General features: G+C 38.6%; 2 protein-coding genes across 7 annotated transcripts in view; one reads left to right on the top strand and one right to left on the bottom strand.

Annotated features, from left to right (window-relative positions):
• FBXO25 (F-box protein 25) overlaps nucleotides 1–22142 on the top strand; it is a 28893-nt gene extending 6751 nt beyond the window's left edge. The window contains exons 3-11 of one of the 6 annotated variants that reach the window (XM_030448499.1): nucleotides 1224–1333; nucleotides 2623–2672; nucleotides 5707–5799; nucleotides 9391–9484; nucleotides 10196–10380; nucleotides 12205–12387; nucleotides 14459–14602; nucleotides 18250–18276; nucleotides 20893–22089. In XM_030448499.1, coding sequence (XP_030304359.1) covers nucleotides 1224–1333; nucleotides 2623–2672; nucleotides 5707–5799; nucleotides 9391–9484; nucleotides 10196–10380; nucleotides 12205–12387; nucleotides 14459–14602; nucleotides 18250–18276; nucleotides 20893–20982 — 976 coding nt within the window. In that variant the 3' untranslated portion in view covers nucleotides 20983–22089. Of the gene's footprint in view, nucleotides 1–1223; nucleotides 1334–2622; nucleotides 2673–5706; nucleotides 5800–9390; nucleotides 9485–10195; nucleotides 10381–12204; nucleotides 12388–14458; nucleotides 14603–18249; nucleotides 18277–20892 lie in introns of those variants that run through there. The other 5 variants (XM_030448498.1, XM_030448501.1, XM_030448500.1 and 2 more) reach the window with 5 other exon arrangements.
• A 6986-nt stretch (nucleotides 22143–29128) lies between these two features.
• Nucleotides 29129–53760, bottom strand: TDRP (testis development related protein). The gene is made up of 3 exons (XM_030447814.1): nucleotides 53493–53760; nucleotides 30803–30906; nucleotides 29129–29764 (listed from the first exon to the last, which is right to left on the bottom strand). The coding sequence occupies exons 1-3, from the start codon at nucleotides 53613–53615 to the stop codon at nucleotides 29419–29421; spliced, it is 573 nt and encodes a 190-aa protein (XP_030303674.1). The 5' UTR covers nucleotides 53616–53760; the 3' UTR covers nucleotides 29129–29418.
• Between the last annotated feature and the right edge of the window lie 18329 nt (nucleotides 53761–72089).

The raw sequence follows: 72089 nt of genomic DNA, 5'->3' as shown, positions 1-72089 counted from the left end.
TTCCTTAAGACACTGTTCAAGCCTCAAAACTTTAATTGCCTAAACTAGTAGCAATAAACTTATAGAATCTGATTTTTACAACTTAATGCCCCTTTATTTTTGAATAAACTGGTGCCTTTCAGTTTTACAATGTTCAGCTGTTGCAAGTACAATTTGAAGTTAAAACTAATACTGATAGATTCATCTGGCAAGTTTATATTAAAAAGTAGTGATGAATGGGAAGGGTTTTGCATATAACTTTCTTGTCAGAGAATAATAATGTGGAAATAAAATAGCCCTACAGTTAAGCTTCAGTGCCACGTATCCTTAGTTATTTTGCTTATCTGTGCAAGTCTGTGGCCTTCATACAAAGTATCTTCCTTCTCTGTACTTGAAAAATGAACACTCTTTATCTGCACTGCTGTTCTTTTCCATTATCTGCAAAAATGGAAAGTGAAACTTTATGAAACTGCACGGGCTTTATGTAGCACAGGCAGTTTTTTAATTTCTGTATGAATTACAGAAAGGTTTGTTTATCCAAGAAAGCTTTTAAAATAATTTCTTTGTAATTTATATATATGTTCACACAATCTATATTATACAATATAGTTGAATTTATTCAGTATATTCCTCAGGGTTAGGTTACATAATTAGACGTCAAAAGTGACATAGGTATAGTTGATTCTCTCTGGATAGAGGAGTGTAGACCACATGGTTCTTGATGCCCTACAAATCATTGGTAAAACAGTACTGTGATGTGAATTATGTAAAAGGTTCTGATTCAGGTATTTGTTAAAATACTGTATTTGCCCCAAAGTCAACAGTAGTAATAGAGGTGTCTTTCTTTGTTGGCTTTCTGCCAACAGTAATTGTGTAGTAATTCTGTGCTGGCTTTTGTGTGCAGTTTTTCAAGGCTTGGACCATTTCAAGTAATGATGTTTTGTACAGTAGAGCTCTGCAGACAATCAGTTGTCCAGCTAATACTGGCTCCTCCGTAGTCCTTGTGTCAGTAATGATTTACAAGGTAGCTACTAGGAAGATAATTCTTTGTATTCCACTGGGAGGAAAAGAGCAAGACAGCTTCTCTCAGGATTGCTGTAAGCCATCAAAAGTCTTTAGAAGAGGAGCATTGTCAAAAATGTTTTATTTTTTCCCAGATGCCAGACCATAATGCAGAGTGTGATAATCTACAAGCATTTTAAATATTTAATCACTGCTGTTCTAATAAGGTGTATTTGTTTCAGCATCTTAACTGGTGATGATGAAGATGAAGAAATATACAGTACTGAAGATTGTGAGTTTGCAGCCAAGAAAAGAAAAAAGGATCATTTTAGGAATAACACAGATTCACAATGTAAGGCTGTTTTGTTTTGTTTTTTAATTGATTTTAGAACCCTCTCATAGGTTAAATTTTAAAATAGCCATTCGTTTATATTAATCTGCAGAGTAGCCTTCTGAGTTATGTTTACTTTTGTACTGGCAACAAATTTTGATGTCAGAAGTGATACATCTTAATTGAACTGTGGCATTGATCATTTGTTATACAATTTTCCAAATATAATTAATTTGACCAGTAATTCCTGAATAATAAATGTCTTCTGAAAATAACCAGGGTTTTGTTTCACAGACTAGTTTTAGATTAAATTCATCTGGGTGTCTAATGGAAGATTCTGCTTACCAAAGCAACTGTTTTGGTTTTGCTTAATTCAAATTCCAACTAGTCTTACATCTCAAGAATCAGTTCATGAATATATTTTGTCATTATACCTATAGCTCTTGGCAAAGACTTCACAGTTATTGAATTTCTTCAAAATAGTATCTTTTTGAAAAAGCTAAAGTATCAAAGCCATTTTTGTCAGTTCTCACTTTTTTAAAAGATCACCTGTACTTTACACTGCAAATATGTGTATGACAGCAAGTAGAGAATTTGGAAAAGGTAAGTTCATAAGCAACTTTTTGGCATTTCTAAGGCCTTGATCTTGAAATTATCTCCATTATTTGTATGTTCCCAAAATTGTAATGGAGATAATCTTGCAGAAAGCTATGATCTTCCCCAGCCTTGTCTGAGCATGAAGTGATTCAGAGTATTCAAATGTAAGAGTGTGGTTTTGTTTGACAGCATACCAGACTTCTGAAAGCTGAAGTCTATTTGCCTTTATTAGTTTTGCAGAGTTGACTTCCCTGCAGCATTCTGCAGCGAGTGGATGCAAATCAGGCACCTTTACAGAAGAAAATTAGAGGGGTGGAGATTTCAGGAACAGAAAGGTTGCTTACTTTTGTACTTTTGTTAAGTGGCTAAGGAGCCAGTTGGATTTAAAAATTGCAGGAGTTTTGTAGGAGAAATTGACTGGTTCTTGGTACCCCGTTAACAAAAGCTGTGCTATGTCTGCCATTTGTGTGCCAACTCCTGTGTTTGGTTTTATAAAATTATTTAATCTTCCTTTTTTTTAAGTACATTGCCTGAAAATTTGTAGTCATCCTTTTCAGCTTTTGTAAACTTATTTTGTAAAAACTGTTCTACCATCTGGCCTGTCCTATGAAGCATTTTATTGAGTTTCAGTTTCTGTCATTTTTCAGTTTCTTTCTAGAAGGCATTACCTAAAGCCTAAGCCTAAAAATGCTTGTATTTTCATTTTATTTTAGGTTTTTATCGTGAGAAGTGGATTTATGTTCATAAAGAAAGCACGAGGGAAGTAAGTTCTGCATGCGATGAGTCGGTTCCTATAATTCTTGTGCTTCTTAATTGACAAATGGTATATTAAAAACAAATGTTTGTGCTCTGTTGTCTTAGGGGTTATATTAAAATCTCTCTTCATTGGCAGCATAGTAGATCTGCATATGGTGAGGTAAAGGCAGCTAGCAGAGTGACTTTTACTGGGTCATTATGGCAGAGATGTGGGAACTGGCAAACATGGACATAATAGTTAGATGCTACTTCTCCCAAGTCTGTCTCTGTATTGTGTGTCTTTGAACTCAAACTGAAAGAACAGTTGGAAAACCAGTGTAATGTCTGCAAAGAAGGTGTCTGCAGGCAGCTACCTGATTTTTGGAATCCTGATGTAAATTTGAATATCAATAAGTATTTTCAAGTTTTCAAAGATGACCTTTGTATTCCACAAAGCCCAGATGTTTTCAGTTTGGGATACAAACTGTATCATACAACTGTGAGAGGAACGTCAAAGATCTTGAAATAACCTCCTGGAGAGCCAAGAGTTAAAATACAACTGGTGTGTAGAGGTAAACAGTCCTGATAGAGTTTCATTCCTGTGTTGTTTCCCATTGTTATCTGGGATGAGTGGTACTTGGACATCCCTAAGGATGTCTTCCATCCACAGTAATGCCAGCCAGAAGAGAGGGGGGGGGGGAAGTGAGTGTGATGACCTGTAGCCATGCAGGCAGAAGTTGGCTTTGTAGTTTGGTGCTGAGAGAGACCACAGAGAGCACTGTACTCAGGAAGTGCATAGTGGTGTGGAGTGAGCTTAGAGGAGACACTGGAAAACTTCAGCTTGCACACCAGTCACCCAGAGGCTGCCTCTCTACATCTGAAGGGTGCTGCAAAGCCTTTCACCAGATTCAGGGCCCTTTTTTCCAGTTTTATCTTCATCTGTGATACACGTAGTTACTTACATGAGTCTGCAAAAGCCTCAATAATTGTCTTTCCCTTTGTGCCATCTCAAGTGTAGGGCAAGAAGAAAGAGAGGATAACACACTGTGAGCAGTCATAATGCTTTGTGTGATGAGGTTGTTAACCTGATTTTTCAAACTACATTCAGGCCAAAACCACAAATTGCCTGAAATAATTCACTAGTGGTTTTCATAACCTTTATGTTAGGATATTTCTTTTCCCTCTCTGCTTGTGCAGAATTTCCTGTACTGATGTGATGTGTGATGATTTGCTTGGGATTCTTATCCTTTCAGAGAGTGGACAACATATTTTGGTGTACCAGATAGCTGATTCTTGTCTTCTAATAATAGACCATTTACTTTTCCTTCTTTTTAAATTTTTTTTGAAACATAAAAAAGGATGGTTAGAATTCATTGCTAATATTTTTCAAGTAATTCCTTGTTTAAATTCAAAAGAGTAAAGTAAAAAGTTATGTTAAGTAGTAATATGAACGAGTAGCAAGGAATAAGCATACTTGAACCAAAAAGTTCAGAGCAACAGTTTAAGTTAATCTAAATACCATTTTCAGAGGCTCTACTTTTCCTTACAGGCTGTAATGTTACTTGACTTCAAATGGTGAAGTCACAACTAGGGAATTTTTTTCCAAACTTGGTACTGAAGTTTAGGGGAAAATTACAAGAGCAGGAAAGTTTTGATAAGAAGCATGTGAAATATGCTATGGGAGAGCACTGAAAATTAATAAAACTAGAGCAGGTGCAGGTACATTGCTGAAACAAGGTAGGAGGTGCTCTTTGAATAATTTTGTCATGGTAATGTATTGGGGAATGTAGAGCTGAAGCTTCACAGAAATGTGCTCCCAGCTGTTCAAGGGAGTGCTTACATTACTGTATTTAAATGTGGCCTTTTGGATAACTGGCCAGAAAGCAGCCACAAATATTTAAGTTTCAACAGAAGTTTTGTTTTCTGCAAGTGTTAATTCACTGCTATTAGCCAGCCAAGTTGTGCATTTTGTGAAGTGTGCAGCATGCTTAGATCTCAGGTATGTCAAGTGGGTGAAAAAGCAGTGTGATCCTGAATTTGGTCATTAACTGAGAGACAGTAATTAACAGAGCTAGTTAATTAGTGAAAGCTAGTTATTAGTGAAAGCTAACTGCCTCCTGTCCTACCATGGTACATCCAAACTAAGTTTTCTTTTGGTTACAAAAAGGATTATGAAGTTGTACTGTTATCTTTCCACCATCACATAATTCACTGAGGAAGTCTGTGTAGGAATGAACTTCAAACAGTTATTTATCCCCCACTTCCCTGGGCTGAAAAGCACACTAGCACACTGCTCTGAAAGTATCCTACTGGATGTGGGTTTTTTCTAGCCTCATTATGTTTGCTTCAAGGGTTCTGTGTGGCTTTCTGGCTATAAATTTACTCAGCTTATGTGATCCCATGTCATTTCAGGCTGCCACTACCACCTTCAGTAGTTCCACAACAGATCTGAAACTTCCATTTTCACCTTACGACACCTGTGCAGAAGCACCAAAAGAAATGCAATTTCTGTTGCTATTGGCACCTAAGAAAAATGATGCCTAAAGTTCTAGCACCCAGAAAATGTTGCTCTAGATGTTGAGACCATTTGTAATTCCAGTCCCAGGAGCAAGTAGTTTATGTTCTGACCCTCCAATGTGAACATAAATTCAGTCAGTTAATGATTATGGTTGTAAGCTCAGGCTGTTGTACAAACAAGCTCTACCTTGTTCTGAGGCAAATGGGAAGCATAATGTCCACAAGACAGTACCAGCACTGTGGCCATGCAGCAGTGGAGCAGGTTCCCAGGACACTCAGATACCAGTGATTACAGATTGCATGATTAGTGTGAATTTAAAGGCCTTGCTGATGAGTAGTACTGCATCATACCTCTTGGTTCCAAACTGCTTATCTGGTTTCATGTGTTCTACAAGAAAGTAAACATTTTCAGTCCACATACATGGTACTTCCAGGGATCACAGTATATGTAAGCATAAGGTACATGGCAGAGTGCTTTGCTGAATATTTCCCTCAATTTTATCTTTGTTTCTTTCCATTTAAAGTGTGTTTATTCTTCTTCTCAGAGACATGGCTATTGCACATTGGGAGAAGCATTTAACCGCTTAGACTTTTCAAGTGCAATTCAGGACATCAGAAGGTTCAATTATGTGGTCAAAGTAAGATCTTTATTTTACATGCTTAATTTAAAAATGCATTTGCAGATATGCCTGTGTGTACAAAAGAAATCATTTTGCACTGAGCAGCTGATGATTTGTAACTGTGTAAATATCCTATGTAATTTATACTGCGTGAAAATACTTTAAGGTTTTTTGTTTGTTTGTTTGTTTGTTTTTGAAAAGTTGTTATATTGTTCTATGAAAGCCTATAGCTGTAGGAGGATTTTGATTGCCAGCATGCTGTATATTTACAGGGAGACACTGATGGTAATTTCAGCTGTTGTTCATCAGCCTGGATAGTCACCTCTCTTCTCATAGTTGTTCTTCTCATAGTTGTTCTTCTCATAGTTGTTCTTCTCATAGTTGTTCTTCTCATAGTCACCTCTCTTCTCATCATTCCTGTACAAACAAAATCAGCAAAGTGTAGTACATCTTAAAGTTACTTTACTATGTCTTAAATAGGCTTAAAATAGCAATTTCCAGAAGAGTATTTGATGTGTAAATATTCTGCAATATCTCTTTTTTCTGCAGTTTTATAACAGTCCTGTGATTCAGTGAACTCTTTTTAATTAATTTTTATTTTTACCTATAGATACATATGCATTTACCTTTGTTAACATCCCTTAAAACTTAAGACTCCAGCTTTTTCAGTCTTCTTTTTTTGTTTTTTTCTGGAAATCATTTTCATTGCCAGTTGTCTGTTACAAATAACGTAATGACATGAAGTTTATAGGAACAGTTATGATATACAAATCTCATGATCCATTGGAAAGTTCCTTTCTTACTATGTTAGCTTCTCTGGGTCAGGTGTAGTCTTAGGTTGAGAGTTAAGTGCATGGAACCTCTTAAGTTCTGGACTGCAGTGCTATCTACTTGTTTTCCAAAACCATGTAACTTGGGCTTCAGGGAGCCACATGATGTCATGCCCTAATTTCCTAACCAGCTGCCTATGTGGAAATACCTACTAACTTGAGGTAGTAAAGTATTTCTCCCAAATCCTAGGAAAGCTCAAACATGAGATGTATCAGGACTAGCATTCGGTTCAGTGGTGTGGCTGCTCACAAATAACACAGAGGTTGGAATGGATCCAGAGCTTGAAAAGATACAAATCAAAATTGAATAAACATATGAGAACACCCTTACCACTAGGCTGTGGAGTATTTGGAGAGAAAACGCATTCTACCCATCCTCAGGAAGCTGAGACAGTAGATTTTACATCCAGATAAACAAGAGATGTGGGACCAAAGGAAACGAGGAAGAAAGGATCTGCTTCCAGGCTATTCATTAGGTTACTTCCCTGTTTTGTCTACCTTGCAGATTTCTTGGTATATGTATACTTTGTGGTTTAGAACATTGCTTTGTAATGCTGTTTTAGAAGCAAGAACCTTTTAAAAAATTTAGATGTTTTAGAATTACAAAAAACTTGAGCTGTGCATCAGTACCTCTGAAGTGATGGAGGCAAACTGCCTTTCATCTACAGGTACAGGAATTGTACCTCTAAGATGTTAAAAGTTACAGAGCTGCTAATAAGCAGGATCAATATGAATGACAGCTGCTGTTCATTCCGTAGCTGTAGAAGTTGTTGACTTGAGGAACACTTGTGGTATTGTATCTAATAAGTTAGAGCATCTGAGTGCATCAGTAATACGAGAATTTGCAAAAGAGACTTTAAAAGGATGTTTAATCTGTTCCGTGAGGTTTTAAGCCAGTCTGCAGCTCAGACTGAATATAAGAAGCAGGTCATCCCATGCCCATCTGCTTTGTACAAGTTTTATTTACATCCCTGAAGTTCCTGATGGTGGAGAGGTTTTGTGCAGATCTCATCATATGCAGTCAAGCAATTCTTATTTCTTCTCCTCTAAGGATTATTCCTAGTTATGCCTGAACACAATGAGGATTACTTTTATGTGTACTGTTCTGCTTGTTGCATTTAAGAAAGCAAGATATAAATCAAGGCTTTTTCTAAATACCAAGTCCTACTGCATAGCTCTTCTTTGATCTCAGACTACAAAGATAATCAATTTTGATTCTCCAACTAAAACCTCCCATTTATTATTAAAAGTTAATATGGATGTCTGCCTGAGACCCTTTTATGGTAGGCAGTGGGGGAAGGAGGTAGGATCAGCTGTTTTCCCATTCTTGTTTGTGCTGTAGTTTGTTTGTTAGCTGTTAAAGATTTGATACTTTGAGTTTTATATAGATGGACTTTTTTCCAAATGTTTCAGTTTGAATAAAAATTTGTTCCATTCAGCATTATAATCTCTAGTAGATAACATAAACCATGGCTGTGTGTATATCAGTGAGGATGAACTTGTATGTCAGGTCCCTGTACTTATGCACCTGCTAAAAGGCCTCAAAAACCTGTTTAAATCGATTGTTTGTACATCAGGAGAATTATTTCCTCCTTTCATAGCACATAATGTCTTCTCAGGGATCATGCAGAGAAGCCAGAAGGAGCATTATTAAATCAGGGAGAGAACAGGTGTGTTTATTCTCTCTTCCTCCAAAGGAAAATTAATGCTGAGAGTAGTGTCAAATCAGTGTTTTAGAAATGAAGATACAAAATCATTTTTGGCAGGCTTAGTCTCTCTTCAGCCTCAGTGCCAACAGTTGTTGCTGCCCTACAAAGCTGTCCTGTTGCTCTGCAAGTTGGTGTTTAGGGCATTTAGTAGGGGATATTGGATTCTGCTCCCTGCTTTCCCTTTCTGACCTGTAGAGAACACTTCTGAACTCAGCATTATGAATCACAATTGTAAAGCATGGTGCCATGCTTCCCATCACTGCAATATAGTCATAACATCAAAGTCTCTCTTGTTTCATACTGAGGCCATTTTTTGTTGAAGAGGAAATAGTCCTTACCAGCTACAAAACAATCTAAAATGTAAAAGCAAAGGTCTCAGAATGGAGCAAGGGCTGCCTCTCGTAGTTCATGTTTAGCATTCACATGCAGGCAGAGATTAAACTATTCTGGTTACTCCATCCTAGACAGTTTCCACTGTTCTTATCACCCTCCTGTGCACAATGGTCTCAGAGAGAAATGTTACAGTTAGGAGATCCTTACTGTATAGTTTAGGGAAAGTTACTTATGCAATATATATACTGATTTTTATTAAATTACTGTAATTTTTTGTACCAGGGACTTGAATGTGGGAGAAACACCATTTCCTCCCTGTCCATCACACCAGAGTTTGACCAGTACGATACTCAAAAATCAGAAGTCTGGTAGTTAATATCAGTTCAGTGTGATGTTCTTGACCACCAAATCTGTCAGGGTGTTCAGGACTCAGCCACATTTCTATTTGCAAGCTTTCAAAAGAGACTCCTTCCATTGTTTCATTAAGCTTATAAAAAGTGTGTTCTGTGTGCTCTGGCACAGAGACAAACACCAGTATTTGTATAGAAATGTGTATCTCTGTGAGTTGTTCATGGGATGCATGGGGTTTGTCTTGCTTCATTTTCTCAACTCTGTACTTAAGTTTTCACATCACACAAGTTACAGTGCTCAAAGCTGCTGTAGGTGGACTTATGTACTGAAAGTGTGTATTTGACTTCACTTCTATCATTCTTCTGAGTTATAATTTCTTGTCCTAGCTTTTGCAGTTAATTGCAAAATCCCAGTTAACCTCACTGAGTGGTGCTGCACAGAAGAACTACTTTAACATTTTGGACAAAATTGTGCGGAAGGGTAAGACCTAAGGTTTTGTAATCTGCTTGTTCAAGTTTAATTGCTGTGACTAAGATATAAGCTGATTTATTTTTTTTTTAACTTTAACTTTTTTTTCATTGTAGGAAAAATCAATAGCATATTTAATTAGTGCAAAGTTTTGTACTTCCCATCTTACAGTTTCAATAAGTTGTTTTCTCTTGATTGTTGAATCATGTCTGTTGAAACATGTGAAGTTAAATGACAGATTCTGTTCAGAAACTATCGAGTACTGCTAAACTGTACTCTTTGAAATGTGATAGCTTTTAGATTAGTAACAGGTTTGTTTTTCAATTTGCATGCCATACTGAGATTTAAACTGCATGACTGCTTTTCTTTATTACATAATTTAGAAAAGCTATTTTGTATTATTGAAAGAAAAAAATTCTGGTAAACACTCTAAATGGAGATGTAATGCTATCAGCTTCGAACTGAAGAAATTTTATTTATTACTAGATGTTCAGTATTAAGTTGCTTAAATCAGTAGCATGAAATGTTACATCAAATTCACCTGTGAAATTGTTAATTATTGATCTTGTGCTTATGGAACAGCATTACTGAATGTTGTGAGAATTAGGGCAGATAACAGTTGGCTTGTAATTAGTTCATCTAAAAAAGTGTTGATTAACTCAATCTCGCTGTATTAGCATGGTTAACTGAGTTAACCAAAATTGTGTTTTGTTTGCTTTCCAGTCATGGAAGACCAGTATAACCCACGATTAATCAAAGATCTTCTGCAGGATCTGAGTTCTACTCTCTGTATACTTATTAGGGGAGTTGGAAAATCAGTGTTGGTAGGGAACATTAATATTTGGATATGCCGATTAGAAACCATCCTTCTGTGGCAACAACAACTAAAAAACCTCCAGATGAACAAGGTACACATGCTTGTAATTGGGGGAGGGGAAGTATATTGAACATCCATTTATGATCTTTATGTGAACAAAGTTTAAAATGTATCTTAAAGTATTTTAGTTGTTTTATTTTTAGAGAATACAAAATTAAACTCAGTGGAGTCAACTTAATTTTCTAATGTTTTGATAGCTCTTTTCTAATTAGGGCTCTTACAGTGCCTGTACCCCTGTTTTCTGGTAGAGGTGTATAGATGCAATTTTTTTCTCACACAAATACATTTCAAAATGTTTGTCTCTAGATTGTGAAAGATAGAAAAATTACCAATTTTTAGTTCCAAAGTAAATACAAGAAATACAAATACAAAAGGAATGTTAGATGTGGATCAAGAAAACAAATAAAATACTTAAATAGCAGTTTTACAGCTTTGTTCATTAGCATAGTTGGTTTTTGTAAAAAATGGATAATGACTTCAGCATCTGGACTCTAATCATGCAGATTTGTTAAAAGCATGGGGTAGGCACTGCTCCAAGTTTTTATAGTGGAAACTTCTGGTGATAGGCAGGTTTTTTTAAGCTGTCTGGGTTACTTCTGGAGGAAGACAAACTGCAATAAAATTGCTAACAGTAAAGTCATGCAACTGTTTCATCCCTTTGCTTTCAGCTGTGCAAGTTTGAAATTGTCCTTGCAGTGTGTGCCAGGTATAACAGCTAATTTTGGAATAGAAAGGAGAAGTGAGGAACCCAACCTCAGCAGTTTTGATATGCCAGGCAACCACAGCATAGACAATTTTGGGACACTGCAGTCACTGCATTTGTTTCTTTCCATTGTGCCACTTCAACCAGTGTAGGACAGCTCAGATGGAAATAACTGATGAGAAATGTAGCCTCTGTAATGCTCACACATTCCTGAACAGAATGAGAGTCCCAAAGGTGTTTATAACAGATTACACTGTGGAAAGTCTTGTCTGTAAGTGAGATGAGTGGTTGTGAAATCAGTTGAGGTGAGAGCCTGCTGGAGTAGAGCTGCTGCACTGCCAGTGCCTTGCAGCAGGGCAGCTCTGAGGGGTGGGGTCCCTCACCAGCTGGGACACTGCCCCAGCCCTGCCAGGCTCTGTGCCACGAGGCAGCACAGGCTTCAGATTCAGTAAGATAGGAGCTGTCCTGTGGGTTACCCTCTTGAACAAAACCTTGAGCAGAGGCTTATGCTCTGAAGGAAAACTTTCTCAGTGCTCTGATCTGTCACCCCGTGCAGAATTCGTTATTTACATGCAAGAGGAGCTGTCTCCAGACTTCAGAAATGAACCTGTGTTCTTCTGACTTAGTATAATGTCATTCTGTATTTCTGCTCATCAGTTCTGTATTCTATACTGTATTCTCTACTCTGGTTGCTTAAGACACGTTGACATGTGCTCTGTTTATTGACAAAAATCGAGAAACTGTAGTTATCCTACAAATTATAAATAATTGGCTCATAACTTTATTAAAGTTAAGGTTTTAGGACACTTCTCAAAAAAGGAATAGAAGACTGTATGATCTTAAATTATTTTATGAGAAGTGTTTTTAAATTACTTGAAATGTAAATAAAGATTTTAAGATGTGTTTATTTAACAGTAGGAAAGCTGTAAACAGTCTGTAGCTCCTCCTTTACCTGTAGTCATTTTAAGTTTTCAACAACAGCAGTTAAGGAGTAATAGTTGCCAAGTAATCAAATAATCACAGAAATAACCATAGATATTAATCAGTGGTTTTGTACAAACTAAACTAAGATATATAAGATACCTCTAAAGTAAGAATCTCATCATGCTGTCATGATTTTTTTAGTTAAAAATCTTCAACTCTTATTTCCAGGAAGTCAACAATGGTCTCACTCTTAGTGATCTTCCTCTGCACATGCTGAATAACATCTTATACAGGTTCTCAGATGGCTGGGACATTATTACTCTGGGTCAAGTGACCCCAACTTTGTACATGCTCAGTGAAGACAGGCAATTGTGGAAAAAACTCTGCCAGTACCATTTTGCAGAAAAACAGGTAAAATACTCTGCCACTTGCAGAAATGTGGCACTCATCTTTGCAATATGTTATACTGATAATGAAGTGTGAACTCACCCTAATGGAGATAAAAATGTGGCAATATGAAGTAATAGTGAAAGTTCTCTTTCAGGGAGGGGGCTTGGTTCATACTTAAAACTGTGTTCAGCATGTCTGTGAGCTTAGGATAACTAACAGGCTGTTTCCTTGCATTACTTCAAACAAAGTGTACCATAAGATGTTATTTTTTTACTACACAATCCACAACAAGTGTGGTAGAGGATAGCTTTAAGGTATTGCTTATTCTAGTACCTAAAGCAGAATATTTTACTAATCAAGGTAAGCAGGCAGATTGCTCCAACTTTTAGGCTATGTGAATAGTCTAGTGGAGCCAGAATTGAATTTTTTCAAAAAAGAATAAAGCTAATGCTTAAGATTTTGAAATTAAGACTAAGAAGATAAATGGTACTGTTTAGTTACTTCCTCAGAAAGCATTTAAGTAGCCTAGGAATGCCTCCAGAACTGTCTTTGCTTTCTGAAAGAAATACATGCTGGGAGAAAATCAGACTACTTGAAAATAAAGGTATGAAAATAGAAGTTAGCACATCAGAAGCAGAGAAAGAACTTTCTGGACTGGAGGGCGTGAAAATGGTCACTCTTAAATCTTATGGGATGAAGTGGTACCATTTGGTTGGTTTCTACAGATTAATTATTACTATAAGAGGAAAGGTAGAAGTGAAGCTAATTAACTCGCATGGAGTTGACCCAAATAATTCTGGTGAGATGAAAGGCTTTAGAATGAACTTCATGGAGAATATAGACAAAGGCAAACTAAAAAGCCCTGCTTCAGGGGCAGCTCAGAAGAATGCAAGGTGAAGTTGTGGGGATAAGAAGTTTAAGCTGACTGTAGCAATTGAATGGATTTCAAGGGTAGATGAGGTAAACTGTACTGAACTGTACTGAAACTGTCTGGATTGGAAGTCTTTACACCAAGGTAAAGATGGGGAAATCCTTGACCATTTCAGTAGCATTAGCTAGCCTTGTGAAGGACACTTCCACACATTATTTCCAATACGTTCCTAAATGTTCACATTAAATTTCTTATCAAGTTATTAATTATACAATTCTAATGACTTTATTTTCCAATGTCAAACTCTGCTTTTTTTTGTTTAAAAGTGTACTACCTCTGCAAGCTACAGAATTGTGTTAGGTTGTTTTTCCTGTTGTTTGCAGTATATTTGAACTATTGAAACAGCCACAAAAACACACTTGATATCTGTAGAGCACTTCACTTTTGGAAGAAATTGAGAACTCTGCACAAGGAAGCTATTATCAAACAAAGCAAAGTGTAGCTGAAATCACAAAGGCATTACTATTTTCTCCATCCAGGAGTCATCTTCTGAGTGAAGAAAGCCCTTAATGTGTTAGCATTAATCCACACTGAGTGGAACAAGAAGCCTTTTACAAATACTGCATACTTCATAAACCTTGGCTGTGTATTATGATGGGGAGAAATAGACATTGTGCCTCCAATCCTTACATGCTGATTATGTCCTCAAGACATACATCCATCATTGATTATTGCTATCCATCTAGAAAGAAATGTGAAAAAACAATCATGTCTGTAGTTTTTAAATTTTAAAATGGCATGATAAAACCCCCCACAGCTACTGTCTTAACAAAAAAACACTATTGGTAATGCACAAAAAAAATTAAATCTCATTCCTGATTTTTTTTAAGTATAAAATTAATTATTTCTGGCTCTCAATTGCTTTTGTTACATCGTTATTGACTAATTAGAGTAATTTCAAGACAGTGGAGTTAGATCAGTTGCTTATTGTCCACTTTTTCTTGGCAAATCTGTTTTTCTCCTGGTTTTAGTGTTTTACCTTCCATTTTTTGTGGCTTGATCTCTTTCATTGTTTTTCAGAGATGTATGATGTTAGATTAATGACTTCAAAGAATTCCAGTTATAAGACTTCATTTTAACCTTTTTTTTTTCTCTGAGTCCTCTACCTGATTTGACTACCTCTTTAACAATTTTAAAGGAAGATATGAATTTTATGTCCAGTTTTGTAGGCATTTGATTCTATCCGAGAAAGGTCACATTGACTGGAAGCTGATGTACTTTGCACTTCAGAAATATTACCCAATAAAGGAACAGTATGGGGACACCTTGCATTTCTGTCGACACTGTAGTATTCTGTTTTGGAAGGTAAGAGCTTGGAAGTAATCAGAAATAAGTTGAAATAGCTACTGGTGATCAGCTGAAAGGAAAAATAAGATCATCTTGTCAACTTTATCACACATAATGGGATTGAACAACTGATACCAAATTTTTAAATCCTATGTAGAAATCCCACATAACATCAATATTAAATTCCAAAGTTGTTCTTTACCTAAGTTTCTTACCTCTTGATATACAAATAACCTCAGTACTTAGAATTGCAAAGAAAAGTGCTACATGGGAAGAGTTGCACTCTGTCATCTTATCTCTTTTGTATTAGGGAAAGTTGTTATGAAATTGTATTAAGTTAGCCATTTTATGATATCCCTTTTCTAATGATGGATCCACAATCAATGTGTCTCTAATGAGAGCTTATTACTAAGGTATTCCTACCACATTGGTGTAAAACTTTTTTTTAAAGTCTTTCTTCTGTCTCATGTGAGCCTTGGAGAAGAGTATTTGAAACTTCATTCAAAATGCATTTTGTGTTGGTTATGAAATTTACAATTAAGTATATTGTCTCTTACAAGATTATTTTAATTTCTGTAAGGCATTTTCATGTGTAATTGTCCTTCTTTTGCTTTGTATTGCACTATAATCTAGTCTTATACTTACTGAGACTTCTTTATTTTTGCATCTCAAAGACCAGATATGCGTAGTGCCAAGTAGACAGCAAAGAGCAGAAAATGTTTGAGAAATCTTGGAAAATATTAATATTTAATTCACAGAAATGAATTGCTTGTTTCATCTTTCTGTAATTTTAGAAGGAGCTGCATGTCACTGGGGCTTTTTTTATTTTCCACAGAAAACACTAGGCTGTCTAACAGAATAAGCTAGCTTTTATAAACTAGCATGTTACTGAACAATGTTATCTTTGAAGCTGAGTACCCTTGATACCACAGGAGCCCTTCCAGGAACTAACATGTTTTGCTAAATTAATAGTAGAAAAGCAGGTAGTCAGAACTGCCTTCTGCTGTGAAAAGCCTAGGCATTTACTGAGGAGCCTGTTTCAAGAATGATACTATAGTGCAATCAGTCTTCATCATGTTGCTCAGTGTGTAGATAGTTTCCTTTTTCAAAGTGGAAATTTTAAAGGTAAGCACAGAGAATGCATGCAGTTTGGCATTTTTGGTATCAAATTTGTTTGAATTGTCTGGCTCTGAGTAAAGGATTAATGCTGTTTACAGTATGACACTTTAATATTAGGAATGACTAAAATGTGTTTGGAATTAAATGTTTCTTTTTGGAGATGTGTGTGACAGTACGAGGCAGTAGACCTGTGCAGGCAGGTAGATGTCTTGCTATCCTGGCCAATCTATTCTGCTGCTGGAATAATAGCACTAATTTTGTGGTTTTACATTTGTAGTGAAAACAGCAAGTTGTAAAGGTACTTTGCTTGGATTGGTGAGCAGATCATCATGAATGGAATGACCAGGTCACCATTCCAGTGCTTACTGCCCAAATCTCCAGGATGAATCAGGTCCTAAGATGGTGGTGTGGTTATGGATGAATTGCATGCTTCTGCACTAAAATTCTGTAGCAGGCTTTGGTCTTGGCTGTTTCAACAAGAGCACAGTCAGCAGATTGAGGAAAGTGATTATGCCTTTTTATTTGGCACTCCTCTGGGATTCTGCATCCAGCTGAGGATCCTCAATAAAAAAAAAATAATTAAAAAACAAAATAAAAAAAATAAAAAAAAAAAGAGAGAACTGGATTGACTTCAGGTGAGGCCCAAATAATCAGGAAGGCTTGAGGACCTTGTGGGCTTGTAGACTTGCCTTGTGAGGAAAGGCAGGAGAATACTGGTTCAGAGGAAAGTAAGAGTCTGCTGTGAGGACAGGCAAGCAAGGGAACAGCTTGACCATAAGGATTGTGCAGTTTCCATCCTTTGTTTTCAAAACCTGGCTGGATAAGCATCCTGGTCTCATAGGTTAGTGTGTGCTGAGCAGAAGGATGGACTTGGAGGACTCCTGAGGTGCCTCCCACTCTTACTGTTCCTGCAAGCCTGCATTGCAGTTCTTCTCTAGGTCTTGGAATCTAAGCCCTGTCCCTGTCTTAAAATAAAGGTTTGATCAGGCTGAAACAGATTGTTAAAACAAATTTATTTTTTAACAACTGGCACCCTGACTGGCAGGGATCCTAAGAAGTTAATCATTGGTCTGACAGGTTCCTCTGTTTACAGGGGAAACAGTTCTGCTTTTTCAGGCACTTGTACCTGTATCCTTTCCCAAGCTTTCTAAAGAGAGATGAGAAACAAAGCTTGGGGCAGCAGATACTTTATCAGTTCAAGCAAAATTCTTAGCTGGATGAAAATATTTCTTATTCAGAAAACTTTTATCAGGCTTTGACTAATCATTTCAAGCTTCAGTATCATACTTGATACTTGATGAGACCTTATTAAATAGGTATGTGAGAGGTTAACATATATTTGTATCTATAGCATACAGAATTATATTCTCACTGGAACTTTTCTCCACCTAATTCCATTGGTTGTATAGCTCAAAAAAACCTGAAAATACCAAAGTCATTAAAAGAGAAATCATAGTTACTGTACAGAGAAAAAGTATCAAATGTTTGAATCTTGAAAGAAATAGCACTGGCTTCTTCAAACAGTCTAGAGTGTGTGAAAATTTAGTCTCTTCTAATGGTACCCTTCCAAAATCAGGCACCTTTTCATTTCAAGGGCATTCAGAACCTCAGGCAATGAGGTGAACGCTTCTTGTTATTTCACCTTTTTTTTTTTTTTTCTTGTTCAAGAACAAAGCAAAACATTGGAATAGAAGCAGAGCAAAAGTACTTAAGTGATCAGAGTATGAGGAAGAGTAGCAGAGGTTAATGGTGGTACCTTGGTGTTACAGCTAATAAGGAATGTGGCTGCGCTCCATAAATTCTTCACAGAGACAGTAAAGGGATGAATAAATGTGAGACAGCTTAAATATTTCCCAAAGCAAAGGAACAGCCTTAATGCAAATAAGTGGTAGAAAGCAGTTATGGGTAAACTATGGGTAAACCAAAGCAGCAAGATTATGAAATAGCCACAAAGCACAGGCCTGGATTTTTTCATCAGTTTATGAAATGGATTATACAGTGTAGTTGCTGGCAACATGAGGGCTACACACAGGACATTTTCAGTCCTGCATTTTATGTCCTGTTAAAGAAAGCCTTGCAAAAGGAAGGGCTCATGGCTACTGAATTGCGTTAGCCAACAGTACAAGTAGGCAAATGACTTCTCACTTTTCAGTATGGCATAATAATCTTAGTGTTAATTTTAAGAAATCTTTAAGAGCTTTCAAGAAGCGGTGGTTTAGTCTTGCATTTGTTTAAAGCCTGTGACCATGACTGGCACATTTCAGTTATCTTTGAGATAGCCATAGAAGTTGAAATACCTTTTCTTCTTTAAATCACAAGGGCTTTATGAAAAGAAAAAATTGCTTTGCATAAGTGATTTGCTTCACAGTTGTTTTCATTCCTCTTGGGGCTTGTGGTGGTTTTGGTTCTCTGGTTGCTTGTGATTTGCCACAAGGATAAAAGCCTATTTTTCTAAATGGTGCATGAACCTTAGCATCAATGAACCTTAACTCTGCTTCTTTTACTTTATGGCTCTCCTTCCTGCTTCCTTCTTCATGATTTCAAAGGATTACCATCTTGCTTTGTTACTCAAGGTATTTCCTGTGTGTCTCGTGTTTTCATTGCTGACTGTTCTGTAATGTCAAAATGAATAATGTGTTAATTTCTAATTGTTTGCTCCTTGTTTTGATTTTTGTTTTCCCACATCAGTGTAGGAGCAGGAATATTTTGTTTCTTGTTTCCCAATTAGATAAGATGGTGGTGGCTTTCCACTTTAATTTTTAATCAGGTTTGGTTTTTATTGTTGTAATTTTCCCTGGTAATGCCATTTAAACCAGGGACCATGATTCAGCTTCTAATGAACACAGGTGCATGGTGTCAGAGAGACCAGCAAGATTTGCTAATAAATAGGTTGATTTGCATTCAGTGTTAGGATATTTTTTTTTCTCCACTCTGATGTATTTAGTCCAGTACTTAAATATGAAAAGAGCAGCATTAATCTCAGATAACTTTCTTTAATACAAAGATTCTCCATTTGGAATACTGCAGACACACATTTTTATGAATGGCTGTGTATATCTTGGAAGAATGGGGGGAGGCAATTATAATTTTGTTTTCTGAATGAAGAAATGGTAGAAACAATTATAGAGAAAAGAGTTGTAGCTCCAAAGCTCTTATGGGAGCTTCTTAGTTTTCAGTTATCATAAAATTTGAGGAGGAAAACAAGTACATCTGCTAGTAAGATCTCCTGGTAAATTCTCTTGTTAATTTAAAAGAATGCTGGCCTAGGTTTAAGTAGATACATTGAGAATCTATAATTTTACTATTATTTCCTAAATGTAATTTCAAGGGAAATACACATTTCTTGGAAGGAGGTGTACTCATAATTACAGGCAAGTTGTGATTCGTCTTTTTAGTTACCACTTTTTTTCCCCACTGCTAAATTGCTATTTCTGTTGTTTTTAATAGCCAAAACCCCCAAGAATTAGTCTTACTGAGTTTTATTTGGACTGTAATTCCTGACTGAGCAGAGCTTTCAAAAGTACTTTTATGATGCTGTGTGGAACAAAGCAGATAGCACGTTAGAAATTCTGTCTGAAATATTTAGGATTATATATAACCACTAAAAGGGGATAAATGCTAACTTCTTTACCAGAATCCTAATCCTGATGGTGTTTTTTTCCTAGAAACTATGAAAGTAATGACATGACATTGACATGGCAATGGGTAGGGAAGATGATAACTCATTAGCAAGTACCTTTGAGAGTGGTTTTTGCTGTGATGTATCTTTTCCTTGCAAATGTCATCCCAAGATGAAGGTGTTAGCTTTTAACACCTACAGTCTTCTGTTCTTTCCCATCTGCAGCTTTCCCAAGTAGGCAGTTCTATTTGGGGTATAATCTGTTTGTTCTTTGTTTGTATTTTCCCCTGCTATGTGTTATGAATTATTGTTTCTCAGGTGATATTAAAGGAATTTTTTAAAAAAATGGAAGGATGAGGGAGTGGTATCACATGATATTTTCATGCAGTCACCCATAGGCTTGATGGAAAACCACAGATAATGTGTCTGAAGAGTAACAATTTTCAGGGGAAGAGCCGAGTAGTACTTAAAAGGTATTTTGCCCTTTGATGCAAAGACTTTGGAAAGGAACATGGCATCTTTGACAGCAATTTCCTTATGTAAGCTTCCAAGTAAGAAAATTTCACTTATAGGTTCTTTCCTTCTGTTAAATGAATTGCATATAAACGTATTTTTGGAAACAAAAGAAATTAAGAATGCAGTGAGATCTGATCTACTTACCATGTTTACTGTACTTTAGTTTTCTTGACCCACATGGTGAATTTCTCAGCACTGGTAGAAAAGGGAGATGAAACCCCTTACCACCTGAGGAGGACCTCAGCTTCTGAGCCTTACAACACTGCTGAAAGCATTTAACCTCTCCATGGACTTGTCTCAAACCTTCTTCTCATTGCACCTTGAGCATTTCCTTTCTTTTAGAGGGTTCTAATAAGGTGCAGAACTGAACTTCTCATTTGAAGAGGAATTTGAATGCTAAATAATCAGGCAGATGTCCTGAGCTCAAGTTTCTGTAATACCAAAGAAATCACTGCAGCCTTAGTGAATTTGTAATGACAAAGCCTTTCCATCCATTCCTGCTAAAGCATACCAAATTTACCTTCTGCTTTAAGGTAATGCTTTCAGGTGGAGAAAATGTATGAATGAAAGAGGAGAAAAAGATAAATAAAGAGGGAAATAAGAAAAATAAAAAATGTAGAAGAACTCTTATGACTGGGACTTCAAACTTTTTTTTTTAATGAACCTTATAAAGAAAAACCAAAACAACGATAACAAAAAAAAAAAAACCCTAAACAAAACAAAACAAAGCAAAACAAAAAAACAACAGATAAGGAATATAATGAGTCTTTCAAGATCTCTGATCTCTGGTTGTTTTGTACTTTTTTTTTTTTCTGAAATCTGAAGCTATGCTGTACTACCACGGTCAAACTGGAAAGGACTATTTTCTTAACAGCTTAGTCCAAAGCACTTGAAGAAAAAAATCCTTAAAAAGAGCATTCCTAGCACTTTGTCTACAATGGAAGTAGTGGCATGTGCCTGTATGTCAATTTTTGCCTTTTTTTTTTTCCTTAATTGGGAGTGGGAGGACATTGTTGGTAGAAGAAGAACTTAATTTTTTTTCTTTATTTTGCAGGATACAGGACACCCCTGCACAGCCAGTGATCCAAACACATGTCTCATGCCAGTATCTCCTCAGCACTTCATTGACCTCTTCAAATTTTGAGATGCTTGATAGCTGCTCTCCTGTGTCTGTGGCCATTTTTGTGAAGTCAGGCAGACTACATTATGCTTTTTTGTGCAATATATTTAAGTGTTATGTTTTGTTGTAGTTTAAAAAACTGGGGGAAAATACCAGGTTTAAAATTTGGTGTATTGTTTTTGTTCAGAAAAGAGCTGAGGAGAAGGAGACATAGTAAGAAATTTTTTTTGTCAGGAAATCTGCAGGGGACTTCTTTTCAAGTTCAAGAAAGACCATTTTAATCTCAACTTCAAATCCGTTCTTTTGATGCCTTAATAGTTTGTTAAAATTATGTGTGGGAGTTTTGAAAATTGTATGGAAGAGTTTAAACTACTCTTACAGGAATCAAAGGAGGGGTTTTTAGTTAATCTTTCTTTCTTTAAGCCACTGTTTTCAAAACACCTCCATGTAATTTGCACTCTTACAAAGAACAGGCCAATAATCTCTTGAACTCCTAATACAACAGTTACTAAGGGTGGTATTAATCATTGTGAGGTAGTGAGTAAAATACAGCTGTGGTTGTTTCTGTTGTTGAACCTATGAATGAAGGAAATCAACCAATCTTTGTACATACATTCTGAAAAAATACTTTTTTTTTTTTCTTAAGGACTTTATGAAACATACCACCTCACTCAGCATATCCTGCATAACTCAAAAGACAGATCTGGGGCTACTGGAAAGTGATTTTTTAATTTTTTTTTTTCCATGGTAGCTACAGCCTTCATTTATACTGTTTGGTATGCATACAAATGCAGCTGCATTAGTTCATCTTCTAAGAAGAAGCCATTATTGAAATCTGAGAATGAAGGTACTTGTTGCTAGAGTGGTACCGTGGCAGGACTTGATGCCACCAGCTGAGGTTCTGATCTTACAAATCTTTACGAGCTATGGGAAACACTGAAAGTCAATCTGAGCTGAAGCACCTTCTGCCAAGTAATCAGATCTCCAGGAGGCTGTTTTCATCTATCCTGTAGAACAAAATCAACTTCTTGGCTTAGGCAGGTAAAGGAAAAATGAGGGAAGTTTTGGGTTTGTCAGTGAAATTTAACAAATAACATGTATAGAAAAATAAACCATGTACTATATCTTGCACTTGCTTGTTCTGAATTTGGTTTTGTACAGTGTAATAAATCATGTTTTTATCTATTAGTCAGAAGTCTCTTGTGCATAGAAAGTAATCCATTTGAATTTTATATGATCTTTCTGTAACTTGTTCTTTGTAGTAATTGGTAGTGGAATGAAAAGTATACAGGCAGTCCAAGTGACATTGCTTTTTAGTAAGTGGTTGTATTTGCACTTTTTTTTTTTTTAATAGGATAACTGGACTGTTACTAGGCTGCACAACAAGAGAACATTTATTTCCTTAGGAGGTAGTTTTATTCACTTTAGGCTCAGATTCTGGTGATACACCAACCTTATTTGTTGAATTTGCTGATAGTGGGTCTTTCAATACAAGGTTTTGTGGTTTTTTTAAATTTCTTTCAGTGAAGGTGTCTGCTTCTGTGGCTATGGTAGTAATGCTTAAGCATGGAGCCAGTGACGTCCTTACTTATTCCTATTCCTTCAGAGCATTGCTGCAAACTTCACTTTCCTAGCCTCAGCCTCTGGATTTAACCCCATTTATTTAACTGATGTAATGGTTGCAGGTTTGCCTTCCTGTCTGCATGACCCAGGTAACCCTGAAAGTGGCTGTTATGGTTGGCATCTATTAACCACTCATTTAACATGGGTACAGTTTTGGTACCCTTTATGAAACTTCATGTAAAAACCTCCATGGATGTTACCTGCTTTCTTTGAGAGCTTTCAAGAAAGGTTCTGCACTCAGCATTTGGTTGAATCCTGTGCAGAGGGAGCTCTTCACCCATCATGTTGGCTGAAGGTCTGGGCAGAGACTGCAAGGAGTCATCCCTTGTGCAGACAGAACCCAAGCTCTGCAGGGCCAGACCATGGCTGGGGAGCTGCCCCTTACTGAAGATGCAAACAAAATGAGAACCTGGGCAGGCTGCAGAGAGAGATCTCCCTGAGCCTCTGAGTGGAAGGGAGGGAAAGTGGCGACTTAAATGGCTTGTAAGAAGTTAAAAAGAGGTTTAGAGAAATGTGTATCTGTAATAACTAATTTTCAGTTCTCTTGTGCATGTTAGGTGACAGGAGTTGGGCTTAATTTTTCTTTCCCTTTTACCACTTATCCTCTTTTGTCTATAGCATGAAGGGGAGGTTGGAGACATTTACCTGTGTAGGTCATTAAGAGTAACAAGGCCATGCCATGGAGCTGAGGTGGCAGTAGCTAAGATGACAAGAAGCAGCACTTTACCTGCAGCCGTGTACTCCAGAGGCTTCATTCTAAAATCACACAGATTTAGGGTGGAAGGGACCCCCTTGCTCAAGCAGCTCTAGCTAGAGCTAAGAGCCCAGGACCATGTTCAGGCAGCTTCTGAGTATTGCCAATGGCTGAGACTCTGCAGCCCCTCAGGGCACTGTGCCAGTGCTTGTCCATCCTCACAGTAACAGAAAGCATTTCCTGGGCTTCAGAGGGAACCCCCCCTGTGTTCAAGCTTGTACCCCTCACCTCTTGATTGTTTCCATCCTCCCTTCAGATACTTAAAAGATACTGAATAGGTTCTTTATGCTATTAGTCCCTGCTCTCAGTTTTCCCTCATGGGAGAGAGAACTCCAATCTCTACATCCTCTCCATGGCCCTTCCCTCAGCTCTCCAGTGTGCCCATGTCTCCTTTCTACTGCAGAGCCCAGAACTGGACAGAGACCTCCAGGTGAGGCCCTAATAGGAGAGGGGAAGAATCACCTCCCCCCACCTGCTGGCAACATTCCTCCTGATGATACCAGGATACCATTAACTTCATCTGTGGTACCCAGGATACCATTAACCTTATCTGGGGCAAGGGCACATTGCTTGGTCCACCAGGACCCCCAGGTCCAAAAGCCAATATAGTGGCTTTTTCAACACTTTTTTCATGTTTAAAAAAAGAAAAGGGGAGAAGAAATATATGTGCACACATGCCCTGACAGTCATTTCAGTGCAGAGCTATTGCACTTTTTAAGTCTTAAAGACTGAGTACAGAATCACACTGTCATGAGCAGTGTTACAAGTTTTTAACACAGCAGATCTAAGCTTTGGGAGTAGTTCCACAAGCTAGTTAAATATTTAGTGAATACATTTCTTAGACCAGGCAAGTAACAGAACAGAACTATTCCACAATTAGAAATAAAACACATTCAGCAGGATGGTGGATGGAGCTGTTTAGTTCATCTGAAACCTCAACAGTTTCACCACTACTCAAGCTCCTGCTGCAAGCTGGCAATACACCTTCTTATGAGCCTGTCATTAAAGATGCTACTATCTGCACTTCTACATTTTTTGTAACAAAGTTTCATTTATAGGCATAGTAGTATGGAGTAGAACTGAACAAGTCCTTGCATCGAGTTACAGATCACCAATGTTTAAGGCATCTAAAACATACATTCTGTGCCTATGCACAAGTAATCTTTGAAAAAAATCCTGTTCTTAAACTAGATAACCAGGAAAAAACAATAGACAAGAGGACAAGCAGTGTGTTAGTTCTGATTCTCTAACACTAATCCCTGGCCTAATAATAAACATTGATACAATCCCTACCAGGAATATTCTCACATGTTCTGAATTTGTCACTTCTCTTTATACTTTGCTTTATCCCTTAATGCCAGAACATCTCTCTCCTCACTTGTCCTGAAGGCCTTCCCTCTGTCCTTTAGTGCAGCTCCTGCCATGCAGCTCAGGAGCTTGGATCCTTCACCACCAGGCCATCCACCTTGGCCACCTGGTACAAGACAGAGGTGCTCTCCTGCAGGCATGCTGCACAAGCTAACATGCTTCAGAAGATGTGCAAGTTAAAAAACTGAAAACCAGAGCAAGTATGTATTTGATTAAGACACTATTTTCCAAAATAACCCTATGTGCAGCATTACTGAGCATGCAGTATGACTCCAGGGAATATTGTGTGCCATCCTATCAAACAATAGTTTACTTCCTAATGGGAAATGATGCTTGTTTTCCTTTGTTTGTCCTGTGAAGTGTTGGTTGCCAAGTTTCTGTCCAAATGTTCACAAGATAAACTGTTAGCAGGCACTAAACTGAGGGCAAACCTACCTAAAAGTGGATGTCCATCATAGGAGAAACCACAAAGATTAGGTCTCTTTTTTAATAGGATATCTTCATACATGTGACTCAAAAAAAAAAAAAAAAATCCAACTAGGGGCAAGTTAAAAAATAAAAGCAAGCAAAGAGTAATTAAGCATCTTGCACATGAGAAAGCTTTAGCAGAAAAAAAATATATCCCAAGTACAGTAGTTGGACTTTGCATATGTGAGGCTCCAGGACAAACACAGGCTCCACAGTATTTTCTGTCTTTCCAGTACCTGAAGCATTTAGCAGCATAATCTTAAGGAGTCAGATGCTGCAAGACAGTTTTGAGACACAGACCTCTAATGATGGTACCCACCTTTGCAAACTATCACCAGCAATGAGTCTTAGAAAATTATTTTTCTTCTTCATAGTGCTGGTTTCATCTCCCAGATACACCAGAAACCAAGTAGCAGGCACTCAAGAAACAAAAGTATGAGTAACAGCAGTTTAGATTCATAAGAAACAGCTAAAAAACAAGTGCATTCGTGTTCTTTTCAGATCATGCAGAGATAGGACCTGCAGTTTTGTCACCCAGCATTCATATACATTAACAAGCATTTTTAAAAGTTTTGGCAATGGATACAGATGCCAGGCCAAATTCCTCTGGGCTGAGGGAACAGCTGTGATCAAAAACTGGCAGGATCCTTGCAGACTCAGGGTCAGAAAATGGAGGTCTCTCCACTCCCCTTCACCTGCCCAGATGTGTGCCTTGCCTAGCTGGGTGCAGTCAGAGGCACTGCAATATAGGGTTTTTTTTCCCCAAGAATGTAACTTATATGAATAAGCTTTTCTGTTTCAGCTAGTTTACACAACCTGGTAAGCAATATTTTGTCTAAATGCTCCTTGCTGAGTCTATTTAAACAATACCAAAGCCAGCAATGGAAAAATGAGAAGCTGAGAATACACCTCTTTCTGTATCCTATCTACTGGTAACAGTGGCTACATCTTGGTTTTGTCACAGCCCAGGACATGTAGGTCTCACCTTGTTATGGGGCCAGTCAGTGTGTGCAAAAGCATCCCAGATCCTCCACTTTACATGTAGCTGGTGATATCTTTAGTGAAACAATGCTGCTCTGCCCTAGCTTTTGTAACAGCCAATAGATTAAAAAAAAAAAAAAAAATAGAATGTTTAAACCAGCAAGTACCAGTAAAACACATTATTTGCAGTTTTTCAAAACTAATGAATTCTTCCCACTGTAAATGCTTTAAATCTAGGCTGCTGCAATATCTGGGATGGCAGGACTCACTGAGCTTGGGCAAAGTATAGCTACTACTTCCTTGGCTGCATTCTACAACGATGCAAGCAACATCCACGCACGTGGAAACAAATTCACATGACAAAATGAGACAAAAAATATCAAAGAATAAGGCATTTCAGTTCAAACTAAATCTTTATTCATATGGAAAATACTATTTTTCTTTTTGCAAATGATGCTAATAAATAAAAATAGTCAGAAAGAACTTTGCTTAAAGTTAAGTGACCAGTTACAGCCACATGAAGCTTTTAATTCCCGTTAAGACCACGCCAACAATCATGCAGATTGGCTACAAGAAAGCAATATAAACTATATTTTATTTTGTGCAATCTTATCATACAGTCTTAATGCTACCTTCTTCTAAACCATTTCACATAGATTGAAATGCAACTTCAAAACAAATATTTGGGGACGTCTTTTACACTTATTCCATCGATGGAGCTGTGTATAGCTTAAGCCCATAAAATTATAATGTAGCTAAGCATCTCAAGAAAATGAAAGAAAAGAGGATTCTGTTCTGAAAATTCAGACAAGTTTATAAACATAAGAGGAAAAAAAAGCTCACACCAGTGAGTTGACAAACACATTATTAAAGCATAACAATAAATTATATTAAATTTTAAAATGTTCATCCTTAGAGTGGTTATTTGAGGAAATATTATTCAAAAAAGCACACCAAAACTTTCATCACTAGGAGTTAAACCTTAACTTTACATATCTCAACTTCCCACTTAGATGCAATTTTGTTTACAATAGGCTTCAGCTTTGTGAGCATATTCTTTATCACACATCTAAAAACAAATTGAAAAATGCTGGAGTTAAGCTCTGCATCAAACATCATCAAGGTGAGAAACAGGCACTTGACAGTATAATGTGCAAGGCAAAACCTTTACTGGTCACAGTATAAATAGTTTATTCAGGAGGGAAAAGTTCTCAGCCCATCTTTTAGAGCAAAATATTATGGGCTGCTAGCAGGTATTTTTCCGTTCTTTCAGGAAACCAACAACCAAACTAAATAGTAGCTCATGCCTTAGAGTGTATTCCATAAACTATAAAATGCAGCATACTTTACCCAGGAATATTAATTCTTTCCTATAATTACCCTCAGCACCTGCCAAAGGCAAATACAGAGTTTACTCACAGACTAAATGATGCAATATAAATGTTAAACCTTACTCCTTTATTAGTATTTTTTAATACATAATGCCAATTTTAAAAATACAATTTCCAGTTCCAAGATCTTGCTTTGTAGCACAAAATACTGATTTTCTTTTACATAAAACTTAAGAACAATGGCTTCTAACATCCTATTAATAAAAAACAAAAACAAAAAAACAAAAAACAGAAAAACCCAACAACCCAAAAACATTTTGCTACAGTTTCCCTCCAGGCACATCTCAACAGGAATCTCCAAAAGACAGTTATGCAGGAACTGTAAGCCAGAAAACTATGCATGAGTTCGAGGACTGAGGAGAAAGAGGGAGCTAAGAGAGGAATTTGGCAGTAACAGAAACAAGGTACAAGCTTAGAAGGAATGGCATGCATCTGTTTTCATCAGCATAAACTTCTTGCAAAAATATGTTCACAAGACATCCATTATATAAAGGTATATGCTGTCTTGTAAAATGCTGATTTTCTCTGAAACATTAACTTGATCTTTCCACTGCACTGGCCATATTGCTTGGCAGAGAACAAGTTTTCAGTTCTGTTATACCAGTTTAACAATCAGGAGAGAAAAGGCCTACTGTTCATTTCTTATAAAACTTTTGGTTTGATTTTTTCCATGAATGTTAAAGCAGTATTTATATAGGTCTTATAAACAAAACTTTGGACCTGACATCAGCTGCACCGCTAATGACAGACAATATGCTAAAAAGAGGCACTTTTAGTATCTTATATACATTTCAAATCTCAAGTTTAACTCTTCACCTTCTTTTACCAAAAAAAAAATAAAAAAAAATCAGTAGCTAACAAGACCAAGCCTTATAACAAAACGCTTCAAAAGTTGTGAGCATGCACATACTTGAAATGGCTCAGTTACTCAGTTACCCTGAAAATGCCAGAGTATAATTTAATCACTGGTTATGAGGCAGAGAGAGAAGGAACAACACAGTATGAAACAAAAATGTTGTTTGTAGAACAAGGGTCAGCCATTGTAAAAATGAAAACTTAAGCCCTTCCATAAGAAGCAGCTTATCCCTACATTCAGGACTACAGATACTGAATACTGAGATGATCTTATTTGCTTCTCAAGTTTTCAACCATTTTTGCTGTTGTTATAACATCTGTCTTACAATCTAAGAAGCTTAGCTTTGCCAAATAATGATCAGTCACAAAGAAAAAACAGAAAAACAAAAAAAAAGCTCTGGAAGACCCATTTGACCTGGCTATTGGTGAAGATCTTGTGGTAGAAGGAATTACAGGAAAACAGTTTTTCCCATTGGTACACAGTGTAGCACAATGTGACAGCTGAGCTGAAGCATATGCTGAGGCTGGAGGTTTGCAGAACAGTCCTAAGGATAAGCATTCTCCCTGCAAGCCACAGATCAGTATTCTTAATTAACCAGGGACAGCATCAAAACTGAAATTTTGAGTGGCCCTCAAATACCAGAAAAAAACCCAGGACCTCAGGCTAGTGGAATTTCCTACATAAGGCAGTCAAATTTACAACCAGTGTATACATTCACTAAGGAATTACTTTTTTTTTTTTTTTTTTTGGTAAAACTGACAATCCAACATACTGCAGAGTCTGAATGTGAAATATAGGCACAAAATAGATTCTCTACTTTTTTCAGTGTGGAAAACATAGCTACTTAGCAATGTAATAAGAAAATTTACTATCAGGTGAGCAATAATTTGTAACAATCTGAATAAAACAAAGTACTGTATAAAGGTGCAATATTGAGCAGATTCAATTTTGGTTTAAACATATGAGTAAATCATGGAACCTTTCTCTTCTTATCTATGAAGTTTTTCACATTACCAGTATCATTCTAGTTCTTCCCAGTTGTCAGTAAGGTTACCTTTGCTTTGACGTCTAATACTAACCAGCTTTCCAGCTGATTTGATACTCCACCTGGAACTGTTTCCTGAGCTGGCCAGGTTTGTGTATTTTGTGGAGCCTTTGGTTTCATCTTCCCAGCCTGACCAGGCTGTATAGTCACTTAGAGCAGCTGCTGCATCACTGGTAGGCTCAGCAGTGGTAATCTGAGGCGGTTCCCATCCCTCTATCTCATCTGGTTTCCTAGATGAGGCATTCTGCTTTATCACCAAACTGTCCCAAAAACCTGTTTTCTTTTCAGATTTCATCTCTTCCTTTAACTTTAGGTTTGTTCTAGAACATAACAATGATGAACTGATTAATTTCTTCATTTAACAATGCATGCCATAGTTATTAATAAACATTCAATTAATTTGCTATGATTTATTGAAAGAAACGCTAGTCAGTTACTATGACAGCACATCCATTACTCTCAACTTCAGGAAAAACACCCTTGTACACATATAAGCCTAAACATCATAGAATCTTGTAGTGATAAATCAAAATGGAGTGTGTGGCCATCCTGGGGTTCATCAAAGAAAGTGTGGCAAGCAGGCTGAGGGAAGCTAACTTCCCTCCCACTCTGCCTTGGTGAGGCCCCATCTGGAATACTGCATCAAGATCTGGGCTCCCCAGTTCATGATGGACAAAGCAGTTACAAAGAGTCCAGCACAGAGCTATTAATGTGATTAGGGGACTGGAGCATCCACCATACAAGGAACAGCTGAGGGAGCTGAGTCTGCTCACCCTGGAGGAGACTGGGGGGGTATCTCATCAATGTTTATAGTATCTGAAGGGTAGGTGTCAGGAGGATGGGACAGACTTGTCAGTGGTGTCCAGTGACAGGACAAGGAGCAACAGTCACAAACTGCAACACAGGAGGTTCAACCTAAACATAAGGGAAAACTTTAACATAAGGGAAAACTTTACCATAAGGGTAAGAGGACACTGGAACAGGCTGCCCAGAGGGGCTGTGGAGGCTCCGTCTCTGGCAGCGTTCAAAACCCACCTGGATGTTACCCTGTGCAACCTGATCTAGGTGAGTCTGCTGTGGCAGGGGGGCTTGAACTAGATGATCTTCAGAGGTCCCTTCCAAACCCAAACATTCTTTTATAAATTCAAAGATTCTTTTATACAATAAGTTACACACTTTTTCCCCAGTAAACTACGCAGAACTGCTTTTGGAAATGTATTAGCATTAGAAGAATTTAGTACTCTAGCCAGGTGATTTAACTTCCAGGATTTGAATGCTACTGCTTTCTCACCTGTCTCCCTTCACTACTTTTCACACCTATTTTCTGTATTTTAATAGCAGATAGACCAGCTACTCACCCTTTGGATTTTGTAGACTTGCATCCTGCTAACAGTTGCTGTTCATCATCTTTATTGAACATAGATGTCACTTCCTTCCAACCCCGGAAGCTTGCACCTTGAACCTGTACAGAGAAGTAACATCCTCATAAATTCGAATTACAGACTGAGAAGCACAGGGTATGGATGCCGGTGCTGGCTCTGGGTGGCTGGTGAGCAGCCCCAACCCTACCCCTCCTCCTGCAGTCCAGCTGGGAGTGCAGTGGCTCCGTGCAGCCTGCAGAGGATGGCCGTGGTTTGGAAAAGAGCAGGTTGGGTTACTGCAGGAAGAGCTCTTCCCTGCTAGGCAGAAAGTAGGAAACCTTGCAGCTTGCAGGGCGTGAGAGCACAGCTGGGAGTCCCGGGTGCTCTTCTGCTGACTCCCTGCTAGTGCCCTGCAGTCAGGAGGCAGCTCAGGAAACAGGCTCAGGGACTTCAGGAGACAGGACTGAAATGAGCAGTCATTGGGGCCACCAGAGACAGGATAGCTGCATTATGACACTCCTCAGATTTAACCTGCTTTGCACTCTTCCTTCCAGCTTTTAACTAAGCAAAAACGGGTAAAAGGCTCGTCAGTGCCATACAGCATGTGCCACAGCTGCAGTACTGTGCTCTCTGGCTTTACTGTGAATGCTAAACACATAGCATAAAATATTTTTTCCACAGTATTAAAAGTTTGATTCACTCTCCCTCAAATGAAAAAAAAAAAAAAAAGGTATTAATTATTTTTATTTTGAAAGAATGCTCAGGGACTCTAACAGAAATGCAGGCATGCATAGGCCAAGCTAAGAATGTGAAAGTTGCTCTTTGTTCTTGCAGGGTCTAGTGAGAATGGCAGAGTGACTCCATCAGTGTTATCTGATTAAATTAAAAATCCAACAATACACTATGAAGTATAATGAACAATCAAAACAAAATTGTAGTTGTCAACACAAGTGAAGGCTAATTCATCACCTATTATTATACTTCATCCTTTTTGAAAAACTCATCAGTGCAAATAAGTATCAATTTGACATTTAGGATTTAGCTGCTTACAGTCTGTAACTGGTACATCCATGTAGGGCTTAAAACATGTATGCAAAACAATCTCCTACAAATTGAGCACAAGCAACAGATAGAAAAATACTGGTACTGCTTCCTCCTCACCTTTCAGAAACCCACAACTTCTACCATTCACAGGAGTAAAACTGCACGTTTCTCAATCAAGGTTACCAACAGAGCATTCCCACCTCTGCTTCTCCCATTCCACCATGTCCTGCACCTTCCCTACTCACATCTGAACCACCTCAGCTCCTCTGACACAGGACACATAGCAGCTCCACTTTAGGGTCAGGAGGAAGGTCAAACCCAGACTTCCTTATCACTCAGTTTCACTTTGGTACAACCATGGATCCAGCTTCGATCAAAGCTCTGGAGAACTCTGAAGAGGGAAAGATGAGCAAACAGCAATTTCCAGCTCTCATTCATGGGATATGGACAAGGTACATGAGTGAGGTTCTCTTCAACCCAGGCCTCCACAACAGCTCTGCTCACCTCTTCCTAAACCAACAGCCAAGCTTACCATAAACCACAGCACTCCTCATGGCTTCTAAAGAAGAGCAACAGCTTCTATATTTTTTTCCCCATTATGAGAATAAAGTGAGTACGGATTGCAAGCAAACTCTCATGTTTAGTTTAAATTTATTCTTCCTACTTTTAATTGTGTTAAAAATATGTAGACAGTTAACTTCAACTGCATCTTTGCAGCAGACTCACCAAACTTATCTCACAGGAGATTGGTATGGCTAATAATATAAAACAAAAGCAGACAAGCTGCAGATGATACCTTCAGACAGATACCTTGCTAAACAAAATCCTTGTCTTTAAACTGTTGGCATCGCCAAGCAGTGCTCAATATTTAATGCTTCTGTGTTGTATATAATGGTCTAAACCATCAATTTTAGTCTGTAAAGGTCTAATCCTGTTAACAGCTTCTGTTGTTCAATTAAATTCTGTAAGAGGTTCAACATGAGGATTTGTTATTCTGATTTTGATTCCTCTCTGTGTAAAGTAGTTAATCCCCAACAGACTTAAAAAAAAAAAAAAAAAAAAAAAAAAAAAAGGAAAAATCTGAGAAGTTAGTAGCTGAAGCAAGGAAGTAGTATGTTTAAAGAGAGAAAAGAGGAAAAAAGAAAACAATAAAAGGGGGGAAAATGTAAGAAACTAGAAAGCACTTAGCTTCTCACATGTTAAAAAAAAAATCCTTTGTGTTTTGTTATCTTACTCACTCTATGTTTCAGGCCTTTTTGGGGGGGAGGAACCTTTGCTACCACAGGCAAACCCACAGTTGAAAGCAGAGCATAACAACTCCTACTGCCTTAATACTCCAGGCCTTAAAACTGGAAAAAGATGAAAATATACCTCACTGATGTAATTTTTATATGAGCTTGTCTTTCTTCACTAATGATGTTTCACCAAGCTGTTGCCACATAATAAATCTGCAAATTAATAATAAATAAAAAGAACCACCTTGTTCCTGGTTTTCATATAGCAGTTTAATGGAGACAGAGAACTAGCTTAATTTAAATTGTATGTGCCTTTAAAAGAACAGCACTGAAGAAGACTATTTGGAGATAAGTATTTATACACACACACTCAAGGTAAAAAAGGATAAACCTACACATACATCTTTCGTTAAACCTAGAACATCATGCACAAATCAACAGTTCAACTCCAAACTTTCCTGCATTTATTTGGAAACCCAAGCATTCTCCAGCCAGAAGAAAGAAAAAAAAGAAAGAAATTAAAAGAATCAAAGTCATTTAATAATAAAATCCTGTTAATATCTAGTCACAAGGCTCTCCATATTTTTAACTTTAGACATCTTAATTTTTAATTTCGTTAAGTCTAATTCTGATTTACAGATTTAAGAACCATTATTAGAAAAGTTCTACTCAGTGTCAGGCAGATAGTGTGTGCAGGTCTCTAGACAAAAATTTACAACTCTGCACTCTTTCAACCTGTATGTAAATCAGTACCTATGAATACACTGCACCGTTCCTGTATATTTTCCTAACAAGTACTCCCATAATGGAGCAAATAGGTATATACAAAGATAATCACCATGTAACAGATTCTTCTTCTCTCACCATGTCCTTGGGGAAAATGTACACTAAACATTTCAGACATACTTCTACCACTTTTTTGTTTGGTGGTTCCAAATAAAACATTTACATCCATGTCCAAGTAGACCATAAACCCAAAGTACAAAGACTACTGCTTATTAAATGAATTAGGCTGAAAGAAACCCTGTAAGTATAAGACTAAAGCAAGAATCTCTGCCCACCATGCTCACCCCTCCCCTTCTACGTTTGCCTGCACAAGCACTGATATTCTGAAGCACGTTATCATTCAACAGAAAAGGAGCAAACAGCTCACTCTTGACAGTCTTCTCAGTGGAACTATTCTTAACATATACCTCAGCAAAAGAGGAGGTCAAATGCTTCCTACTCCCAGAAACCTTTTTTTCTAATTACTAAACTGGTTAAGGCAACAATCTTTATTCTTGACTACTGCTGTCATATAATTCTGTCACTTACTAAAAAAAAAAAAAAAAAGCCCTCAAAACAGGCTGCTGCATTTCTGTATTTCTTTTCATTGTTTTTAATCTACAGACAACCACCACCAGCAATGCAGCCAGTATGGGTACAACTGGATTCACTGGTAGGTACAGCCCAGGAAGGAGATATTAAAGTCTTGTTTCTCTGAAACCATCAGCTTGACACATGGCAGCTGCAAAGCCTAAAAATGCTGAGGGCCATCACAGAAACATTTAGAAAAATTTAGACAGCAGATCCATAAACAGATAGCCTCTATTTAGAGGGATGCACCCCTAATACCTCAAAAGAATCATTCTTAATGTTAGGGAAGAGGCCCTTGAAACTGGCCAGGCTGTGCTCTCCCTGAACAGCATCTCCTGTTGCCACAGTCCAAGAACAGATGGGCCAGGGTGAGTCAATGGAGAAAGATCCAGATCCCAGAACAATTAGGTGCTTTGCAATGGATGTTAAAAGGAGGTCAGTAAGTAAAAAAGAGATGACAATTTGGTAAGCTGACTCCTCACCACATCTGAGACTTATAAAAGAATATTAAAAATTAAAAATATTAAAGTTACGCAAAGTATGAAAATGCAGTACTGACATGGTCTGAAAGCATCAAGCCACTTGCAGTATTTCATTTTTATGATGTGTCTCCACAAAACTCAAAAGTACTACTCCCAATTTTTTTAGGAATTTTATATTACATAACCGACTAGCTTGTATTTTCAAACCTTTAAAGTATTTTTCCATGTGTCATTGGAAAAAAAGAAATAATTCAATATTCAAATTTCACAGAGTCACATAGCCTTTACAGCTGTAAGGGACCTCTGGAGTCCATCCAGTCCAACCACACTGCTTGAAGCAGGATCAGCTGGAGCAGATTGCCAAGGATCACGTACAGCTCCACATGCTGGAGAATCTAAAGCCTCTCTGTTTCAGGGCTTGATTTCCCTCACAGTGAAAATTTTATTGTTATGTTTATGTGTCCACTCCCTCTTGACATTCACTGAGTACCAAAGAGAAGAGTCCAACTCCATCTTCTTTACACCCTTCCTGCTGCTGGTGTACATACAGAAAGCTTTCTTACTGCTTTTCATTTTCCTCACCAAATTAACTCTAGGTGTGTTTTGTCATTTCTAATCTCATCTCTGCTTGCTCAGTGTCTCTACATTCCTCTCACATCACTTGCTTCCACTTCCTTCAGGCTTCCTTTTTGAAGTTTTTTGTTTCTTTCAATGAGAAATAAAGCAGCAACTTCTCAACATGCCATTTCAGTATTCAGTGAAGTAGGATTATAGACTTGTCTCATATGATTTTGACTATGAGAGCACAGAGGATGCCTATCAAAACATCCATTAATGAAGTTCTCCTGTATTTTCCATTTTAGATTGTGAAAATCCATGCAGCATGCCCTGTGCAGTCACCTAAAAGGATCAGTAGAAGTGAAATTACACATGCACATTAACCCATCAACCGGCAGACTACTGAAAACCCATCGTCATTGTTTGTCCCCAGAGGCATCTAAAAAGCTCAAGCCCAGGGCACACATTCTTCCCTTTCAGAAGAGGAAATCCCAATTTATGAAGTAGTCATTCTCCACCATGAGAAAGCTGCCATTTAATTAGCCTGTCTTCTGAAACGGGGAGTACATGGAGTCTCTCCTAGAACATCATGTAAAGGATGCTGCCTGTATCCCTAGGGAAACTCTGCTGTTTCTCTCCCTCCCCCTCTGCTTTGCCATGCTTCACTACCAGTGTCCATCTGCCAGACAGATCCTCAAACAGAAGTCTCACAAGGTGGTAGATCTGGTTTATCAGACAATGCTGCTGAAAGGGGTCAAGTGAGTCCACTGCCTACTCATATTTATACTGCCTTCCTTATGCTGTGGTTTTGTACCTGTATGATGGCTGTGGGAAGCCAGTTCAACTCACTAAGCCAACAGAAATCTAACTCACTCATTTTTTGCATTCTTTTGGGTTAATGATAAGAATCAGCTCATTATGAGAAGTCAGAGTCAGTCACCAAAGAATGTCCCCTCCCAAAATCTTGCCCACCCCCCGCATGGCGGTGAGGGGTAAATGTTGAAGGGACAGTCCTGATACTGTTGACTAAATTTTTTCTTTCTTTAGATAAAACAGGGAATAAATGCTTACTGACAGATAACTTGTTAGTGTCCCAGACAGGGACAGCTCCCCTCAAACTGGAAGTTTCCTACTAAAGTCAGTATTATTACAAAAAAACTTACTTCAGGTGTAATATTTTTCACCACACCAACAATTTCTGATTATTAACATGATTCTCAGCTTCACATACTAGGTAAACAGTAATAAATGTACAAATAAAGAGTCCACTGTGAAACAGCAAGCATCACTAAGAAGAACTAACAGTAAAATTAACTGCAAAAAGGTACATAGTTCATCATTACAGCTCTACTAGAAGTTTCATGCAAGGCTAGGCTAAAAGACACAGACCAGAAATGCCAACAGTTGAGTATAATCTATGGAAGTAGAGTTGCTTAGAAGTAACCTTAGAGTCTATTGCACAAAAAAAAAAAAAAAAAAAAAAAGGATGTAAGTATATATGAACAGATACCAAAGAGGAAGATTCTGAAGATTTAACTGAAAAAAAAAAGTTTAAAACCATCCATCAGATAGGTGTGGTTAATACACATGAACACCTTACCATGGGAGAAAAAAAAAAAGCACAGAATTCATATGTTAGAAGTACAGGACAAACAGTTTATATTTCAAAGCAAGAGATCAAAGTATATTTGGTATGATACTGCTCATGAGTGGGTACCAATACTTTTAATATATTCCAGTTAGACTTTCCTGCTTCCCAACTTCCCAGCCAGCAGGGCACCAAGCACTGAAGTCTCTCTCTGCAGTCTGCAAGAAGCCATGTAACAAGAGTCTTAGCAACCAAAAAGAGCAATTACAGGGGATTCTTGCTGTATACCTGCAGTGAGAATCAGCATGTTCAATGCTATTGCGTAGTTAAGCAGCTAATCTCTAAAAAGCCACTGCTCAGCATGTATGAAATGAGACCTCCACAAATTTATATTTTGGCCAAGTTTTAGCAGACCTTCAATAGTACTGTCACCAAGGATTGATGACTGGTGATTCAAAACCCTCCAGCAAAGTAGAGGCAGTTCACAAAATACTTGCAGAAATTTTTATAAATGTAAACAAAAAGAACGGATTTTCCTCTCAGCCTTGACTGAGAGGAACAATTGTTTGTCCTACAGCTTCCCTCTCTCCACACCCTGGAAAAAAAAAAAAAGCCTAAAAAGCTAGAGATGGAATTTTCCATGTGAGTACTTTACAGTTCAATACATTTAAAACTAACTGTTTTATAATAAATAAATGCCAATCAGCTTTACTTAAGCGTTCTTCCCACACTATAGAAAACTTATTCATAACATGCAAGAGCTCAACAGAAAGTGGAAAAAACACTCCTCTCCACACCTCTCCAATTTGTCTTCCAGGTATCAAAGCATTTGGGGAGGGAATTCATTTTTGGAGGGAATTTCTCAACTCAACCAACTGCTGGTCTGTGGCACTCTTGAGCTGAAACTCCAGGATTTGGACCTACCAGAATGCCCCAACATCTCAAATCTTGTTATTAAAATAATTTATTTTGCTGTTCAAAACTCTTTGTCTCTTTTCAAAAGCTGGCCTAATAACTGTAGATGAAGTCTTTGCATACTTTTAACTCAGAAGCTCAGCACAGAGGTGAAACCTCCAAGATTGCCAAAGGGCCAGGCACAGTATGAAGAGATTCCAGATTTCTGCATCTGGCAGAGAAACCACTAAAGAGTTCAGAGATTCTCAGTCTGAGATGCCAGAAAGTTTTTAAACCCCTTTTTAAACCTGCCTTTCAGAACTGTGAAAAGTGAACCAGGAAAATTCAGCACTGCAGTTAGCCTGTTCCTGCATGAGCAGAAGCTAAGACCTTCTTTCCAACCTCCATCTCCAGCCATTAGCACTGCTGCCCGCTTTTGCATCTCCAAGCCTGGGTGAGAAGCTTTCCTCTGTGATCAGGCATTGGGACTGTCTTAAACCCCAGGCCTTAAGAGACCAGGAAGGTTGCCTCCCTAAATGGCAGACATACCCTTCATCCATCCAACTTTGTTGTTCCTCATACTGCTTCAACATGGAGACTTTCATTCATGATGTGCATACTGAAAAGGCCACACATATAAATCATCATTAACTGAGGAAGTGTGGGTTAGATGAGTGCACAGTGAGGTGGATTGTGAGCTGGCTGTGTGACAGAACTCAGGGCGTGGTGAGCAGTGGAGCAGTGTTGAGTTGGAAGCCTGTGATCAGCAGTGTCCCCCTGGGATCAATACTCAGTCTGGTCTGGTTAAACCTGTTCTTCAACAATCTGGATGAGGTGGACAGAATGTATCCTCAGCAAGTCTGTTAATGGTACAAAGATGGGAGGGGTGGCTGACACTCCAGAGGGCTGTGCTGCCATCCAGTGTGACCAGGACAGGCTGGAGAGTGGGGCAGTGAAGAACTTTATGAGGTTCAATAAGAGTAAGTGTAGGGTCCTGCACCTAGGGAGGAAGAACCCCAAGCACCAGGATAGGTTAGGGGTGGACCTGCTGGAAAGCAGTTCTGAGGGTCCCAGTAGATAGTAAATTATCCATGAGCCAGCACTGTGCCCTTTTTACCAAGAAGAACAATGGAATCCTGGGTTTCATAAAGAAGAGTTTGGCCAGTAGGTCAAGGGATGTCATTCTCCCCCTCTTTTATGCCCTGGTGAGGCCACAGCTGGAATACTGCATCCAGTTCTGGGATCCTCACTTCAAGTGAGACTGGGAATTACTGGAGAGAGTCCAGTGGAAGGCAATAAAGATGACTGGTGGATTGGAGCACCTCTGTTAGGAGGAAAGGCTGAGAGAGCTGGGACTCTCTAGCCTGGAGGACAGAAGGCTAACGGGAGACCTTATTAAGGCCTTCAAGTATCTAAAGGGTGGGTGCAAGGAAGATGGAACCAGATTCTTCTCAGTAGTTCCAGTGACAGGACGAGAAGCAATGGGCACAAGCTGGAACATAGGAAGTTCCATTTAAACATAAGAAAAATAACTTTACTATGTGGGTGACAAGGCACTGGAACAGGCTGCCCAGGGAGGTTGTGGAGTCCCCTTCTCTGGAGATATTAAAAACCAGGCTGGATGCTGTCATGTGGAATGTGCTGATTTAAAGCAGGCGATCCTGCTTTAGTGGGAGGATTGGACTGAGTGATCTATAGAGGTCCCTTCCAACTCTGGTAATTCTGTGATTGTGTTATCAGCCATTTCTTAACATATTAAAGATCTTTGAACTTCTGTAATATCACTGTACTAACAGCTTCTAAGATGACAGATCAACCAAACAAAATACAGAAGTAATGTCAGAAACAAAAAAATAAAGAAAGAAGAGATGAGAAGAATACGGTGCTTTTTGTAAATACATTTTTAAAACAAGAGCGTTTCACTTTAAAACAAAAAAATATTGCAGCTAAAGGGTTTGTCTAATGGTATTAAAAAAAAAAAAAAAAAAAGTCAAAAGACATACTTAGCAAGCCTTCCTGAATGACTAAGTAGGGGACAAAAGAGCTTCAATATAAACAAAATTAATATTAAGGTTCTGTTTCTAAACATTAATCATCTGGCATAAAAACCCCAGTAGTTTATATTTTCATAAAAAGGAATAAAATTCCTCCAGATAGTAGAAAAAGGTCCAGAAGAATCTGACTTATTTTCAGTGAAAACATGCTATATTTGAAGGAGGACAAAAAGAAGACACAGATGTTGAGTTTATACATATTGATGTAAAGTATCCTATTGCACTAATGAGCCTATTTTAAAATGCTTTTCTCTATACCTATGGAATTTCAAAACAAGCTCCAGCATATCATAACAACTTCCAGTTCTTTCATCTTCCACTAATGTATTTTAACAACATTTAAAAAGATTCTTGGACACCTATCAAGGTAAAAAAAATAAGAAAAAAATGTATGCCCACTTTTCTGAAAGATATGCAGGAGAAAGAGGGAACAGTTTCAAACTTAAAGAGGCAAGAGTTGGATCAAACATTACAAAGAAATCTTTTTCTGTGAGAGTAGTGAGACACTGGCACAGGTTGTCCAGGGAAGCTGTGGATGCCCCCACCTTGGAAGTGTTCACAGCCAGGCTGGATGGGGCTTTGAGCAACCTGACCCCGTTGAAGGCATCCCTGCCCATGCAGGGGGCTGGATCTAGATGATCTTTAAGGTGTTTTCCAACCCAAATCATTCAGGGATTTGAGGATTCTGAAGTCCCTAACCTTTTATGGTCAGAGAGACATGTATAATGGAATAAATAACCCAAATCCCTTGCACTTTCATGGTTTTATTGCTGGTTACACTAAAATTTAGTGCTTCCTTAGACTTGGTTTCAGTTATTCCTCTGGCTTATTTTCATTTTGTGTTTTAATAACTATCATGTGGAAGAAATCCTTCCACTCTTCATCAATGAAAGGAAATGAGGCAGCTTTCTAACTAATACTGCACTGCTCATATTACTTCAGTAAGAATCCCATGAACAAGTATCTGTAAAATCATCAGTGAAGTACATAAATATCCTCCTTAATCAGGCTGCACATGAAATACAGGTAATTTCCTAACATACATTGTCTGAAATATATATGATACAGAATGTTACACTTCCAAAGAAGAGTTGTTTACCTTTGTTGCAAGTTGTAACACTGAAGATGAAACTTCACAATGAAGAAACTGGTCTTTATTCTCAAAAAAAGGATAAAGATAAAAAAGGCCCACAGTCAGTTTTTCTTTGACAGTTAGCAGTGACACATTTTAGAATATTCATAAATGCTTTTATTCTATTTAGCCCATCAAAGAAAATTGACAAAATGTCATCACAACACAAAACTAAGTACACACCATAACTAAAATATGAAATGTCAACAGAATAGCCATGAAAATTGCTGCAGCAGATGTAAAACAAACCCCTACAAACCCAAAAAAAACCCCACACCCCAAAGAGAGATCAAGAGAGATCAAGAAAATCCTTGCATCATAACAGTTTTAGTAAAATTCAAACTATAAAATAATTTGAATCTTAATAATTGTGTCTGTATTTTTTGGCTCTACACTGGCTTTCTGAATACCATACTAGATGATGGATTTCAAAGCATCTGTAGGCTGGGGGGAAAAGAATGTCCCAAGATTATATCCTCCTTCACATTAAAGGAGCAGACTTTTGCCCCCATTCCTTTCCCCTCCCTTTATAACAGCAGATTTCTGAAGAAAACCAGAGTACTAAAGATGCTAGTGAAGATATTTCATTAGGGTATTTCTGTCCATCTTTGAAGTAAACTCATGTCTTAATATGCTCAGGCCACCCTGTTACCATAAATGTTCTGTTCAAGAGACAGGACAAGTAACATCAGTGTCAGGAGTACTTTAGAGGCCAAAGAAAGATACAGAAAGTGGGCCACACTAAAAAAATTATGTCATTTTAACTTTCTACAGTCTGTGCTTTAATGACAAAAATGTTACTTTTTGTTTTCTGCTTTGTATGTAACTCCAAACAGTCCCCAAGTACTGAACAAGAACTCCAATTCCTCCCCCCCCCACCCAAAAAAAAGAAAGTTACAACAGAATAGTTTACGGAAAGCATTTTTGAAATGGCAATTTCATGTAATCCCCTGTATTTGTTTTGCTCCAGTTTTTGCTTATTTAGTAAATCAGCTACTTATTGTTTCAAAATTAAATTTATCAACTTGATTTTGTATTAATGTAAATGATAAGGAGTTGATAAACATTTTGTTTCATACATTTAATTTTTGTTTTAGGACAATTATACGTGCACTTGTCCCAAGACACACAAAACAGACAGTATCCCAGCTCCTGTGCCTTATCGAAGACATCCTTCACTTTGCTAACAAAACCCAAATGAGGTGAGAAAGCCAGCAGGAGAAGCATTAGGTATTTCTAGTCTTGCCAGGGCCCAGATGTATTGACTCCATTATGAGAGGACAGCTTCAAATCCCATCCATCTTTTTTTCTTACAATGTTTTTGTAACAAGAACTTTTTAAAACATTTATTTCTTTGCCTACTAACATTTCCATTTCCTTTACAGGCAATATTTTATATTATACAAGGGACAAGGAAGGAATTAGGAGCAGTTCTAGAACCACTATGAAGACCATCACACTGTAGTTCAGTAATAACTGTGCATTGAACTAGAGTGCTCCGTAGATAGGTAGGATGGCTTTGCTTGTTGGAGCGGACCCCAAAGTCAGGAACTCCTTCTATAATCCAAAATGACAATATTACTTCTGGTGGATCTTAACATGTTATTTAACTTCCAGATCTCAGTTAGCTCTCTTGACATAGGAGAATATGATTGCAGATGGGACACCAAAAATGATGAAGTCAAGATTTGTGTAGTACTCTAAAATAAAATTCAATTACTTTTTTCCTTTTTTTTTTTTTCTCCTTTTAAGAAAATTGTTGGCAGTGTTTTAAACAGAAGTGCAGCACACATACTATTTTAGAATTTTCCTTGTTTCTCCTTAACACTCTCAGCTCTCAAGCTTTCTGATGAAGTGGCAAAGCCCTACTCTTAACGTGATGGCATCTTTTCTTGGACACAAGGTAAAAGCTATAGTATACTTCACCTGATTTGTCCAAGCAATAGAAAACCTCAAGGGGAAGTATCTTGAGAGGAGAAATTCTCTCAAAGATCAAGAGCTGGCAGAACTACCAGTTTCAAGAGCCAAAAATACTGTCTCCAGAACAAACAAGACACTGTTAGTACCTTCAAAAGATAGAACACCTCATTTTAATTCCTCCAGCTCTCCAGATATATTAAGATTAATAAAATACGGAAATGCATAAAGAGACTTCATGTTCTACTGGAGATGTAGAATAGATGGAGGTGGGAAGTCATACAGACTCTGGCAAGCCGGAGCACAAAGAAGCAGGAGTGCAAAGCATTTTGCACAGTGCAGGCTTTTGAGGAAAAACTGAGAAGAGCAATGAGTGCTGCATGTGGCTTGGGAGTCAGCATAATGAAATGTGAATACCATAGTTTATAAACAGGAGACAAAAAGGGGTATTTCTTTGCTTCTTTACAAGTGTGAAAACCAAGGCTGAGTTTCTGTGTTAATACAGTGCTACTACTCACGGACATACAAGGTGCTGGCTACCCCAGCAAGGGATGTGTCAGTACTTTGCAGTAACTATGCTCATGAAGCAGAGAGCAGAGGCTGGTGGTAAGAAGAAGACAACACCAAGTTAGAAGATACAAAATGCAAAGATTAAAACACAGGAAAGCCCCAAGAAAGCAACTGTTGAGAATGCAGTACCTAAAATACATTTCTGGTGGTGGAAGACCTACCAAGTATCCATAGCATGCTTTTAAGACACTGCCTAAGAAAAGGAGACTTGGACCACTGTGGTGTGCTGGCAATGTCCCATGTGCTCAGAGTAACTCTTGACTGAAACTGGCCAGTGGATTTGAAACTGAGACTGAATTTCCAAGTGTTTTGTGAAAAATCCATAGCTAACAAAAGAAAAGAGAAACATATTAAGGCCCCATGCCAGGAAGAGAGCGTGGAAGGAGCACACGTAGGGTTCAAAGCCAGCTGTGGCCCATGCCACAGGGAGTGGCCCACACTGTGTGGTGGGGATGGGTTGTGCTTTTTGATAAGGACAGAGGAGAGGATGGGAGGGCACCAGTGCCACCACTGTGAAGAGCTGAGTAAAAAGACCATAAGCCATATACAGCCTACCTTCACTTGTTACCCACAGATTAATTTGCTTTTTTCAGTGATGCACAATAGTATTAGTTCTCTTCTGATACACATTCTGTACCCTTGAGACTATTCAGATTTCAGGAAGCCTATTTTTTGTTTTTTCACATTTTATTTAGGGGACAATCTACTGTACAAGAGTACAGTAATGTAAAGTGTGAAGGTGAGCTTGCATTATCAAGCTGCATAACACATGCTGACACTGAACACTTGCAAATTATTTCAATGTATTTCAAACTAGGCATCTTACAGTTATGATATTTTATCTTTTTACTTCAATTTAAAAGAAAAACACAGAGCATATTATAGTATTTAGTAACTAATAAGTGACTAAATGTGAACTCCAGTGGGAAATGCTGATCAGCAACTTGAATAGCCTTCCAGTTCTGGCAGGGGAAGGTTGGTATGCACAGTGTATTTTCATAAGGAAACAAGTGCCCTTTTGTTGGACATACTGCAAACCATAAGGTACTCAAGGGATTAATTCAACTAGCACACAAACCTTTTTGTACAGAGATCAAAATAGTAATCTACTTCCCTCAGCTTCCTTTGTGGTAAAGTAATTAATTAGTCTCTTTAGATCATTCACTTTCATAATCGAGGCCAAGATGAGGAACACTGGACATCAAAGAGTTAAGGCAAATAATGGCATCATCTCACCCTGCGTGCCCTTCTTTTTGCTCTAGTACATAAAATGGTGTATTATTGATTTTCTCTACATAGTTGTGGAACCTTCCTATCCTACACACACGAGCTGTCAAAGCCAAGCACACATAAGAGTAAACAAGTTGTTATTAAAAGAGTAGGACCTTATGGGTCAAATTCTTGCCCTTCTACTGATCTCTCTCTACAGATCTCATCAAGGACCAAGTGTAATTTAAAGTCTTGGTTATCACACCTGTAGGTGCAAATTAGATTATGAACCACAAATGTGTACTTTCAGGGGAAAAGAGATCCAAAACAAACACCATATCAAGAGATGTGCTCCAGGGTAGAATTTAACACAAATCGCATTATTCTATTAATCCCACTAAATTATTTAGTGATATGAGAGAAGGTTTTAAAAACAACAACAACAACAACAACTCAGGAAATCACAAACCTAGAAGTTAACCTCTGAAGTTGGAAAGATTCCCAAAACACTGCTTACAAACTGAAAAGTTGAACCACTATTTATCCTCAGCCTGACCACAGCACAGATTTAGAAGAGAAGATCACACTGGCAGGTCACCAGCTTAAAAAACAGCTACCAAAAGAAAATGTTTCCTTGGATTTGAGCAGGATCTTCCTATAACATCAAATGAAACAAACAAGACTAAAGCTGATTATTAATGCCAGTCACTCTGCTTATCTAATTTTTAGAACTGAATCAAAACCAATGCAAAATGCACTCAGACATGGGTAACAAGAAAGTGATCAGAGGAAGACCAGTGGCATTGGGCCTCATTTTCTTTGCTGCATCGATAATAAACACCTGTAATACATCTTTGTTGCACCATAACATACACCTGGAAAAATTTATGTGTGGATATACGCTTTCTGAGTCATGAAATTGAGGCAATAGTGATCAAATGTAAATAGGCACTATACATTTTTCAACATATTATTTTAATACAGCTGAAAAGTAAGGCTCAACTGCACCTGAACACTCACACAAATTGAACATGTCGTCTAAGATAAAGAAAAAAGGTTTGCAATTTTAACAAATAAAGAATGGATTAGTCATAACTTTCTTCTGGAACATGAAGCTCTATGTTCAGCAGATGTAACTCCCATGCTTAACCTGAAACTGCCTCTGCTCCTTTCTGGCTGAGGTTGCCTAAAGTGAGATGAAGATCATTAGTCTTGTCCATATTTAATCTACCACTAAATCTCCATCTTCCATTTCTATCTCCCTAAAGCAAGTGAGGGAACACAACTAGATATGCATGGGTGGTATAAATTGAAAGTTTCCAATTAATATCACTGATGAAAAATATTAACCCAGACATTTCTTAAGTCTGTTCATGCTTATGAGTAATTGGGTATTTTACACACATTTTTCTCTTTTATAAAAAATACTTTTCCATTCCCAGCTGCTTGCTATACTTTCAAAAACATCTACATTATGACAATAAAGCATTTTAAATTAAACTGCAACTAAGGAGTGACAGTGACGACTCTGTGAGTCTTGGGCAAAACTGAAAATACTTGTCCATAAAGAAAAGGAAATTTTAAAGATCTGAGGATGTAAAAGAATTATACTTTCATCTTGGGATATATTTAGAAGACAAAACTTATCTTGAAATATGATTCTAAAATATAATTAATCAGATCATTTCTAGAAGAACTCATTTCACTCCTGGCTTTAAAAAGTCCAGGTGACTAGTTCAGATACAGCAGATAACCCTTCTAATATATTTAAAAACAATTCCACCTTCTGGACTCCAGCCTTTTGTGAGTATCTATTATTCACCAGACAAACCAGAACATCAGAAAAAAGTTTTCCTATGTTTTCACATTTCAAAGTATTACTGAAAAGTAAATTAAGATGATGCTCTTTTCTTCAGCATTCACAGATGTCAAGAACTTGTTTAGTATTTTCAAAACTGTTTCATTCAACCACTTCAGATAATGCTTTACATTCCTTTAGATTTTAAAAAGATAATATCCAAGTTATTTTCATATATGTATATATATATATGTATATCATATATGTATATCAACTGTCAGTTGATATACATGGAAAAACACTGAAGATTAACTTCAGAATGTAAGTATTTACATAAGAATACTTCCCTAGTTCTGCATTTTATTTGCATTATGAAGAGAAACATCAGAACACCAAATTCCTTTGCTCTCTGTTTTTGCATCAGTCCATGAGGTTAACTGATCACATCATTGTGCATCTCCATAGTAAATTGTTATAATATATCTAACTCAGACTTTGCTTCTCTGAAACATTTTTGGAAGGATGTTATTAAAGATTAAACACCTTAAAGATATTTTTAAAAAGACTCAGCCCATGAAGAATTTAGTTTTGCCCAATTTATAATATTTCAAATATGCTTCAAGAAATTGAAATAGCTGTATTAAGATCAAAGTACCATCAGTGTCCAAGCTGAACAAAGTAAGGTCAAAAAATATTTTTTTCAAATGCTGACACAGTTCGAATACTTCAGTGAAGTTTTCAATTTTGATAAAATTTCTGACTAAAAATCTGTCAATTACTTTTAACAAATTATCCATACTAGAAGTTCATATCTGCTTTTTTTCTGATCCACAAAACAAATCTATAGGTGCTTTGCAATTAAATTAGGTATCCTAAAAAAAAAGCTGTTGTATGAGTAATAATATTTTCATACTACAGAATCACAGAACCACATAGCCTTTTTGGTTGTAAAAGACTTTCCAGATCATAACATCCAACCATTAACCTTGCACTGCCAAGTCCACCACTACACCATGTCCCTAAGCACCATATCTATGAGTCTTTTAAATACCTCCAGAGATGATGACTCAACCACTTCCATGGTCAGCCTTGTTCCAGTGCCTGACAACCCTTTCAGTGAAGAAATTTTTCCTAAATATCCAATCTAACACCCCCTGGCACAACTTGAGGTCACTTCCTCTTGTTCTGCTACTTGTTACATGGGAGAAGAGACCAACCCCCACCTTCCTACAGCCTCCTTTCAAGTGGCTGTAGAGAGTCACAAGATCTCAGCTTCCTCTTCTCCAGGCTCAACAACCCCAGTTCCCTCTGATGTTCCTCACAAGACTTGTGCTCTAGACCCTGCACCAGCTTCGCTGTCCCTCTCTGGACATGCTTGAGCACCTCAATGTCCTTGTACTGAGAGTCCCAAAACTGAACACAGTATTCAAGGTGCAGTCAAGCACAGGGAGCAATCACTTCCCTAGTCCTGCTGCCCATGCTATTCCTGAGACAAGTCAGGACGCTGCTGGCCTTGGCCACCTGGGCACACTGCTGGCTCAGATTCAGCCAGCTCTCAACTAACACCCCCAGGTCCTTTTCTAACAGGCAGCTTTCCAGTCATTCTTCCCCATGTATAGTTTCTGCAAAACTGATTAAACACTGATGCCTCTTGACACGTAGCTTTTATCAGCACTTCATATTCCCACAGACCTATTAGAACCCACCCCAGAGCTCCTCACAAAAAAACAAGGAAAAACTTGTTAGAAATGTACCTCTGATGATGACAGAATTGAAAGATAGTCTACCTGGTAAACTTCTAGTATCTCTAATTATGTTATCAATGTCTTCACACATACTGGCAGACAGATAGTTTCTGTAACTGTAAGAGGAAAAAACCCAACATAATAAAACTATTTTACAAGTAAAGAATTAAATGGATTAAAGCCATGAATTCTTCCTCAAAAAGCAATGTATTTTAGCTTGTATATTACTGGTAACAAAACCAGCACTCCTAGGAGAGCAAGTTCCAGAAACATTTCAAAACCCCATGAAGATACAACACACGGCTTGGGGAAAGCAGATCTCAGGCATACATGTGGAGAAGATAGTGGCTTTGTGGATCAGTGAAAGGGGATAATTCTGTATTAGGCTGGATGAAGGAAGACAGACAAGGCTGCTGGCAAATCCAGGCAATCAGAGGTGGCTAAGCACAACTGGCTTGAAGAAAGATACAAGTGTTAAAAATTACAGACAGGGGAGAAGAAGAGGATGTACAAAGAAAAAGCTTGAAAGCAAGGACAGAGATCTGAATGTAAATGTCCTGAGACAAAGTAGGGCCATCTAAAGAAGCAGAAAACAAAGGATGAGGAGGACTTAAAACTTTATGCCATAGGAAACAACATTAATATCAACAATGGGTTTTCCAGGAACTAGGGAATATCACCAAAATGTCATAGGAGCAACTCTGAGGAAAAGAAAAAATAGGCTCGTGGAGAGCACAAGGTATGAAGGAACAGTAAGAGTACTGCAGGCAAAGCCTGAGACACATCAAAATGGTTAGAAAGTGAAGGAAATGCATTAGCTGGATTATCATTGACTGCTAAATTCTTTTTTAATTTAAAAATACCCTTATGCAACATAAGCAATGCTGCTCAATTCCCACCCATTCCTGTAGGGCTTGTCTGAACTCAACTCATTCCAAGATGAAAGCCAGTGTTAAAATTGTACCAGAGACTTAAAACATCTTCATTAAAATAGATAACTAAAATTCTGTATAGCCAACTTTAACACATCCAGTGAGCAAGTCTAAACAAACTTCAGTATAAAACGTTTTTGTGCATACTGGCTTTGAACATAACAAAAAATACAACCTGGAAGAATAGATCAAGGCTAAGGATCTGAAATATTTTTACATGAAAGATAAGGTTGCAGAAGATAATACAGGTCAGTCTGACATGTAACCACTACCCTAATATACAGATGTATTTTAAAGTCAAACACCATTTTACATCAGAGTTACATGCAATATTGACACAGCATCGACATCTCTGAGGACAGACTGGATGATAGCAGGCTTGAATCAAGAACTGAGCATGATTGCCAAAACATTGCCTTCCAAAAGTCAAACAACATTTTTCCCTTTCCATAAATATAACTAGAGTTGGAAACATAACTATTACAAACTGAATGCAAGTTTGGCAAGCATCACTATACATTTCTAGCATATTTTGAGACACACAAAAGGCATGTTAAATATTATTTTTATACATGTGTACTTTTTATATGTGTCAAGTTGCCTACACGTATTAATTGTAACTTCAGTCAGTGAAGTACCTTTATTGCATACATTAAAAATATTAATGCTTCAAAGCATAAATTAACTTCTAAGATTCAGGCTAAAACTGTCAGTCTATAAAAATATACAATAATGCACACATTTATTTATACAAGTACTGCTTCAAAATTTACTTTGTCTTATCTCAGGAAACACCTTAGTATTTTAAATAAGTGTTAACAATTCAAAGTACTTGAATGTATGCAGAAACTTTTGCTGAGAAGTGGCCAGAAGCTGACAATTCCCTCCCGTTGCAATTTTCATGTTCTAAAATCTGGTTTTGTTCTCCCCTGGAATAAAATCAAACCATTCCGTATTCCACAAAACCAGAACTGTCAAAGCGTCTCTATTTAGATCAAACTAAGCTTTCTATTTAAGTATGAACTTGAGTAAGCCCAGATCAGGCTTCCATATCTAAAAAGGATGATTAAAATTTCTGAAGACTAACAAAGAGGTTCTGTTGTGTGGGATTTTTTTGAACTCATAGTAGCCTAATTCTTTATTGCTGTCTGCTACTGCAGTGCCCTAATTATTAGGTTGCACAGTGAAAACTCCTTCACTCTTTCCCAGCCTTGAAGAAATAACATATAGCACAAACCTTTCATTACACTGGAACAGTTTCAACCTGGTCTGTTTAATGACACAGATGCGACTAACAATTTCTTTCCTTTGAAGTAAGAAGTCTCAGCATTATTTATAGCATGAATGGCAGAAGCTTAAGGAATTCTTCCCACTTGCCCTTAAAGATGAAAATAAAGACAAAAGACAGTTGTTGGGAAAAACAACATATCATATATCAAAGTCAAAATGAACTATGGTTCGTCTTCTCTTTTACCAAATGACATAGCAGGAAAAACCTAGAGGAAATAAAGTCCAGCAGTAACTTCCTAATGAAATCTAACGCTGGGCTTTCTCAGTTTACTAAAAAGCACTGAAACAAATTACCCAGACTTTGACCCTCAAGACAGAAAGTTATGGAAGTCCTGGGCTCTCTTCTTGAGAAGGTAATCCTTCACTCACAGCTTAAGCAGGCAGTATCATGACAACTTAGAGCAGCAGCTGAGAAAGACAAAAACTTGTTCATGCACAGCTAAGGTACTGAGAGAACTGTCCCCAAAACTCCTCCATGCTCTGGTGGTACTACTGTCCTCCAAAGTCAGGGGTTTGGGCAATGCAGGTCAGGACAAAGCAGCAGCAAAGTGCAGATCATTACCAAATCCCACTGCACGTTACTGGATTTCACTCCCTTGTGATCATATTATCAGGAGCAAAAACAGGTTCTGAGGAAACATCAAAAATGTCAAAGACTAAAGGCAAGGCCCATGACCCAGATCAGCTCTAACAAGCTGAACTAGTGCATTTGGTTGCCCCACACTTTCTCTTTGATACTGTCCTAGCCATGTTTTAGACATACTGGACCTATGGCTGACCTAAAAGCTGTTGATGGATCATAATAACTACCATGTTAATCAGGTGATCATATTTTTCCATCTAGCCTATCCTTCCTTAAAAAGTACATAAACTCTAAAACAACAACATTTACATTAGGGGCGCCTCTTGATCTCCCCTCCAGATGTCAAACCTTCTTGATTTGATCAGGAAAAACAACTAGCAGCTTATGTATTCACTACAGGTGAATGCCAGGACACATGCCAGGTCACACTATGGCCTTCCTAACTTTTCTGAATTCTTTACCTTTGAGAATATTTCATTTAGTACCTTAGAATTTATTTTTCCACAACCACTCAGAATAAACACTTAGGAAACTGGCAACAAATTTTCTTAAAATTGATGAAAATGGCAAACCACTTGCACAGAAACCACAGTCACCACCACTGTAGCTTAAGACTGCCACTAATGGAACAGAACCTTAGGATAGAAAACATCATCAGGCAGGAGAAAACAAAACAAAACAAAAACAAACAAACAAAAAAACCCCAGACACACCAAAACACAAAAAAGTAACTTCTGTAGTTAAAACAGAGGACTGGGAAAACTGTGAGGACCAAATTCTGAAGAACCATCTTCTGAATTGGAGGCTGAGGTCAGAAGCCTCAGAGTGAGTTTGGAACTCTTGTGATAGAAAAGAGAAGTAGTAAATAATAGTCAGTGGGATTTATTGGAAGCTTTCAGTGACCTTTGGGGTTCAGGAAGGGTTTCAGGATGTAAGGAAGTCTAGGACAGCATAAAACAGCATCTTAGCTATCCAGTGGAATCTTTCAAGCACCTGAGGGCAGGAACTATAGGAACTATAGGAGAGAGAGCTAAGAGGTTGTAGGAGATACTTCAGGTTGCCTCCAACCCCACAATCCCCTTTCATCCCCTGAAGAGGCTATTCAAAGTACCTGTTCTTCCTCTCCCAGGGGAGAGAAGGCCCTATTCAACGATATGGATCTTCACAGTTGCTGTCAAAAAAGTAGCAAGGACTAGGGCTCTTCGGTTCACTGTGCAGGGGAAAGGGCAAGGCAAGGCTGAACAGGGGAGCAGACTGGTGATTTTGGCTACTGGAAGATGGAGGAAGTACCTGCTGCAATTGGAAGCAGCAGCCACTTATGTTGACAACCCATAGCAGTTATCAACCAGACACTCAAGCGGAAGGTGGATTATCCAGACACGCTCCAGCTCTTCCAGCGAGGTAGGCAAGCCAGAATACAGCGGGAAACTGGGTGGGTTTTTGTACCTTAGTTTGAAAACAAACCTCACCGGTTTGCAGCCTCGGGCAGCTGCCTGCAGGTCTCTTGCAGTCTCTCATATAGCACCTAAAGATACACTGTGGCAACAGAAGATCAGTTCAGCATCAAAACAGTACTGGCCAGTGTAACAGGCTTCTGGGCTGGATCGATGCCTAATTGTTACCAAGTTTTGGAAAGCAAGTCAACGAACATCCTTTTAGTTGCTTTGCCTGATATTCAACTGATACCTTCCCTTCCATGTTGTATTTGTAAGCCTACCGGTACTTCGAGAAGGTCACTGCTGGTATTTAACTTGTCATTTAACAATGAAAGCTTCCAAGTAATATTGCAGTTATTTAAAGATAACCAACTACCATTATTGAAACTACAGAAAAAGCAATCCTGCCAGAACATCAGTGCTCTATGCAAACGCGCACACACCTGCATATGAAGATTATGTTCTTACAAATCACTGTTTAATGTATTGTGCTTAACAGATGGTTTGCAGTGCTTCTGCCTAGAGCGGGGGGAGAAAGTACCCTGTGGTATGAAACCACTGGAACGAAAGACAGCAAGTCCCAGCAATGCCGGAGGCCGGCTGCTGGAAAAAAATACGGGAGAACAGACCAGTCAGCACCCCAAAGAACTCGTGTGACAGTTGCATGGCTCGAGAAAACACCCCCTTCTCGGACCACGGCCAGCCTGCCGGCACATCCAGGACCGGGAAAAGTGATTACTCACGCCATCAAGAAAGGAGGGGAACGGGAGCAGGGCGCCGGGCCGAGCCTCACGACCCCTCCCCGGGCCCCGGGGACTCCCGCGCCGCCTCCCCCCCGCCCGCCGCCGGGCTCCGCGCTCCTACCTGGGGGGCCGCGAAGGCGGCGGCGGCGCAGGCGGCAGCAGGCGGCGGGCCGCGGGGACGCGTCTCCTCCTCCTCGGGAGAGTCGTCCAGCAGAACTTTGCTGCTCTTGTTGAGCTTCCACATGGCGGGCGCGGGGGTGGCGGCTCCCGCCTCTCTTCCTCCCGGCAGCGAGAGGGCCGAGGCGGGAGCGGGCGCTGCCTCCGCAGCCCCGGCCGGGGCAGCTGGGCTTCGCTGGGCACTGCTCGGCTCGGCAGGGCTGTCACCCCGCTGGGGGTTCCCGGGGCGGGAGGGAGGAGCGCTGCCGGGAGCCCGCCCCTCGCCGCCGCCTCGCCTCGCCCGCCGGCCTGCTGGCGGCCCCGGCCCGCCCAGACGCTGCCCCGGCCCTGGCCCCGCCGCCTCTCCTGGCGGCTGAGGGGAGCCAGGTGCGGGGAGTCCCTCTCACGGCGGCGGGGCAAGGCGGGCAGCGGGCGGGGGCAATGCCTCCCCGCCGCTCCGTTCCTCACCTGCCGCCGCTCCCCTCAGGAGTCACCGCCCGCAGCCTCCGCGCCGCCGCTGCCATGTTTGGAGGGGCGGGGGCACGGAGGGGAGGGTGTGGGGCTTTCCCGTCACCTCGGCAACCCGCCGCGCTCTGACAGCGCTGGGCCCGCTCGCCCAGCCGGGCCTCAGGTCTGGGGTCGCCCCTTCCCCGTCTGCCCGAAAGCACCCTCGGCCTCCACGTGGAGTGGGAGAGCCGCAGCCTCCCGCTGGCAGAGGAGGGGCCCCCAGGGAGGAGGCCCAGCAGAGGGCCCACCCAGTTCTCCCAGGAGAGAGGCCGGGAGAGATCACGGAGGGTGCGGGTGGCGCTGCGCAGGCAGCGGTGGCCACGAAGTGTACCCCGGGGCGACTCTGAGGGAGAGTCGGGCTCGTCGGTGGTGCAGAGGGCAACGGCTTCCACGTGGTGCCATAGACAGCCCCGACACCCCCTCAGGGGGTCCCGGTGTATTCACTCGTGTACCCACTGGCCCCTCTCCCCACACATCCCCGGGGGTGCTGAGATGCACAGGCAGTCCCCGCAGCCATGCCCCCAGTCTGGGACAACACGGGCATCACACGGGCGTTCCCCTGCCCTCCTCCCTCCCTCGCCCTGTGGAGGTCTGGAGCCCGGGCGGAAAGCCTGAGTTATGCGGCTGAAGTCCAGTGATCCCAGTAGCTCCCAGTTTGACGGCTGAATGACCCAAATGAAATGCCCTACATACCAGCGGTTATTTTCGACAGTTTTGTTTTGGGTTTTTTTCGAGCAGAGGTGATACCGCATTTTTTCCATAGAAAATCCCTACCCAGATACTCATCCATTATTTTGAACTGATAGTTAGGGTCAGCTGTCCAAACAACCTTGAAAGAATTCTAAAATTTCGATTTTGGTTGTTCTACTTGCTTAACGTTACTGTGATTTCTCTAGAGAGAGGCCATAACCCTCAAGGTTCCCTCACGATCACAGGAAGAGTTTCAAGTCTTGCTTTGACTGCCTGATCTCTTCGGAGGAGGCCAAGCAGCAGGAATCAGGGAGCAGCACTGCTGAGATGCGGTTGTTTTGGGCTGCAATGTGCTCCTACCTGCTGACCCGGGACGGTCCCACCCCGAGGCTGTCACTCACGGACCGGCTGCTCCGTGTACTGCCTGTGTAACAGGAGCTGCTGAACAACCACAGTTAGGGTTTACACATCAGTGGAAAACCCACTACTCTTTCTGTTGTAAAACGTCTTTATCCCAACAGCTAACTTCAGAGGCATCACAGGTTTAAATATAATCTCACTCTTGTACCAATTAAGGATTTCTGTAATGATTTAGGAATGCCATGCATCTAACTATAATTTATTACCTAACTGCACAACAGACACATTCACTTCACTTGAACCTGAAATCACAGAATTCACACCAGTGCAGTTCTAGCCCTCTGTCTTGAAAATTAACTTAGTAAAATTATATTGATGTGCATAAAGCATGTGCAAAAATGTTTGAAGGAACAGGAAAGCCTTTAGTTTTACAGTAAGTTTCCAAACAAAACCGTATTTTTCCCATTTTCAACCTAAGTGAAGCACAGAGTTCCCTTTCACATCTTGTGTTAATATTAACCAAATCTCTTGGGAATAGAATTAAAAACACAGTTAATGAAGATCAGGTTTAGCATGGGTTTCCTCTAGAAGGCCAGTTAAGTTTATAACTAGTTTTTAATCTTTCAATCCTTCAAATTTATAAACAAAAATATTTAGTGGGCACAGCTGAATGCTTCTAAATTACATTGATACATGTTTGGGTAACTTTACAGAGTAAACAACCATGGGAGTAAACAACAACGGTAAACATTGGGTGTCTTCTTCAAACAGTGGAGGGTTTTTTTGAGGAAACCAAGAGACAGAAAGCAAAACTGGGAAAGGTAGGATACATCAGTAAGGAGACAATGCCCTGTGTCTTACCAAGTAACAGTGTGACACTGTGGCTTTAGCGTAGTTCAGTGACTGCAGGCTGCAGGCCCTTTGGATATTGTCATACTCTCGGGTACACATGCAGTGGTTTCAGGTACCACATCTACTCTGATAGCTCCTGATTTGCCTTTCAAATTCCTGTTACTATTTACGGCATCTCTCACTCATCTGTGCTGCAATGGGTATCTTATATGAGGGGTCCTTCAGCCTCCACTTGGCAAACTAACCTTGCTGTGGCTGCTTACTCTGAAAAGCTTGCAAGCTGTGCAGAAGGACACAGAAGTTGCAGGGCTGCTGCTACAAGCAGGAGCAAAAAGAAGCCCAGGAACAATGAGCCACATTGCATTGAGGACTGTACATCCACTACTACTGCCACTACCTGCAACCCCAGCTGCACATGGCACTCAGAGTGCTTGATGGAGCTGTTGGAGACTATTGCCAGCAAGATGAGGTTCACCACTTCCTAGTAGTGTTAGACATGCACCACAAGCAGAGAGACATCCTTCTCCTGCTGTGGTGGCCCATTGTTACCTGTTTTATGGTGGAAAAAGTCCTTATGGCACTGTGTCAGAACATAGCATGGGCACTGGAGTACAGCCTTCCCCGGATTCCTGTTGCTGTTTAGAAGCAAGTGTTGTTCACTTTCTGGAAGCTGATAGTGCCAGAGTCCTAGGCTGGAATTCATCTCATGAAATTTTAAATGCCTATATGTCTAATCTTAATTATTCTTCCTTTCTAAGTGGTGGACAGAAATACTATGTGGTTCTGCCTGTTTCATTTTAGCTTTCTTAGGTGTTTTCTGTCAGTATCCAGCTCTACCCATACCAAAGTTCACAAAGGTAAGCAATGTCAGGACTACATCTTCCAAACTGCATAAGGGGAGGAAGGTTCAGCATTCAACAATACTGTAGCCCAGGGATGGCAAGACTTTTTTTTCATGTTTCCCCCCATACTTTCTAGCAGTTCCCTAGCAATACTTTAAGCTGAAACATATGTAATATACATATGAGAGAATTCATATTGTGTGATATGATACACAGTCTTTATGAATATGAATTTTGGATGACTACATTACAGGAGTTCTGCAAGTCATCACAGTGTCCAAGCTCATACAAATAAAACACTTGCATTTCACTCTTCTACGCACATGCATAAGTCACATTTATTACAGAAAAGCTGTTCTACAGCAACTTGAAGATGGCATTTTACTTCTTCAGAATTTAGTGTAGTTCCCTATGAAAGCAGATTGTAAAATATAGGAGTTTAAGGAGCGAGAAAATACCCCAAAATGGTCTAACCTTATTTTGTAAACTCTTAAATGACTATTTTAAGCCTTACCAATAAAAAAGTGAGGGCCAACACTATGAGGAGAAGGAAATCTGTCTCTAGACAAACTCCATTCTTACTGTTAACAAAAGCAATTTGATTTAGAACACTGGTGTATAGGAAAGATGTTTGTAGCTTGGCATATAACTTATTCAGTGTAGCTCTTTGTCCAAAGCAAAAAAGTGTGTGAGGGAAAAACAAAAAACTTCTGAAAAATACACTTATTAAAAAAACCTGACAGCTTATTGAATCAACTGGAAGTCAGTTCAAGAAATACCAAGAGCCTTAGAGAAAGCAGATTAAGAGCATACAAATGCATGCTAAATTAATTTATACTCTGTCATTGCAATTTATTGTAGATATTTTAGGCCCCCAGGGATGATAGAGCAAAAATGGAGGAAGGACAGGACTGATGACAATACTGTTTGACATGGAAAAATACTCTTACTAAAATAAATTAATACTATGCTTTAAACCAGAAATAAATAAGAGGAAATGGAATAAACGTACATGGTAGATAGACCTAACAGAATTGCCTCTTCTCATCAGATATAAAAAAGGAGGTATCAATTTAGATGAAAGATAATGCATTTATAACTGATAAATGGAAATAAATATTTTCAACGATGTAATTGCACACTGTGTGAATTCATGTCCAAAGAATGTCATTGAAGCAGGATTCAAGAAACAGGAAGTTTTTGAGGATAACAGGAACATCAGGTAACACAAGCTAAATGGAAAAAACTAGGGTGGTGTATAAAGCTCAAATTTCAGAGAATATGCTACTTTTTCCAAGCAAGATGTGAATACCAGTGTTTTAAGAGAATATGTTCTGTTACTTTCTACTGCAGGATTTCTTGCTGTAATGTAAATTGAATTGTCAGTGACCTCTACTGCAAACAGAATATTAGATAAAACATGTGTGTACGTAACCTCTCTGATCTTGCATTCCTTTTCTTTTCAACAAGTCTTTTTCAGAAATTTTTCCTAGGCATAAAAAGAGTTAAAAGAAAATGATCCAAAATAGTGCTGTTCTCTGCAATACTTACTTTGGATAGAAATGCACTCAGAAGATTGCAAGTACTAAAATTTCATTGTCTGCAGGAAACAAATGTCATAATCTGAAGTGGGTGCAGTGCTCCATTTTGTTGAGGTATGCTCTGTTTTGTATTATGTTGATCAGAAACAGTTTTTCAAGAAATCCAATGCATTTAGGATTTTGAATTACCAAAAGCTAATGAAAATGAAAAATTACAAGACTAACTTCTGAATATTGAAGCCATAGGGTATAGTACTCATTAGAGAGATTGCCCAGACCCACGCAGGAATAGTAAATATAATCAAATATGAATCATTCTTTAGAGAATTCGGTCATCAGCTTTGCAGGAGAAGTACTAAACAGTTAAACCTAAAGGAATCTCATTGGTGTTTTCTTTAAGTCAATAGTAAAACTTGGTTGCATATTCAGGCCTTCTCTGCCTGGTGAACTTGTGGTTTGGCCTGAAATATTTTCATGGCTATACCAGCACTCTGAACAGGCAAAGCACTTTTACTGTAGATAGGGCCTTTTTTTTGTAGTTCCACTGTTATTTGAGAAAACCAAAGTGAATTGGGGGAAAATGGGGAACTGATTTGCCTACACACAGCTATCTACTAGTGCAGCTGTTCTGGATAGTTTTCTCTGGGAAGCCAATTCTTACCTACAGTTTTGGATCAAATCTAAAGGGAAAATATTCCAGAAACATTCCAGTTCAGTGCTGCTGCTTCTCGTTGACATCAGCAGTGGAAAGATGACAAAGGAAACTACTCATTGTGAAGGGAAAATCTCAAGACACTGGCATGTGACTCTCCTGGGACCAATTATTCTGCAAAAATTTTTCAGTGATGCAGTGAGCACATAAGCTCTCATTAGGCCATGAAGGAAGGAGCTAAAAAACTTTAATTAAGTCCTGCTTAAACCATGTTAGCTGTCATTCTCTCTTTTAGAGCCAGGTGCTAGCCCTACCATAACCAAAAGTTCAAGCACCCTGAGCAGAGAAAAGGCTAGAGTTAAAAAAGAAATACGAGGAGAACAAAAGTTATTCCAGGGGACAAGAATGGTTAAAAAGAAGATGTGTGAGTGTCAGAGACTCAAAAATAGAATGAGAAGCACTGCCAGAGGGCAGCCCCCAACACCATCGGTTGCTCCTGGAGTGTACCCAGAGAAGCAATGGATGCTGCCATCCGGTGCTCTCTTCACTGGCATGAGAAGATGAGGGATGGGAAGTAGATGATGCAGTTGGCAGGGTGCCTCCCGTTGAGTTTGCTTCTCCTGATGGCATGAAAGGCCTCTTCAGCCATGATCAGGAGGACACTGATGAATAGGTTTTGTGTTTACTGTAGATTGTGTTACAAACATCTCGAGTGATCACTAATGAAAATATGTTTCAAGAAGAATGTCTGGGTGCATTCCTGTATGACCTGCACTAGCTGATGCTGCTCTGGCAGGAGGGTTGGGCTCAATGATCTCTCAAAATCTCTTCCAGCCCCTAACATTCTGTGATTCTCTGATTCTGTGAATAAATATTCTTTACTCTAGACAAGACTGAAATACTGTTCCATAGTGAGAGAGACTTCTTTTTATGTGCCATGTGTGATTTAACACAGAATTTTGTTTATTTCTATCTCCTACTCTTCATACAGTTAAATTTTCCTTATTTGGTATATTAATAAATGGGCTTCAGATATGATAAAAGAAATTACATACTTCCTTTGTAGTGCAGTCAGGGCAATGATCTGAAAGCTATCACTTATATATTAATAAATTTATCCTGACAACATATTTATCAAATAACCTCTTCATAGCTGGAAAGTGCATCTTGCCTTCTTTGACTCTTTTTCAAAATTTGCTATTACAGGAAACAAACAACAAATCATGATTAATAATAAAGTGCTATATATGAGGAAGCCAAAATGCACAGATTTTTCTAGTAAGCTTTGTCAAATCTTTTACTAAGCAAGAAGCAATTTTCTGCCTTCTCATTCTTGCCTTTTATGCACTAGCCCACTTTCTTTTCAAATACCACATCTACATTTTCAAGTATTGTTGTAGAACTGTCAACAGGTAGTCACAGATTGTATATCTACAAATAATTTTTTTAAGAGATCCAAAATTCAATTTATTCTCATCTGAGTGATTCAACCTCCCCAGTGACACAGAAGTTTTTATCCAGCTTATTGCAGAGCAGGAGTGTGGATGTTGTTTCTTTTATGTTTTTGTCTCACAAACTTCCAGTTCCACAATGCTTCATTCTCTCAAAGCAATTGTGCCATTGAGTTTTTTTATTTCTGTTGCTATAGGAGCAATATAATATGAAACCTTTATATTTGAGAAATACTTTTCGTGTTCTGTACTGTTAGCCTAGATTGCAGGCAGGCAGACATTGCAGACATTGCCTCACATAAATTGAGAAGACACTTATATACCATTCCTGTGTCTGGAGAGAAAGACAGACTATGAATCTCTTCACCCTGGAGAGAAGGAATGTGTAAGGCTATTTGTGATGCAACTATAGGAATAGCCATGTTTATGGGAAAAATATATGAGATGCAAACTCAAGGAATGAGAAGCAATATTGATAAAAGACAAACATCCTTCCTGAAAGGTAAAGGGAAACCTGAATTAGTATAGAAGAATCAGGCCAAAAGCCCATTTGTCCCAGCATCCCATCTCTGACAATGGTGTTTAAGAAAAGAAACAAGGCACCAGGACAAGTTCAAAGTGATACTTCCCCTAGCATATCCTGCCAGCCTCAGCTTCCTACACCAGAGGCTATATCAGCACCTTGGGTTCTAAGAACACCTGATGGAATTTTCTTCCATGAGTTTTCATGTTTTCACTATGGATTCACATTGTTTTCACTAACAATGTTACATAAATTTTAATTTTCTTTTTTTAATTTAATGGAAAAGACAAACCAAACCAAACCAAACAAAAAACACACTGAGAACTTTGCTCTTAACCAACAGAACTGAAGTTAGGAATGTTATTAGCACGATGCAGGACAAGGTTAACAAAAACATCCACTCATAGTCCTATTGGTGGAACAATGCCATCTGCTGCAAAAAGATCCTCATTTATATTGCCCCAGGACAGCCCCATACCCATCTGAACATCCTCCCAGTTTCTGCCCAGCTCTGCACACAGTCAGGGTGCCCAGCACTCAGGTATCTGTTTCCTTTAGGAAGGACTTTCAGTGGATGTCTTATAGTAATTTCAGTCTTACAGTAATTTAACTTTTTATTGCTGGGAAAAGATAAAGTCTAGCCCAAACTACTAAGCACCTCAAGTCTTATTGTAAGATTGTAAGATACAGACACTTAATTTTTTCCCCTTTTAAACATTCATCAGTCTAAAACCTGTGAATATGAGAATGCCAATTGAATGTATAGTCCAGAATCTAAGAAATATGCTTGATTTCTAATCTAGAGAAGTATAGGTTTATATATTGTATTGAAGAATACTGTAGAATATATAAGAGTAGGCAATCAAATGCATTGAGAAATTAAAAGTTCAAAGGGAATTTGAAAATGTAGCAAAATACTGGCTAAGCAACATAACTAAACCAATTGTGTGACAAATGGAATTAGTGTTACAATGTATGAAGTTATATATTTTTCCATAGAATTCTGTAGGGTAAGAGTTGCCATTCACTGAAGTTGAAAATTCCAAATAATTTTAAAACAAGTTTTTGTCACCTCAATAACACTGTATGTGAATCTTTAATTCATAATGAAACCTTTTGCAATTAAAATTTTTGCTTGCCATATTTTGGATGTAATTAAAAATTACATTACTTATATTCAGTCCTCATATATATTTAATTGAATTCACCCTGGTTTCACTTTGTTTACTTTGTATCTGAAGTAAAGGATGAAAAATTAAATTGCAAGTGCTTTAATTCTGAGCCATTGTCCATACAGGATTAAAGGGAGTTTTATTATTACACTTCAAAGTCACACCTGTAGTTAACTCAGATCATTTTCCTGAAAGCTCTTACATAATCAATACTATTGTGACATACAAACATGGGAAACTCTGCTGTAGCCTTGAACACTGGCAGAGTAAGGAAGAGAACTATAAATATTTCTACAGAAATCATTACTCAATTTTCACTATTAATTAGCTATCTAATAAAGTATTCAGCAGTCAGTTGCATTTGCCTAAATTTACCTAGAGTATTTGGCACTCCTATTCATTTTCTTTAGCATGAAAAAACATGTCCCCGTGCACAAGCTAATGATACAAGACCAAGTTGCTTTTTATTTCCATACTTAGACCAACTTGCTGAAGTCTTAGCCTCATTGACATAGTTGATAAAGTTTTCCCTGACTTTACTGGAGATGAATTTTAATTCAAAATTACTTGATGGAGAAGAAAGAAAAAAAAGAAACCTGCACATGTGTAGCAGAGGAATATCAATACAATCTAAACAGGTATTCTAGCTCTTGGTAAGACTTTTTCTATGGATAGATGAAAACATTTGTAATCTGAAGCTTTCTAAACTCTTAGCAAAGACATTAATAATCCATCCAAGTGGTTTCATTTGGTTTTATACATTTGAGATTGACATTAAAAATGAGTTTTTGTTACCCAGTTAAATTTCACAAAAGATTTACTTCAGTTGCTTCAAAAACTAGTAAAAGGAGATTTTTTTTCCTCTCTGTTCCCTCTTGATCACACCAGTCATTGCAGATGAGTAATAGGAAAAGGGACCTCCCATTTCTGTCAGAGACTTACCAAAAATATTTCTGAATGATTGCTTAAAATCAGGGACATAGATTTTTGTGGATGTTGGACCAGGATCTTAAATTCTATTTTGGTAAAATTCAGATTGTTAGATTTTTTTTTAATTTAACCTAAAGAGTTCAAACAACCCTCCCACTGCAAAAAATTTTTTGAAACCTGACCAAATGTTTAGGCATCTCTTCCTTGATGACAAGATGAGATCCAAAATTGGAGCTCAAGCCCTCTGAAAACTCTGGTCCAGTCTTCTGGGGAGATTTGGCTTTTCTCTATAGTGCTATAGACATAAAAAACCATTCAGGATTAAAGCTCAAAGAAAAGGCATCTACTTATCATGACAAGTTTGTTAAAATTAGTCCTTGGAGACCAGATCATACAACCAATTCTATCAGTTTTCCCCACTCTTTATCCAATTATGTAGATGATCTAAATTTAGGAAACCTAGACAGTAGTTCCTGTTGCTGAGTCTTTGCAGAATTGCTTGTCTCCAACTTTACCTTCATTGACAGTAACTTTCTCAGCATTCAATTATTCTGAAAGCAGACTTCAAATACAAATTGCTTCAAAAATCATCAGGTTTTCAACACTCTGTTGCTGTTCTCAGTACACTAACATGTAAATCCAGGGTGGATCACAGAGGAACCTGGCAGCTTGCTACCTTACAATTTTCTTAGCATCTCTCCAGTGAGACATAAATCTACAATAATCTAGAATTTCCACTTTTTTACATCACTTAAAATTGTACCTCTGAATAGAGTTTTCCACAGGTGTTCATTAGTAATATCACAGTCAAACCTGACTACTGTAAAGTAGATAAAGGTGAGATGGTAGCTTTATAAAAGCTGGTAGTGGGGTGGGTGTGTGTTAGGTTTAATGTAGGTCAGGTAACAGACTACGTCCCTTATGTTGGGGAGTAGTGGAATATAAAGCTTGCTTCAGCCACAAGGGGTTTATTCCAGTGTAGGAATACAGTTTAGGTTAAAGCTGGATAGGTTTATACTGGCTGAGAATTTGCTTATGCTTTAAGAAGCTTACTTTGATTTAGAGTGTTCAGAGATTTAGGAAAGGCTTAAATTGGAAGAGTTTATTTCTGTGGATAAATTTGCGTGCCAGTACTTGTCTCTCACATGAATTTTGTAACTTAAATTTACATGGTTTATATTTGGATTTAAAATAATGTAATTTATTTTTTTTCATAGCTTTCCCTTCCTTTATTTCATCCATTATTGATGAGTTTACATGTTTACATACTATAATTATACTGTAAAATCAGTAGCTTCTTTGAAATTCCACTATATACTCTTCCTTGCTTTAGTAGTCTTAGTATGTATTTTGTATTAATCCCTTTGCTTTCTAATAATAATATTTTACTATCTAGTGTAGTTTTACATTAGGTCAAGAACTTGCATTTACTGTTAGCAACAAAAAGTGAAAAAACATATTAGGTACTTGAGATCAAGGAATTCATAAGTTTCACTAATGGTGTAGATAAATATCAAAACTAGTAAGCTAACAATTCCTATCCAGGTTTGCAAATGCCATTGCAAATAACTTACTGTTGTCAGTTGTGCTGTTTTAGAGCTATAATCTCATAATCTTGCTTCTGCAAAACTGGTTTTAAATACTCACGTTAGATTTGGTAATTGGCTTCTCAATCTTGAAGGTAAGCAGCCATGGCTGTGCAAACTCAGTCATCCTACATTTCGCTTTTAAGAAATGCCTAGTAAGATAATTTTCCTTTTAATTTGAAATCAAATAACATCTCTTTTAGTCATCCTGTGTAAGGTTTCTGGTTTCTGGACTTCAGCTGCACAGGAACCTGCAGCAATCTGTTTGCCACTGCCTTTTCAGGGCAGGTATTAAACTGGTTCAGGTGGCCCTGATAACTCAGTTATCAAGACACCAAATTAACAAATTTATAAATGATAAATCTTAATGGTCCTCCTTTGCTTCCATTGCAAAGGAAGGCTTGGCATCTTATACAATGTTGCACCATATCTTTCATGGGTAAGTTGATGGAAACCCAGCAGTAAAGTCATTTCAGTGGCAAATCATCCTGTTGACCTAGACTGGGAGCTGGATACTTGTTGTCCAGCTAAATCCTGGTTTGCAGTCCAGAAAGCCTGATTCCCAGTACTGTTTAACAGTAAACAGAAAACTTAAGCAGAAAACTCCTTAAGCCTGCAAGTTCCCTGCACTGCATCATCCCTGGGTTTAGCAGCACTGCCTGAGGGCAGATGGGAGGCTGGTGCCTGTCTTACTTCCTCTGCAGCCTGCTGTTAAGAAAGAAAATGTCTTATTTCTGCTAAGCTCTGTCTTGAACAGGTCTTGGTTATCAGGCCCTCAAGAGGTCTTTTCAGGCTGCAGGGGTGCCACAAGGGAGATGCCACCTGGTGGATTCAGCCTGGAGACCCAGTGGTGGTACAGAGTTTGCCCTCTCAGACCCCCACCAGTATTGGGGCTCCTGCCACTGAGGAGAGCCCACCAACAGGCAGGGCCTGAGCACACAAAAATGAAGGATTTCACCTGTGACTCTTTCTTTGATAAACCTCCAGCTGCTGTTTAGAAGTGCATGCCAGCTTAATGAGCATGGCAACAAAGAATGGAAATTTTTTAGAGGCCATGTAATCAAATATATAAAAAGTTGCCTATTTTTCTTTAATTACTTGAGCCTTGTTATTCTGTAGAGATTTGGAAGAATAATTTTATTGTGTAGTGTTTGAAAACTTAGCCATTACATTATCTCTGACAATAATGACTAGACAAACAAAACAAAAGTTCTTAATTAAATTACATCAAAGTCTAAAGAAACTCTGCTAGTCATATGCAGAGTTTCTCTCCATTAAACAAGGCCATGGGGAAATGCCTGAGTAAACAAGTGTATTATACTAGCATATGAATCAATAGATCTGGTCAATAAAAATACCCATCCTAGTGCTGATCCACCTCTGAAAAAAGTCACTGGTGTTTCTCCTGAGGGTCTGTGGAAAAATTAATATAATGTTAATAAAGTTAGTGCTTGCCTTTCAGAACAATCCCAAGTGGAGGTTATAGTGTGTGACAGGAATCAGGGAATAGTTCATGGAGACCTCATGCCCAAAAGATATCTGGACTTCTTGTTTGTTTGGAGTCTTTTCATGCTTTTTGAAGGGAGCAGAAGCTCATAATGTTGCACAGATTTAGATGTGAAGCACAAAATCTGAATTGTCCAAACACAGCTGGAGAGTGACTTTGATGGTGAACACTCCTTGCCCACCCATACTGGTGGGGCAGCTGCATTTTTAATGAGTTGTTCCTAGATCTGATCACTAGAGATACAAATTATCTGATGAAGTACAATGTAGCAATGCAATGTAGTCTGAGTGAATATTGGCTCCTTGTGGTCCCACAGCCCTCATGATGGGGGAATTCCTCACTAGTCCAGCAGAATTACATCTCTTTGGGTGCACTGGGCTCTGCAGGCAGACTTTGCTCATTAAGCAATGTTAGTTAGATCAGCAGCAGCAAATATCTTGATTGTAGGGTAAAGATCCATTTTTACCAGTTTAACTAGCAAAAATAAGGGCTTTGCAAATTAATTTCCTTACACTGATAAAGTGATATATGGCAGCTTAGTCAAGTACACTGCCTGATAGGACAAAGTACCATACATAGCACCAAGGTATACAATCAAAGTAAGACACTTCAGTTCCACTTTCTACTCTGGTTCTGCAACTGCAGGATAATGAAGGAGCTGTTGTTGCAGTGATCTATCATTTCAACCTCAGAATGAACACTACTGTCCATAATGGAAGAAGAGAAATCACATTTTATAGTTACTGGAACATTTGTTTGTTATTTGTGTGTCAAAACTATTGTTATTGTGGTATTGTGCTGTAAATCTGTATGCTAGATTTAAAATAATCAGTAAGAAATCTATCCCTGCCCGTGGCAGAGGTGTTGGAACTGGATGATCTTTAAGGGCCCTTCCAGTCTAAACCACTCTATGATTCAATGATCTGTCGTGCTCATTTCTATCTATCAGCCTTTTTGTTATCTGCTATCTTATAATTACTATCTGTGAATGACTGAGATATCTATGAGTAAGTAATGCCATGGAATTCATAAATATTCCACAAAAATGCTTTTGTACTGTCTTCCTGTAGCATTAATGGAAGTGAGCGTTTTAACTAGCATGGATCTCTTCAGCACAGAGAGATGTCAGTATTCATAATGTTCTTGCTGATAATCTTTATTTTTGTGTCATAATTAATGCTTCTTTGTTAGTTACAATGTAAGAAAAGAACACTTTAAGGTAACAGTCCTTTTATGTCTCAGCCATAAGCCTGGGAGCACAGCACATATGCTATGGCATCTGAATTAGCAGAGTCCCTCAGGAGTGCAAGCAGAAAAACTCTTCTGTAGCATTTGCTTTTCAGGTAATGAATATCTTATGTGGTTGGAAGTGTTCCATGAAACATGACCCTAGGGCCATGTTTCTCTTGTCCATTAAAACAGTCGGTATCTATTTCATAGAATCATAGAATCACCAGATTCTTTAGGTTGGAAAAGACCTTCAATATCATCAAGTTCAACAGTAAATTTAACACCACCAAGTCCACCATTAAACCATGGCCCGAGGAACTGCATCTGCACATCTTCTAAATGCCTCCAGGGATGGTCACTCAACCACTTCCTTGGGCAGCCTGTTCCAGGGAAGAAATTTTTCCTAATGATAATTTTTCCAATCAAAACCTCCCATGGCACACTTTGAGGCCATTTCCTCTTTTCTATTACTTGTTACTGGGGAGAAGAGACCGACATCTGTCTTGCTACAACCTTCTTTCAGGTAGCTGGTAGAGAGTGAGAAGCCTCCTTTTCTCCAGGTTAAACAACCCTGGTTCCCTCAGCTGCTCCATGTAGGAGTTATTCTCTAAACATTTCAATTGAAGCTATCATATAGAAATCTAGAGCTTATGACTTAGCACTGCCAGTGGCCATGCTGAGGTTACCAGCTGCTGCAATATAGCTTCTGAGTCCTTTAGGGAGGTTTGAAAGTTGTGGCTTGGAGCTATTACATTGTGAATGAAAAATGCCTTGAGGCTTAGTGAGTTCTGATTGAATTGACAGCAATGAAAAGAGTTTGGATGATAATTTAACCTATGGTGTAGTAACACCAAAAAAATATGTGGAAGAGTTATTAAGCTACTAATATAAACTGTAGAAACCAAAAAAAAAAAAAGGGGACAGGTAAATTTCATATTCAGTTCAAAACTGTTGTGTATGGTGCATGGTGCAATGTACAAAGTGGTCTGCACTGCTCACTGAACTAAACATTTTGTTATATCTGAACACTTTGCAGCAGTTCAGGGTAGAAAGGTCAAGTTTATAGATCCTAGAGCTTTGTGTGGCCCCATTTTTCCTTAAATGTTGATATGGGTATGGAATGGCATGGGTTTGTAGGGGAAAAATATAATTTAAAAACCCCACATGGATAAGCCATTGTTTGATGTATTTTTTTTTCTACAGGATCACTCAATTAGTAAAAATTAGTTTTCTTAATGATTATTGCTACTTTGTTAGTCTGTTTTGTTTTCTTCTTTGAAAATACTAGAAGGATGGATAATTTGGCTTTTCTAAAGGTCTGCAGGGCTTGGTCTGCAAAGCAGAGTTCTTGACTTCCAAGATTTTGTAGTGGACCTGAGCTGCTCATCCCATTATGTGCACAAGGCTTGCCTGCCCTGTGCTTCAGTTTCCAAAGAAAGCATCCCCAAAAGGCAGTCAATCACAACACACCCCAGGCAAGTTCCCTGGGATGTATTCCTGAACCCAAGTACTCCCAGCAGCACAGGGAGACACAGTCTCCCAGAGACAAAGCAGAAATACAACACAAGTGGGAAGGCAAAAGGGGCTGGGAAAAAAAGAGCAATTGAAAACAAAGTTAGAGAAAAACAGTGTAATGGGATCCTCAGTATTATAAAGCCCATCATTCTGCTCCTTTACAAAGCTGGAGCAAGAGAAAAATCTAAATCTAATCAAATCTAGAAGAATACTTATCTTAATCCTGGGAAGATGGAAGAAAGCAGATCAAATAAACATCAGAGAATCAAAAGTTCAAATTACAAAACCGGAATACAAAATGTTTGGAGCTTTTTTTTCTGTTTTTACTGCAGTCTTTTATCTTAATTTTAAATTTTGATTTTGTTCTGTGGCTCTTACCAAATTTCAGTTCATTCACTGACAATAATGGTAGATTACTTACCTAGAAGAAGTCCTCAGAATAATATTAGGTGGGTTACATTGATTATTTGCCTCAATGTTTAAGTGCTTTTTGAGATTCCTGAGTAACATGCCCAGGAAAACTATAAAAAGTTACTATGACTTTGAGCTTTGATGAGGTCATATATTATGGACCTGACATGATGGAAATAATGACCATGACCCACTTCAATCAAATTCTGTATTTCTCACATGAGAAGAGTTCTTACTGGAACTTGCAGGGATGATCCATAACTGTGAGCACAAGGAGGGACTATGCTAACATATTTAAGGAGGGGGAAAAAAACATGATGAATACCTTAAGATCTAGGTACTGATTTTTTATTTTTTAAAAATCCGTGCTTAGACACCTAAAAAGGATGGAATTTAAAGTTGCTGAACAATCCCAGATGTTGCCATCTTCAAAAGCTGGCCAGCATAGTGCAGCCCTTCAGCACCAGAAGGGAGCTGCTCCTGATACTTAACTATAGATTCAAATAAACTCAGACATTCAGGTTTGAAGATGCTACCTGAAACCTCTGGATAACTGAAACACCAAAAAAACAAAACAAAACAAAACAAAAAACCAAAAACCCCAAAACCAAACAACCCCAAATCCTCTTATTACTAGCAGTTAGGCTTTTCTAAACCTTGGAAGGTCTGTGGTACAGCTTTCAGTAAATGTAAGTAAAACCACAAGGAAAACAGGTCTCTTTTTTTCTATGTGGTGAAATAACTCCCTGAATCTCATTCTTTCAGATCAACAGTTGGCAACGCTCTGGCAGAAATATTATCTGGCCATGTGAAAATGTTGGGCGGGAGTCAGCAGAGCCAGCACACTGTAAATATTGAAGCTAGTGGAAAGAAATGCAGTGTGGGAGTAACTTTTCACTCCCTTCTGCATACTTCTAGGCGCTTTCTGCCCTTTTGCATAGTTGTAAGTGGTGGAGCATAAAGCAAAGTGCTGTTGGATGCTGTGGAAAAAGCAGAGCAGGAGACACCATTTGCTTTGCTGACAAATAATTTAAGAGGTACCTTTAGCCACAGTGCCTGGGATGGACATTAAATGAGATCTGTGTTTGTGCTGCCAGGAGCATGGCTGAGTGAGGATGCTCACTGACTTGTAGTTCCTGACTAATAGAATCCCTGCCCATGGCAGGGAGGTTGGAGTAGGTGACCCCTAAGGTCACTTCCAACCTAAGCCATTCTGTGATTATACCAGGTGAAGAATCTTCTGCCCTAAAGAGAACCTGTGCCACCCTTTTAACCATGACAGAGACAGCCTGAGATTAGGAACACATCCATGCTGGGTAAGGCAGAAACAATCAAATTACCTTTCAGCAGATCTTGTGTACTGGGGACACCCAGCTAGTGAAAAGATCAGAATAGATACTCCCTTACATTTATAGACCAATACAGAGAACATACTCTTCTGCCTCAAAGTTATGCCTGAGATTTGGTCCTTCCCTTCAAACCTTAATAGTCTATAGAGAATAAAAGAGCCAGTGAAATGTTAACTGCTTTCTCTTTAGTGCCCGATAGAAAATGCTTGAAATAAGTGGCATCACCTAGGTGATTGTATCTCTGTATGCAGAAGACCAAAGTAACAGCAGTAGTTATACAGGACACATATTCATTTCCTGACGATTCAATGAGGAAATGTTATGCAGTTGTTGTAGATTAATATACTGCAGCCAGCCAGGCCAAATGGGTCACCAAATTAACTGGAACATGAGTATAAAGTTTTCTGTGCCATCATTTCCCCTTGGTTTTAGCCTTTCCCTGTTTTTGTGGGTAGAGTTCATGTAATTTTCTGAAACTGCACAAGGTAAAAACAGGAAAAAAGGTATCATGCTTTTTGTCAGTATGATATATTGGTTTTACTGTTTGAATCTTAAAAATGGCACTCACAGCCAATATTACCACATCACAGCATTTTCTAGGGCCAGGTTTAACCTTCTGTAGGCAACTGAGAGACAAGAATAGCTTTGGTCATATTGGCATTTCTGCTGTTCCATCTCAGGTGCTCCTGTGGAAATAAGACACCCTTCTTCTCGGAATATCAGTCAACACAGGAGTTCTGGTGTCTTTCAACATATGCAAAAAAAGGGGACTAAAACCTCCATGGTGACACAAGCCAGCTGGATATGCTCATTTCTTCTTTACATGAAGCTATTAAAAACTTCAAGAAAGTTAAATATATTTTGTCTTTAAATTGTATTAAAACTTGAAGAGCACCCCTCTTCATTACAAAAGTTTTGGTTATATGAAGAAACAAAATAAAATATAAGGTGTATTTTTTTTACAAGGTAAAATGTTTTTCTTGTTTGTTTGTTTTGATTTTTAGTAAAGGCCAATAAGGTATTCTCCAGGGAAAACCAAAACCAGGGAGCTAACAGAGTGCCTAGAGCAGTGAATGTGATTTTACATCAGGAAGTGGAAAAAAAACGTCTGGAGTATACTGATCTTTAGTGCTGGGTAGGGTTTAGCAGAAGAGGACCTATTTTTGTTGTTTGTTTTTTTGTTTTAAACAAACAAAACAAACCAGCCAAACAAACAAAAATTAAAAAAAAAACAAAACAACAAAACCAAACAACAAACAAACCAAAATCAAACCTATATTTGCATTTCTGTTCTACCAAAGCTCCTGAAGTCTCCTTCAGCCATTAAAAATTGTCTGTGTCCCTGAAGGACCAAAGAGACCTCCTACAGTAGGGAGGGGCAGTCACTAGACCCACACAGGATGATGGTGCTGAGCAGGCAAAACCAAGAGAGCAACCCCCATCC

The sequence above is a fragment of the Calypte anna genome, chromosome 3 (assembly GCF_003957555.1).
Source record: "Calypte anna isolate BGI_N300 chromosome 3, bCalAnn1_v1.p, whole genome shotgun sequence".
Lineage (NCBI taxonomy): Eukaryota > Metazoa > Chordata > Aves > Apodiformes > Trochilidae > Calypte > Calypte anna.
The sequence above is the reverse complement of the archived record's forward strand: the minus strand, read 5'-3'. Positions and strand labels throughout refer to the sequence as shown.

Coding starts and splice junctions, on each gene's coding strand:
- TDRP (XM_030447814.1), bottom strand. CDS start 53,615: ATGTGGAAGCTCAACAAGAGCAGCAAAGTTCTGCTGGACGACTCTCCC. Junction 30,907..53,492: donor CCGCCTTCGCGGCCCCCCAG/GTAGGAGCGCGG, acceptor TTCTCTGTACAG/GTTCAAGGTGCAAGCTTCCG. Junction 29,765..30,802: donor AAGTCTACAAAATCCAAAGG/GTGAGTAGCTGG, acceptor GTTATGTTCTAG/AACAAACCTAAAGTTAAAGG.